Source organism: Rana temporaria, assembly GCF_905171775.1.
Source record: "Rana temporaria chromosome 1 unlocalized genomic scaffold, aRanTem1.1 chr1b, whole genome shotgun sequence".
Taxonomy (NCBI): domain Eukaryota; kingdom Metazoa; phylum Chordata; class Amphibia; order Anura; family Ranidae; genus Rana; species Rana temporaria.
In genome coordinates this window covers 133,644-205,732 of record NW_024404400.1, presented here as the reverse complement: position 1 = coordinate 205,732, position 72,089 = coordinate 133,644, and the positions used below count along the sequence as shown (strand labels likewise).

Below are 72,089 nucleotides of genomic sequence, written 5' to 3'. Positions count from 1 at the left end.
CTCCCAGATTGATGATAGATTGACGATGACCCTCCCAGATTGATGGTAGATTGACAATGACCCTCCCAGATTGATGATAGATTGACGATGACCATCCCAGATTGATGGTAGATTGACAATGACCCTCCCAGATTGATGATAGATTGACGATGACCCTCCCAGATTGATGATAGATTGACGATGACCCTCCCAGATTGATGGTAGATTGACAATGACCCTCCCAGATTGATGATAGATTGACAATGACCCTCCCAGATTGATGATAGATTGACGATGACCCTCCCAGATTGATGATAGATTGACAATGACCCTCCCAGATTAATGATAGATTGACGATGACCCTCCCAGATTGATGATAGATTGACGATGACCCTCCCAGATTGATGATAGATTGACGATGACCCTCCCAGATTGATGATAGATTGACAATGACCCTCCCAGATTAATGATAGATTGACGATGACCCTCCCAGATTGATGATAGATTGACGATGACCCTCCCAGATTGATGATAGATTGATGATGACCTTCCCAGATTGATGATAGATTGACAATGACCCTCCCAGATTAATGATAGATTGACGATGACCCTCCCAGATTGATGATAGATTGACGATGACCCTCCCAGATTGATGATAGATTGATGATGACCTTCCCAGATTGATGATAGATTGACGATGACCCTCCCAGATTGATGATAGATTGACGATGACCCTCCCAGATTGATGATAGATTGACAATGACCCTCCCAGATTAATGATAGATTGACGATGACCCTCCCAGATTGATGATAGATTGACGATGACCCTCCCAGATTGATGATAGATTGATGATGACCTTCCCAGATTGATGATAGATTGACGATGACCCTCCCAGATTGATGGTAGATTGACGATGACCCTCCCAGATTGATGATAGATTGACGATGACCATCCCAGATTGATGATAGATTGACGATGACCATCCCAGATTGATGATAGATTGACGATGACCCTCCCAGATTAATGATAGATTGACGATGACCCTCCCAGATTGATGATAGATTGACGATGACCCTCCCAGATTGATGATAGATTGACGATGACCCTCCCAGATTGATGATAGATTGACAATGACCCTCCCAGATTCATAGATTGACGATGACCCTCCCAGATTAATGATAGATTGACGATGACCCTCCCAGATTGATGATAGATTGACGATGACCCTCCCAGATTGATGGTAGATTGACGATGACCCTCCCAGATTGATGGTAGATTGACGATGACCCTCCCAGATTGATGATAGATTGACGATGACCCTCCCAGATTGATGATAGATTGACGATGACCCTCCCAGATTGATAGATTGACGATGACCCTCCCAGATTGATGATAGATTGACAATGACCCTCCCAGATTAATGATAGATTGACGATGACCCTCCCAGATTGATGATAGATTGACAATGACCCTCCCAGATTGATGATAGATTGACAATGACCCTCCCAGATTAATGATAGATTGACGATGACCCTCCCAGATTGATGATAGATTGACAATGACCCTCCCAGATTAATGATAGATTGACGATGACCCTCCCAGATTAATGATAGATTGACAATGACCCTCCCAGATTGATGATAGATTGACAATGACCCTCCCAGATTGATGATAGATTGACGATTACCCTCCCAGATTGATAGATTGACTATGACCCTCCCAGATTGATGATAGATTGACAATGACCCTCCCAGATTAATGATAGATTGACGATGACCCTCCCAGATTGATGATAGATTGACAATGACCCTCCCAGATTAATGATAGATTGACGATGACCCTCCCAGATTGATGATAGATTGACGATGACCCTCCCAGATTGATGGTAGATTGACGATGACCCTCCCAGATTGATGGTAGATTGACGATGACCCTCCCAGATTGATGATAGATTGACGATGACCATCCCAGATTGATGGTAGATTGACGATGACCCTCCCAGATTAATGATAGATTGACGATGACCATCCCAGATTGATGGTAGATTGACGATGACCCTCCCAGATTAATGATAGATTGACAATGACCCTCCCAGATTGATGGTAGATTGACGATGACCCTCCCAGATTAATGATAGATTGACGATGACCATCCCAGATTGATGATTGACGATGACCATCCCAGATTGATGATTGACGATGACCCTCCCAGATTGATGATAGATTGACGATGACCCTCCCAGATTGATGGTAGATTGACGATGACCCTCCCAGATTGATGGTAGATTGACGATGACCCTCCCAGATTGATGATAGATTGACGATGACCCTCCCAGATTGATGGTAGATTGACGATGACCCTCCCAGATTGATGATAGATTGACGATGACCATCCCAGATTAATGATAGATTGACAATGACCCTCCCAGATTGATGGTAGATTGATGATGACCCTCCCAGATTGATGATAGATGCCAAATTGATGAGACATCCCAGGCAATCTAAAATTATTGATGACCATCCCAGATTATTGAGAGATTCCGTAGGACCATCCCAGATTAATGAGAGATTCCGTAGGACCATCCCAGATTAATGAGAGATCCCAGATGACCATCCCAGATTAATGAGAGATTCCGTAGGACCATCCCAGATTAATGAGAGATTCCGTAGGACCATCCCAGATTAATGAGAGATTCCGTAGGACCATCCCAGATTAATGAGAGATTCCGTAGGACCATCCCAGATTAATGAGAGATTCCGTAGGACCATCCCAGATTAATGAGAGATTCCGTAGGACCATCCCAGATTAATGAGAGATTCCGTAGGACCATCCCAGATTAATGAGAGATTCCGTAGGACCATCCCAGATTAATGAGAGATTCCGTAGGACCATCCCAGATTAATGAGAGATTCCGTAGGACCATCCCAGATTAATGAGAGATTCCGTAGGACCATCCCAGATTAATGAGAGATTCCGTAGGACCATCCCAGATTAATGAGAGATTCCGTAGGACCATCCCAGATTAATGAGAGATTCCGTAGGACCATCCCAGATTAATGAGAGATTCCGTAGGACCATGCCAGATTAATGAGAGATTCCGTAGGACCATCCCAGATTATTGAGAGATTCTGTAGGACCATCCCAGATTATTGAGAGATTCCGTAGGACCATGCCAGATTAATGAGAGATTCCGTAGGACCATCCCAGATTATTGAGAGATTCCGTAGGACCATCCCAGATTAATGAGAGATTCCGTAGGACCATCCCAGGACTATGAAAGATGCAAATCCTTTGGAAAAGGGAAGTCACTCTCCTAGTCGTAGTTATACCCTTGGTAAAGCTATGACTAAGCACTGTTGAGAGTTTGAAACGCGTCAGCTTTTCTATCCTGTACCCTGCTGTGGCTTGTACCTTGTACCTGTCATGGATATGCAGTAATGTTTGTCTGTCAGCTTACCTCTCCTCCATGTGTTATAGAGGCTCCTTACGTAATCTCTCCTCTAGCATGGCTCCACCCCAGGCCCTATCAGGGAACTCGATATTAACCTGTGCACTGCAAGCCAGCCCTGCTGATCAACATTGTGTGCTTAGCTTTCATGTGCGACTTGCTGTGTCTTCTACGTCTGATTCCAGTTACCGATCTTGGCTTGTTCTTGACTATTCCTGCCTGCTTGTGACCCTGACCTTTGGCATGTTCTATGTTTATCCTTGTCTGCTAGTCGCCCCAAACCTCTGGCTTATCTCCTGACTATCCCATGTTGTCCTGAGCTGCTGCTTCCTCTCTATCCTCCTGTAGCCTACCGTGAGTGTGAGCTGGGAGACTCTGGGAGACTCTGGGGGCCGCGATCTGGAGCCAAATGCAGCACAGTCCATCCTCACCATTAGAGGCTCTGGTGAACACCTGCTGGCTCTTAGACTCTGCGCCCTGGGGAATCTTGTGCTCTAGCTCCCTGTGGGATCCGTGTTGGTGTTCCAGTGGACCCACCTTCCTTAACCACCCAGAGTTCAATCTGCAGCAGTCAGCTGTAGGGTCCACTACCTTAGCGGCGCACTCCTGACCCCAACGGTGTGCATCTGTCACCTGGACTCAGGTGACCTGACAGTAGCCTTGGAAAGGTTTGACTAAGCACCATTGAGAGTGTGAAACGCGTCAGATTTTTCCTGTACCCTGCTGTGGCTTGTACTTTTGAACAAAAAATCTCCTGCGCTCTGGTGTTTTGATAGACACGGTTGGTGTAATCCACTCTTCGGATTAAGGCAAAGTCTAGAGTCTTGCAGCCCTCATCAGAGCAATGGGTGTTCATATAGCTAGAAAGAAAAAGAAAAGGAGCGCGCTGACTCGTTTCTGGGGCGCACCCCTTTCCTCAGAGCCTAAGCGGTCAGTGGTTCCTCTCTCCTGTGTGTCCCCATATATAAGTGAGTGAGTGAAAAACTTGTATAGTGTAACACATGCGAAGCGAATCGCCTCGGGGCGCTTGGTATCCATTCCCTACTGTATTTAGCCTTCAGAATAGATGTGTTTTGAGTTTTCCTCTGAAGGCCTGGTGATTCTCCTCCAATCGGATGCTGGTTGGGAGAGCGTTCCATAGTCTAGGTCCTTGGACTGCAAATCTTCGTTCTCCTTTGGAATTGGTTCTGGCTTCGGGTATCTGGAGTAGTTTTTGGTTGGTGGAGCGGAGAATGTGATCGGGGTAAGTATCCATAAGTCTACACCCAGGAGACCATGAATTAGATAAGCCCTCAACATGATCTTGTTCCGCCCAAAGGGACGGAACTCCCACATTCTCATCCCAATGGAGGGTAGCCAACAAGCCATCAGTTATGATCAGTAGGAACATTAGTGGCCCAATACAGATTGCATTAGAATCAATGGGCACCGAAAGGGACAGAGGCCAATTCAAGTCAAATGGAGGGCCAAAAGTCCTTACCCTTGTGCCCCTCCCCCCTCGGGGCGCTGCGTGTGACTTTTTATTGGAGTGCGGCTCTCCAGAACTTCCCTTTTCTAAATCGCTACCTGCTTAGCCTGCTGCTTACACCCTGAGGAGCGTTCTACTTCCGTACACCCACCTGGAGCGGTGATCCCTTCCTCTTCTGTTCCTGGATATCGCGAATCCTTTGCTAGGATGTGTGCCCTCCTCCCCCTCCTCATGGATTCTCCGCTAGGACTGGCACTCCCCAACAGCTCTTCTGATAAGAATTGTCACCCCATATACTGTATATCCTTAGAAGCTCAGCTCCTCTACTAGGATAGACTGCCCCCCATGAATCTCATTTTAGGATCTGGGGCCACCACAGGTCCCGGTGTTCTGTTAGGACTGGTGACTCTGTTATAGAAATCAGGCTGTATGCAGAGCACAGATATTGTGTCTCTAATAGTAACACACTTCGTCTTAGTGAAATAATCCATCTTTAGGGTAAAAGTTTCCCTCACCATTCAACTCCTTCCATTCCTACAATAAGACACCATCACCCATCAGCTTGTTTTCATCCCGACATCCTCACCAGACTGCCGCCGACGCCCATCCAGCGTCCTTTTATTACCACAAAAGCCTTCACAGACCACAGCTGATTGGAGGAGATCACAGCATGCAGGGATGGACTGGCCATTGGGACCACAGGGAGTTTCCCGGTGGGCCGATGGATCAGTGGGCCGGCTTCAGTGACAGCAGATTGCTGCCACCCTCCACTCCTCTGTCTCTCCCTTCCCGCAGCACTCACCTGGGGGGAACAAAGAAGCAGGGGGGATGACAGAGGAGCATGGGGGGAGGGGACAGACAGCTGACTCAACAGCTATGGCCTGGGAGTTTCTCACTTCTGCCTAATCTTGTCCCATAAGGGGGGGGCACCAAACTGATTCTTTGCCCCGGGTGAAATAATGTCTAGCTTTCCCACTGTTACTGCCTATAAGAGTACCAGTACCAGCCGTTCTACTCTAATAAAGTAGAACGGCTAGTGGCTAGTGAAGGGGGAGAGGGGGTGCGGGTGGCCGGGGGGGGGGGGGGGGGGGGAGTTGTCCGGCCACCATGGGAGAGACCTGTCAAAGTGGGCCAGTCTGGATGAAGTCCAGGGCCAAATTTCTGTCCCAGTCCATCCCTGACAGCATGTAACCATAGGAAGTGATGTCACAGCATGTGACCATAGGAAGTGATGTCACAGCATGTGACCTCCTCCATGGGAAGTCAGAACACAGCATGGGGGCTCCACACAGCAAATGCCCATAAATGGATTTGGCAGCACATGATAAACCCTTCCGACAGGGATACATACAATAACCAATGGACACAGTTCCTGATGGGAGGAGCTTATCTGCAGGTGTAAGCTCACATCCCAAAACAGTGTTGATCAGGTACTGAGAGATGACAGGAGCGCACACCAGCCAAACCGACAATGCGTTTGCAGAGCGGACACACCCGGAAGGCGAATATCTGTGCATCACACAGGGGCCCTTTCGCCGGCCGACACCCCCCTCCACAAACACCCTTCTCCAAATCAGGAAGTGTATCTCAACCAGTCTCAGTCCGCCCCAGTCAGCTTTCTAGAGTGGGGTGCGGGAGAACCAATGACAATACATATTAAATACATCTTCATTAAATTTCCACAACAACTCCCATGGGTCCTCTGTGTAGTCCTAGAAATACAAAATAAACATTTCATAGTACATAGTCATATACAATTCCATTTATTTATCATTCCATTTATTTATGGAAATAACTGTTGTGGAAGATTTATGAAGATGTATGTAATATGTATTGTCATAGTGTCACCCAGGGTTAGTTCTCCCACACCCCGCTCTAAAGAGCTGACTGGGGCGGACTGACGCTGGGTGCGCCCCGTCTGGTAGTGGGAAACTTCCTGAAGTTGGAGAGGAGTTTGCAGAGTGGGGATATGTCCGCTGGCGAAGGGCCCCTGTGTGACACACAGAACGTTTGTCGGGGGGGGGGGGGGGGTTTGTCCGCTCTGCAAACACATTATCGTTTAGTGGCTGTGCGCTCGCGTCACCTCCGTATGCCTCATCAACATATTTGTGGTGCCATGGGGTGTACACCTGCAGGAACTCATTGTTCATTGGTTGTTGTATTATTCATGTTGTTTGTATTGTCTAATCCTGTTGGAAGGATTTCCTGTGTTGTCACATCCTTATTTGGTCATTTCCTGTGTGGAGGTCACATCCTGTGATGTCACTTCCCATGGAGGAGGCGATTGGCTGCTGGAGTCATCACTTCCTGTTTGTCGAGCTTTTTTCATTTTCTGAATAAGGGCTCTTTCACACGGAGCAGATCCGTATTGATCCGCTCCGCTAGCCCGTTTGGCTCAGCGGGGATTCCTCCGTTAATCCCCGCTGAGCTGTCGGCGGACTTTGCGGACGCGGATCGTTACGGACGTTAGCGGATGCATCATCCGCTAACGTCTGCAAACCCCATAGGGATGCATTACAAGTCCGTAAACGGACTTGTAATAAACGGTCCGTTCGTCCGCACGTGTGAAAGGGCCCTAAAAGATCCAGGCAGACTGGTCTCTGGCAGTGATGCTGACGGAGCCGAGAACGTAGCTGTGCTGGTGTCTGTTTACTCGGGGTACATACAGGAAATAGAATGATGGGTAAGATGCATTATATCATACGGAATGTGTGCTTATTATTAGAGACAGGAGATTGGAGATATGGCTGTATGCGGAGCGCACAGCCTTATCTCCACCACATAAGTCCAAGATTCACATGGACTTTAGTATAACATTTTGTATTGTTTTATACTGTGCACTTCCTGACACTCAGTGTCTATGGGCGCTAGATCCATACATGGGCGAACAGAAAGAAATCACCATTTCCGGACAGATTCAAAAAGAGGCTTGGTTCACCTTACATGGTCAAGCATTGTATACCAAAGTGAGGCTTGGAATGCAAACCAAGGCGCCATCTTTGGGAACAGGAAGTAAACTGATTGTAATTTCGGAGACCGTGGAGCTGGCTCTCATTAGGGGTGATAAATACGCAGTGGACCAGCGCCCCAGATGATGCCTTATTTGGATGAAACGCGTCAGAACTGAAGCCACTGCGATTATTTGATTCTATCCACATGCTTTTAACACCTTCTCAGATGTGAGTGTCCATTTCTACTTATACAATAAATGTGTTTTTTGTCTAAATGGTATCACACTATGTGGCCTCTTCTCTCTCCTTTTATGTACTATTTGGATGAATTGCCTTTGAGTTTTGGTCACCACATCCCTGCTTGTGACCTATTGGCGACAATAGTGTGACGGACCTCTGCCTTCTATGTCCGTATTGGAAGATGTGTGTGCCGACATACTCCTCTCCCCTGGGTGTGCCGACATACTCCTCTCCCCTGGGTGTGCCGACTTACTCCTCTCCCCTGGGTGTGCCGACATACTCCTCTCCCCTGGGTGTGCCGACATACTCCTCTCCCCTGGGTGTGCCGACATACTCCTCTCCCCTGGGTGTGCCGACATACTCCTCTCCCCTGGGTGTGCCGACATACTCCTCTCCCCTGGGTGTGCAGACATACTCCTCTCCCCTGGGTGTGCAGACATACTCCTCTCCCCTGGGTGTGCAGACATACTCCTCTCCCCTGGGTGTGCCGACATACTCCTCTCCCCTGGGTGTGCAGACATACTCCTCTCCCCTGGGTGTGCCGACATACTCCTCTCCCCTGGGTGTGCCGACATACTCCTCTCCCCTGGGTGTGCCGACATACTCCTCTCCCCTGTGTGTGCCGACATACTCCTCTCCCCTGGGTGTGCCGATATACTCCTCTCCCCTGGGTGTGCTGACATACTCCTCTCCCCTGGGTGTGCTGACATACTCCTCTCCCCTGGGTGTGCCGACATACTCCTCTCCCCTGTGTGTGCCGACATACTCCTCTCCCCTGGGTGTGCCGACATACTCCTCTCCCCTGGGTGTGCCGACATACTCCTCTCCCCTGTGTGTGCCGACATACTCCTCTCCCCTGGGTGTGCCGACATACTCCTCTCCCCTGGGTGTGCCGACATACTCCTCTCCCCTGGGTGTGCCGACATACTCCTCTCCCCTGGGTGTGCCGACATACTCCTCTCCCCTGGGTGTGCCGACATACTCCTCTCCCCTGGGTGTGCCGACATTCTCCTCTCCCCTGGGTGTGCCGACATTCTCCTCTCCCCTGGGTGTGCTCATTGGGCGTATGCCTGGTTGGGTTCTGGTAAGCCTCTTTTTCTATTGGTGGTGGAATATCTACAGACAAGATCTACAATACTCACCTTGGAAAATCACTTTATCCACTGGAATCACTTTATGGACTATAGACATGGGCACTGCCGAAAAATTCGTTCATTTTTGTTTTGTTCGTTTTTTATCTTTATTTGGAAATTTGAAAATGTTAAAATTTATAAAATGTGGACATTCCGAAGTTTGGAAATTTGAAAATTCAGACATTTCGTAATTAATGAAATTTGTCCAAATTCGGTAAAGGAATTGCGCATGTGTAATGGACGATATTAATATGCACCTTTGTTTCATGTAAATGTGTTATTGTTCATCACGTACCCATCCACACTGGGATAACGCCATAGCTGTTTTCCAGACCCTCCTGTATGTTTCAGGTGGACTGAGACCATTGAGGGGATTTGCTTGAGGATAAGTTCTGGGAACTTGGGCAGGACATTACTCGCCTGGATGATCACCAGCAGGTCCTGGGCCCTTTGAATTCCCGCTCCCCGGGCAGTGAGGGCTGTTTTGGATGCTATGTTTTCCCCCCTTACACATCTGTTGGACTGAGCCTGAACGACTCTAGGGGGATCCACACCCAGTCCACAAGTGAATTGAAACTTGCACTAATCTGCTCCTGTGGCCCCTGATGAGGGTTTGTTAAACCAGAAACGCGTCGGACAATTCCACATCGTCCACTTGGAGAGTGCTTTCGTATTTTGTTTTATGTTTTGTTCTTTGTCTGCCATTTCTGGCACACACATTGTTTTTGGTGGTTTTCTATTGTAATTTGCACTCTTGCTGCTTTTATGCACCTGGGTGCACATTGTGCGTTTTGTATTAAGTGCTAACATGGTCACCTTGTCCCAATAAAGATCCTTTTATACTCTTACTGTGTTTGGTTTGTCCCATCCAGGGGGGATATTCTTTTTTGTTACATGTTACCCAGGGATGTGGCCGATATCACAGTTATTGGATTGATGAGCACCTCTCTCTATACCGAGTCCCGTCTGGTAGTGGAAAACGTCCTGAAATTAGAGGGAGGAGTTTGCAGAGTGGGGATATGTCCGCAGCGAAAGAGCCCCTGTGTGATGCACAGAACGATCGTCTGGGGGGGATGTGCAAACACTATCGGTTTAGCGGCTGTGCGCTCGCGTCACCTCCGTATGCCTCATCAACATATTTGTGGTGCCATGGGCGTACACCTGCAGGAACTCATTGTTCATTGGTTGTTGCATTATTCATGTTGTTGTTTGTATTAAATAATCCTGTTGGAAGGATTTCCTGTGTTGTCACATCCTTAATTGGTCATTTCCTGTGTGGAGGTCACATCCTGTGATGTCACTTCCCATGGAGGAAGCGATTGGCTGCTGTAGTCATCACTTCCTGTTTGTGAAAGCTTTTGTTATTTACGAATAAAAGGCGGAGCTCACTAGTCGCTGGGCTGAGAACGTAGCTGTGGTGATGTCTGCTCACTCGGGACATACAGGAAATAGAATGATGGGTAAGATGCATTATATCATTAGATGTCTGCTTATTAGAGACAGGATATTTGGCCTTATCTCCACGACATGGCTCCCATAGATCCTCTGCTGGACATGGGCCTCTACAGATCTTCAGATAGAAGGGGTGGCATCTACAGACCCTCTGCTAAGATTCTTTGCACCCTAATGTTACTCTGCTGGAATTGGTGCCCCCCCCACAGATCTTCTGCAAATATTGATGGCTCCAGTGGATCCTCTGCTAGGACTGGTGATGCTGAGGGATATTCTACTAGGATTGTGACCCCTCCATGGATCCTTTACTAAGATTGTTTGGATCCCAAGGCCCCAGTCCTAGATTTGGTGCCTCCCATGGATTCTCTACTAGAAAGGGGGCCCCCCACAAATCTGATAGAATTGATGGTCTCATGGAGCCTCTGCTAGGATTGGTGCCTCCCCATTATCATCTTATCACAATTGTCAACCCTTATACAGAGGAACCTCGGATTACGAGTATAATCCGTTCCAGGAGAAGCTCGTAATCCAAAGCACTCGCCTATCAAAGTGAGTTTCCCCATTAAAGTCAATGGAAACTAAAATAATTTGTTCCGCATTGACTTCAATGGCATTCAATACCGCATGTGGTCAGAAATGGCTGAAAAGGCCCGAGGACACCTCGGCAAACCTCAAAGTCTTTCTACCCAAGATTTGCCAAGGTCAGCCGTGCTGTCCTCAGGCCTTTCCGTGCATTTTCGAGCGGCACAGATCGGCAATGTTCGGCAAACGCGGTACTGCATCCCAGAGGGCACACCCACCTGTTGATTCACCTGCTTCGGGCTGACCAGATTCACCTACTCAAATCAACTCCAACTTCTACTACATATGGACTCAGTGAGATTTTTGTGGATACCTACTCACATCCGCACCATGCCTGTCCTCTGTTTTGCCCCACCGGGGTCCTGTTTGTCTCCGACTCCTCAGCTCCCAGGTGAGACATCTACTGCGGCCTCTGGGAACCAGATACTTGCTGTTTTTGCCTCATTCAATGGTACATCTATATACTCACTGACCTCTGAAGAGCGAGCTGGGCCTCACGAAACGTGTCGGGTACACTAGATGTTAGACAGAGGAAGGATTGGGATATAAAAGAAGAACAGAAGATGAATTGGGATATAAGAGAGGGACATAGGGAGGATTGGGGAGCAATAGTGGGAGAGTGGATGGATTGTCCTCTCTTCTCTGGCCAGAAAGATGGAGATAGTGATGATGGTGGGGGTAGAGATGGAGATAGAGATGATGGTGGGGGTAGAGATGGAGATAGTGATGATGGTGGGGGTAGAGATGGAGATAGTGATGATGGTGGGGGTAGAGATGGAGATAGTGATGATGGTGGGGGTAGAGATGGAGATAGTGATGAGTAGACTTTGCTGCATTTTAAGAATTTGTGGAATGTGCGGTACCTCAGTGGCAGGTTCCCAAATGCCACTTTTTCTCACGGAAGGCGATTCCGGCTCTCTACGGGCATGTGGAAGGCAATGTCCATACCTCGCTGGACAGGGCGGTCAGTGGTAAGGTGCATCTTACTGCTGACTCATGGTCCAGCAGGCATGGACAGGGACGTTACCTCTCTTTCACGGCCCATTGGGTGACTCTGCTGGCAGCTGGGCAGCTGGGCAAGGTACAGTAGTTTTGGAGGTTGTTCCGCTACCACGCCTCCAAAACACTACTTCTGGTTGTGACACACCTCTCTCCTCCACCCCCTCCTCTTCTTCTTCCTCTGTGGCCTCTTCCTGTGGTGATGTTGGCTCAGAACCAGCCGTGCTCCGTAGGAGTACGAGGGGCTATGCAGGAATGCAGCCCAAGAGATGCCATGCGGTGCTAGAGCTGGTGTGCTTGGGAGACAGGAGCCACACTGGGGAAGAGGTTCTTTCAGCTCTGATGGGGCAGGCTCAGAGGTGGTTGACGCCACGCCAGCTGAAGCCTGGAATGGTGGTCAGCGATAATGGCACCAACCTCCTCTCTGCCCTGCGACAGGGAAAACTCACCCATGTGCCCTGTTTTGCGCATGTCCTGAATTTGGTGGTGCAGCTGTTCTTGGGCAGGTACCCGGGCTTACAGGATGTCCTGAAGCAGGCCAGGAAAGTCTGTGTGCATTTCCGAAGGTCATATAATGCCACTGCTCGGCTGACAGACCTCCAGAGGGAATACAACCTGCCCAAGAACCGCCTAATCTGTGACATGCCCACCAGATGGAACTCTACGTTGGCCATGCTGCAGCGGCTGCACACGCAGCAGAGGGCCATCAATGAGTACCTGTGCCAATATGGCAGCAGAACTGTCTCAGGGGAGCTTGGTTTTTTTTTTCACCACGCCAGTGGGCCTTGATCAGGGATGCTTGCACTGTCCTGTCACCATTTGAGGAGGACACGAGGATGGTGAGCAGTGACAGTGCATGCATCAGTGAGACTGTCCCTCTTATTCACATGTTGGAGCACATGCTGCGTGGAATAATGGACAGGGCCCTTGAGGCAGAACAGAGGGAGGAAGAGGAGGACTTCCTTACCTCTCAAGGCCCCCTTTATCCAGACAGTGGTCATGCTTGCCCACCTAGCACACAGGAAGAGGAGGAGGAGGGTGAGGAGGAGGAGGAGGATGATTGTATCAGCAGCATGGAGGTGGAGCCTAGCACTCAGCATCAGCAGTCTTCATGGGATCATTTACAGTCCCAAGGAACACGTGGACTTTTACGTGGCTGGGATGAGGTGGCTGCCGATCCTGTCGTCCTCAGTGACCCAGAGGACTGTGCCCCGAATGCCTCTGCAAACCTACGCTGCATGGCCTCCCTGATCCTGCAAAGCCTGCGTAAGGATCCTCGTGTACGTGGAGAGGGATCATTACTGGTTGGCAACTCTCCTTGATCCACGTTACAAGAGTAAGGTAACGGATCTTATGTTGCCATCGCAGAGGGAGCAGAAGATGAAACTTCTGCGGGAGGCCTTGCAGAAGGGTCTGCGCAATGCGTTCCCAGAACCGGGGGGATTACCAAAACCTGGCCCTGGACAACGTCTTGCTGAGGCTTCGGTGAGTCAGAGAAGGAGCGGTGGAGAAGGTGGCCGTCTGACCGATGCGTTCAGACAATTTTTTAGTCCGCAGCCCCAAGGTCTGACCGGTTCCAGCAACCATCGCCAGCGTCTGGTTTACATGGTCCGGGAATACCTAGCGGCAAGATCCGACTTGGACACCTTCCCCACGGAAAATCCTCTGGCTTACTGGGTCTTGAGGATGGATCACTGGCCAGAGCTTGCACAGTACGCAATTGAGCTACTGGCTTGTCCTGCATCCAGTGTTCTTTCAGAACGCACATTCAGTGCTGCTGGAGGCTTTGTGACCGATCACAGGGTGCGCCTCTCCACCGACTCTGTTGATCGACTGACCTTCATAAAAATGAATCAGGCTTGGATCAGCACCGGCTACCAAGCACCTGATGCTGATGTTACTGAATAACTTTTGGGAAATGACAGATCCCTTGGAGACTGCCTATGCTGATGCTGAGTGACTGTCCTGTTATGCTGAGTGAATATTCTTCTCCTCCTCACTTTTCTTGCTGATGGCTTGTAAGAACATTGTTGGTTCTGGGCACCGCCACCAGTGCCTAAGGCCCAATTTTTCTGATCCTGTTGAACAATGGCATGTAATTACAATTATTGATCTAATATTTCACAGCAGGGCGTTCCAGCGCCCACCAAGACTGACTGTGAGGACTTACAGTGTTGTGGCAACACCAACACCTAGGGCCCAAATTTCTGCAGAGTATATACGGCAGGCCCCTACTTTCATACATCCAACTTACAAACGACTCCTACCTGCCAACGGAAGGAGACAACAGGAAGTGAGAGGAAATCTCCCCCTAGGAAGGGAAATTCTCTTCTGTAAGAGGCGTCTCCTGTCCACTGATGCTTTATCACCAATCCTTGTCATTGGGACAGAAAGTGAGGTGTAATCTTCTGAACACACAGACAGCAGAACAAATGTTACAGGGGTGCTAACCCTTCTCTATGTTTTCAGAAAAGCTTAAAAATAGATTTTATGGCTGAAGCTACACTTTAAAGAAGTACCAGTTCCAATCTACAAACAGATTCTACTTACCAACAAACCTACAGTCCCTGTCTTGTTTGCACCGCCTGTATACTGCTGTTCAAAGTATATAGGGCCTGGGGGCCCCACGCCTTTCCTTTTTTTATTTGGGTGCGGGGTTCCCCTTAATATCCATACAAGACCCAAAGGGGCTGGTAATGGGCTGGGGGGAGGGGGTCCCCTGCCATTTTTCTCAATTATATTCATCCATATTGCTGGGACATTACATTATAGCTGCGAGTGATTTTAAATGACTTTTTTCCCTTTAGAAATTACATTTTGTGCAGGGACAGTTCTAATCATGGGAAACATGCGCTACTTCACATGCATACTATAGACACCCCCCCAGGTATGAAATTTACAGGAATATTTCACTTTTATTGTTTTACTTTAATCATTAATAAAATCACTGCTCCCGAAAAAACTGCAGTTTCTTAAAACTAAAAGTTTCTAAAAAGCAGGACCCGGGTCCCCAAACACTCCCCTGGGGCAGGACCCGGGTCCCCAAACACTCCCCTGGGGCAGGACCCGGGTCCCCAAACACTCCCCTGGGGCAGGACCCGGGTCCCCAAACACTCCCCTGGGGCAGGACCCGGGTCCCCAAACACTCCCCTGGGGCAGGACCCGGGTCCCCAAACATTTCCCTGGGGCAGGACCCGGGTCCCCAAACATTTCCCTGGGGCAGGACCCGAGTCCCCAAACACTCCCCTGGGGCAGGACCCGGGTCCCCAAACACTCCCCCTGGGGCAGGACCCGGGTCCCCAAACACTCCCCTGGGGCAGGACCCGGGTCCCCAAACACTCCCCTGAGACAGGACCCGGGTCCCCAAACACTCCCCTGGGGCAGGACCCGGGTCCCCAAACACTCCCCCTGGGACAGGACCCGGGTCCCCAAACACTCCCCTGGGACAGGACCCAGGTCCCCAAACACTCCCCTGGGACAGGACCCGGGTCCCCAAACACTCCTCCTGGGGCAGGAGCCGGGTCCCCAAACACTCCCCCTGGGGCAGGACCCAGGTCCCCAAACACTCCCCTGGGGTAGGACCCGGGTCCCCAAACACTCCCCTGGGGCAGGACCCGGGTCCCCAAACACTCCCCCTGGGGCAGGACCCGGGTCCCCAAACACTCCCCTGGGACAGGACCCGGGTCCCCAAACACTCCCCTGGGACAGGACCCGGGTCCCCAAACACTCCCCTGGGGCAGGACCCGGGTCCCCAAACACTCCCCTGGGGCAGGACCCGGGTCCCCAAACACTCCCCTGGGGCAGGACCCGGGTCCCCAAACACTCCCCCTGGGACAGGACCCGGGTCCCCAAACACTCCCCTGGGACAGGACCCGGGTCCCCAAACACTCCCCTGGGACAGGACCCGGGTCCCCAAACACTCCCCCTGGGGCAGGACCCGGGTCCCCAAACACTCCCCCTGGGGCAGGACCCAGGTCCCCAAACACTCCCCTGGGGTAGGACCCGGGTCCCCAAACACTCCCCTGGGGCAGGACCCGGGTCCCCAAACACTCCCCCTGGGGCAGGACCCGGGTCCCCAAACACTCCCCTGGGACAGGACCCGGGTCCCCAAACACTCCCCTGGGACAGGACCCGGGTCCCCAAACACTTCCCTGGGGCAGGACCCGGGTCCCCAAACACTCCCCTGGGGCAGGACCCGGGTCCCCAAACACTCCCCTGGGGCAGGACCCGGGTCCCCAAACACTCCCCTGGGGCAGGACCCGGGTCCCCAAACACTCCCCTGGGGCAGGACCCGGGTCCCCAAACACTCCCCTGGGACAGGACCCGGGTCCCCAAACATTTCCCTGGGGCAGGACCCGGGTCCTCAAACACTACCCTGGGGCAGGACCCAGGTCCCCAAACACTCCCCTGGGACAGGACCCGGGTCCCCAAACACTCCCCTGGGGCAGGACCCGGGTCCCCAAACATTTCCCTGGGGCAGGACCCGGGTCCCCAAACATTTCCCTGGGGCAGGACCCGGGTCCCCAAACATTTCCCTGGGGCAGGACCCGGGTCCCCAAACACTCCCCTGGCACAGGACCCAGGTCCCCAAACATTTCCCTGGGGCAGGACCCGGGTCCCCAAACACTCCCCTGGGGCAGGACCCGGGTCCCCAAACACTCCCCTGGGGCAGGACCCGGGTCCCCAAACACTCCCCTGGGACAGGACCCGGGTCCCCAAACACTCCCCTGGGACAGGACCCGGGTCCCCAAACATTTCCCTGGGGCAGGACCCGGGTCCCCAAACACTCCCCTGGCACAGGACCCAGGTCCCCAAACATTTCCCTGGGGCAGGACCCGGGTCCCCAAACACTCCCCTGGGGCAGGACCCGGGTCCCCAAACACTCCCCTGGGACAGGACCCGGGTCCCCAAACACTTTTTATGACAATAAATTGCATATTAGCCTTTAAAATTCGCACTTTTGATTCCTCACATTCGGGTCCCATGGGACTTGGGACTTGGTGTTCGAATGTTCTGCTGTGAACCGGGAGGGGGGGGGGGGGGGGGGTTCGGCTCATCCCTAGTGAGGAGTATAGTGAGGATGATGGGGATGAGGACAGAGGAAGAGGATGGTGAGGAGTATAGTTAGGGGGAGGAGGAGGAAGATGGGGATGAGGATGGAGGATCGTGATTAGTGTAGTAGAGGAGGAGGATAGGTATAGTAATGAGGAGGATGGGGATGGGGATGGTAATGAGGAGGATGGTGATGATGATGAGGGGTGTAGTGGAGGAGGAGGATAGGGATGGTAATGAGGAGGATGGTGATGATGAGGGGTGTAGTGGAGGAGGAGGATGATGATGAGGAGTGTAGTGAGGAGGATAGGTATAGTAATGAGGAGGAGGATAGGGATGTAATGAGGAGGAGGATGGGGATGATGATGAGGGGTGTAGTGGAGAAGGAGGATGGGGATGGTAATGAGGAGGATGGTGATGATGAGGGGTGTAGTGGAGGAGGAGGATGATGATGAGGAGTGTAGTGAGGAGGATAGGTATAGTAATGAGGAGGAGGATAGGGATGTAATGAGGAGGAGGATGGGGATGATGATGAGGGGTGTAGTGGAGAAGGAGGATGGGGATGGTAATGAGGAGGATGGAGGAGGAGGATAGTGGAGGAGAAGGATGGGGGTGATGATGAGGAGTGTAGTGGAGGAGGAGGATGGGAATGGTAATGAGGAGGATGGGGATAGGGATGGTAATGAGGAGGATGGAGGAGGAGGATAGTGGAGGAGGAGGATGGGGGTGATGATGAGGAGTGTAGTGGAGGAGGAGGATGGGAATGGTAATGAGGAGGATGGAGGAGGAGGATGGTGATGATGATGAGGGCTGTAGTGGAGGAGGAGGATGGGAATGGTAATGAGGAGGAGGAGGATGGTGATGATGAGGGGTGTAGTGGAGGATAGGTATAGTAATGAGGAGGATGGAGGATGGGGATGGTAATGAGGAGGAGGATGGGGATGGGGATGAGGAGGATAGGGATGGTAATGAGGAGGATGGAGGAGGAGGATAGTGGAGGAGGAGGATGGGGGTGATGATGAGGAGTGTAGTGGAGGAGGAGGAGGATGGGGATGGGGATGATGATGAGGAGGATGGGAATGGTAATGAGGAGGAGGATGGGGATGAGGAGTGTAGTGAGGAGGAGGATGGGGATGGTAATGAGGAGGATGGGGAAGATGAGGGGTGTAGTGGAGGAGGATAGGTATAGTAATGAGAAGGAGGAGGAGGAGGATAGGGATGGTAATGAGGATGATGATGAGGAGTGTAGTGGAGGAGGAGGATGGGGATGGTAATGAGGAGGATGGGGAAGATGAGGGGTGTAGTGGAGGAGGATAGGTATAGTAATGAGGAGGATGGGGATGATGATGATGAGGAGGATGGGGAAGATGAGGGGTGTAGTGAAGGAGGATAGGTATAGTAATGAGAAGGAGGAGGAGGAGGATAGGGATGGTAATGAGGAGGATAGGGATGGTAATGAGGATGATGATGAGGAGTGTAATGAGGAGGATAGGGATGATGATGAGTGTAGTGGAGGAGGAGGAAGATAGGGATGATGAGGAGGAGTGTAGTGAGGAGTAGAGTCGGCGGTGTCCGATGTGAGGCTCCCCTCCCCCCTCCTCCATACATGGAGTGCGATGTGATCGGGGCGGGTCCGGTTCCCGGGATATAAATCGGGGGGTCGGTGCGGCTCCTCCACCCGCCGCACTTCTCTCCGGTCTTCTCTCCGTCCGCCTGACTACCGATCTCCTCCGACCTCCTCCGGTCTCCTCCGACCTCCGCCATGGACGCCATAAAGAAGAAGATGCAAATGTTGAAGTTGGACAAAGAAAATGCGATCGACCGCGCGGAGCAAGCCGAGACCGAGAAGAAGCTGGCGGAGGATCGCTGCAAGCAGGTACTACTACTCCCATCATACGCCCAACCCATAACTACTATTCCCAACATACTACTACTACTACCCCCAACTTATCATTCTACTACCCCCAACATAGTACTATTCCCAACCCATAACTACTACCCCCAACTTACTACTACCCCCAACATACTACTACTTCCCCCAACATACTACTACCCCCATCCCATAACTACTACTACCCCAACCTATCATTCTACTACTACCCCCAACATACTACTATCCCCAACATAGTACTACCCCCCAACATACTACTACTACCCCCAACTTACTACTACTACTACCCCCATCCCATAACTACTACTACCCCAACATACTACTACTACTACCCCCAACTTACTACTACCCCCAACATACTACTACCCCCCAACATACTACTACTACCCCCAACTTACTACTACTACCCCCAACTTACTACTACTACCCCCAACTTACTACTACCCCCAACTTACTACTACCCCCAACTTACTACTACCCCCAACTTACTACTACTACCCCCAACTTACTACTACTACCCCCAACTTACTACTACTACCCCCAACATACTACTACCCCCGACATAGTACTACTACCCCCAACTTACTACTACTACTACCCCATCCCATAACTACTACTACTACTCCCAACATACTACTACCCCCAACTTATCATTCTACTACTACCCCCAACATACTACTACTACCCCCATCCCATAACTACTACTACCACCTCCAACATACTACTACCCCCAACTTATCATTCTACTACTACCTCTAACATACTACTACTACCCCATCTCATAGTTTAACTTTCCTAATGCTACAATCATTATGATAGCACTACTACCCCATCATCCTACCACATCCTATATAATACATTACCCCTGTTGTCCTACTGATACCCTCATCATCTCATTGTACTACTCCCCCCACCCGGCTCCTGGAAACTGATACTGTACAAAGGCCCCGGGATACAATGGACCACTCAGGGGCCCCGCTGTGGATGTAGCTGGGGGGTCCCAAGGCACAGAGCCAACAAGGAGGATCTTCTCGTCTGGTGACCGATCGGAGCCATCGATCGATTCTAATGGAGGGATTGTTGGGTTTCCAGTCTAGTGAGATCATCGCTAATCTCTATCTGAGCGATCGGAGGAGCTTACAATCTACTGATCTGAGTGATCGGAGGAGCTTACAATCTACTGATCTGAGTGATCGGAGGAGCTTACAATCTGCTGATCTGAGTGATCGGAGGAGCTTACAATCTACTGATCTGAGTGATCGGAGGAGCTTACAATCTACTGATCTGAGTGATCGGAGGAGCTTACAATCTACTGATCTGAGTGATCGGAGGAGCTTACAATCTACTGATCTGAGTGATCGGAGGAGCTTACAATCTACTGATCCGAGTGATCGGAGGAGCTTACAATCTACTGATCCGAGTGATCGGAGGAGCTTACAATCTACTGATCTGAGTGATCGGAGGAGCTTACAATCTACTGATCCGAGTGATCGGAGGAGCTTACAATCTACTGATCCGAGTGATCGGAGGAGCTTACAATCTGCTGATCTGAGTGATCGGAGGAGCTTACAATCTACTGATCCGAGTGATCGGAGGAGCTTACAATCTGCTGATCTGAGTGATCGGAGGAGCTTACAATCTACTGATCCGAGTGATCGGAGGAGCTTACAATCTACTGATCCGAGTGATCGGAGGAGCTTACAATCTACTGATCCGAGTGATCGGAGGAGCTTACAATCTACTGATCCGAGTGATCGGAGGAGCTTACAATCTACTGATCCGAGTGATCGGAGGAGCTTACAATCTGCTGATCTGAGTGATCGGAGGAGCTTACAATCTACTGATCTGAGTGATCGGAGGAGCTTACAATCTACTGATCTGAGTGATCGGAGGAGCTTACAATCTACTGATCCGAGTGATCGGAGGAGCTTACACAATCTACTGATCTGAGTGATCGGAGGAGCTTACAATCTACTGATCTGAGCGATCGGAGGAGCTTACAATCTACTGATCTGAGTGATCGGAGGAGCTTACAATCTACTGATCTGAGTGATCGGAGGAGCTTACAATCTACTGATCTGAGTGATCGGAGGAGCTTACAATCTACTGATCTGAGTGATCGGAGGAGCTTACAATCTGCTGATCTGAGTGATCGGAGGAGCTTACAATCTGCTGATCTGAGTGATCGGAGGAGCTTACAATCTGCTGATCTGTGGCTGAGAGATTGGGGTCCACGCATTGGACTGGCCAGCAGATAGGTTGGCAGATTGGGGTTTCTGTTGAGGATTGGGAGGATTGGTCTGCAGAATAAGGTCAGAAGATTGGGGTCTCCCCAGAGGATTGTCTTCACAGAAGATTGGCACAGGATTGGTTAGCACATTGGGGTACACACCAAGGATTGGTCAGTAGATTAGGGATCCCACAAAAGATGAGGAGCACATTGGGGGTTTAAAGATCGGGGTCCACACAGAGGATTGGTCAGGAGATTAGGGATCCCACAAAAGATGAGGAGCACATTGGGGGTCCACACAGAGGTCAGGAGATCGGGGTCCACACAGAAGGTTGGTCAGGAGATCAGGGTCCACAGAATTGATTGGTCAAGAGATGGGGGTCCACACAGGGAGTTGATCAGGAGATTGGGGTCCATGAGGGTTGGTCAGAAGATCAGGGTGCACTGAAATGGTTGGTCAGGAGATCGGGGTTCACACAGAGGGTTGGTCAGGAGATTGGGGTCCACACAGAGGGTTGGTCACGAGTTTGGGGTCCACACAGAGGTCAGGCGATCGGGGTCCACACAGAGGTCAGGAGATCGGGGTCCACACAGAGGTCAGGAGATCGGGGTCCACACAGAGGTCAGGAGATCGGGGTCCACACAGAGGTCAGGAGATCGGGGTCCACACAGAGGTCAGGAGATCGGGGTCCACACAGAGGTCAGGAGATCGGGGTCCACACAGAGGGTTGGTCAGGAGATCGGGGTCCACGCAGAGGGTTGGTCAGGAGATCGGGGTCCACACAGAGGGTTGGTCAGGAGATCGGGGTCCACACAGAGGTTAGGCGATCGGGGTCCACACAGAGGGTTGGTCAGGAGATCGGGGTCCACGCAGAGGTCAGGCGATCGGGGTCCACACAGAGGGTTGGTCTGGAAATCGGGGTCCACACAGGGGGTTGGTCAGGAGATCGGGGTCCACACAGAGGTCAGATGATCGGGGTCTTCATATAGAAGGTATGTTCTGGATGAAAGGTCAGCCGACCAATGGTGGGGAACATGGGGACGTGAATAGTTCAGGGGGAAGGAGAAGAAGGGGTTAATGTCAGACACAACAATGGATACAAAGTAACGTTCCAATGAGAATCTCGGCTCCTGAGTCTCTAGTTAACCCCTAACAAGCTGGAAACCCCTCACAATCATCTCCTATTGGCTCCTCTGCGGTCGATTAAATTTCCCATTGGAAGAGTTTTGTTTTTTCTGTTCAACAAATACAAAGAATTCCCTGTTGATCCCGCCAGGAATGGCGAGCTTTCGTGCGCACACTTCCGGGGTTCCCACTTAGTCCCCCCAGTTCTCCTCTAATGCAGCGTTCACACGAGCCGAATCTCCCACCAAATGCTCACATTGGAATTTCCGATCGCGTGTACGCGGCATTAGGGATTACAAATCTATTAGTGCCTCTGCTATGGAAATGAAGATGGGGGGTCGACTGAGTGGTTTAGAAAAAGAAATCGGGTAGGGATGACACCACCCCAAAATCAACAGGGTGAGTCTTAGGGGAAAGTTGGGTGAGTCTCGAGGGAAAGTCGGGTGAGTCTCGGGGAAAAGTTGGGTGAGTCTGGAGGGAAAGTTGGGTGAGTCTTGAGGGAAAGTTGGGTGAGCCTCGAGGGAAAGTCGGGTGAGTCTCGGGGGAAAGTTGGGTGAGTCTGGAGGGAAAGTTGGGTAAGTCTTGAGGGAAAGTTGGGTGAGTCTCGGGGGAAAGTTGGGTGAGTCTGGAGGGAAAGTTGGGTGAGTCTGGAGGGAAAGTTGGGTGAGTCTGGAGGGAAAGTTGGGTGAGTCTGGAGGGAAAGTTGGGTGAGTCTGGAGGGAAAGTTGGGTGAGTCTGGAGGGAAAGTTGGGTGAGTCTGGAGGGAAAGTTGGGTGAGTCTGGAGGGAAAGTTGGGTGAGTCTCGGGGGAACGTAGGGTGAGTCTCGGGGGAACGTAGGGTGGATCTCGGGGGAACGTAGGGTGGGTCTCGGGGGAACGTAGGGTGGATCTCGGGGGAACGTAGGGTGAGTCTCGGGGGAACGTAGGGTGGGTCTCGGGGGAACGTAGGGTGGATCTCGGGGGAACGTAGGGTGGGTCTCTGGTGAACGTAGGGTGGGTCTCTGGTGAACGTAGGGTGAGTCTCGGGGGAACGTAGGGTGGGTCTCGGGGGAACGTAGGGTGGGTCTCGGGGGAACGTAGGGTGGGTCTCGGGGGAACGTAGGGTGGGTCTCGGGGGAACTTAGGGTGAGTCTCGGGGGAACTTAGGGTGAGTCTCGGGGGAACGTAGGGTGGGTCTCGGGGGAACGTAGGGTGGGTCTCTGGGGAACGTAGGGTGGGTCTCGGGGGAACTTAGGGTGAGTCTCGGGTGAACGTAGGGTGGGTCTCTGGGGAACGTAGGGTGAGTCTCGGGGGAACGTAGGGTGAGTCTCGGGGGAACGTAGGGTGAGTCTCGGGGGAAATTAGGGTGGGTCTCGGGGGAACGTAGGGTGAGTCTAGGGGGAACGTAGGGTGGGTCTCGGGGGAACGTAGGGTGGGTCTCGGGGGAACGTAGGGTGGGTCTCGGGGGAACGTAGGGTGAGTCTCGGGGGAACTTAGGGTGGGTCTCGGGGGAACGTAGGGTGGGTCTCGGGGTAACGTAGGGTGGGTCTCGGGGGAACGTAGGGTGGGTCTCGGGGGAACGTAGGGTGGGTCTCGGGGGAACGTAGGGTGGGTCTTCGGGGGAACGTAGGGTGAGTCTCGGGGGAACGTAGGGTGAGTCTCGGGGGAACGTAGGGTGGGTCTCGGGTGAACGTAGGGTGGGTCTCGGGTGAACGTAGGGTGGGTCTCGGGTGAACGTAGGGTGAGTCTCGGGGGAACGTAGGGTGAGTCTCGGGGGAACGTAGGGTGAGTCTCGGGGGAACGTAGGGTGGGTCTCGGGTGAACGTAGGGTGGGTCTCGGGTGAACGTAGGGTGAGTCTCGGGGGAACGTAGGGTGAGTCTCGGGGGAACGTAGGGTGAGTCTCGGGGGAACGTAGGGTGGGTCTCGGGGGAACGTAGGGTGGGTCTCGGGGGAACGTAGGGTGGGTCTCGGGGGAACGTAGGGTGAGTCTCCGGGGAAAGTAGGGTGAGTCTTGGGTGAACGTAGGGTGAGTCTTGGGTGAACGTTGGGTGAAAATGTTACTAAATATTTCCCTGAAGTGAACGAGGATCTTCACTTATAAATGAGCATTCTGAGCGGAGTGAAAAGCACGGATTGGGAGTTCTTTGGCCCTCGGGATGGGAGATCACAATCTGGTCACAATGTGCAGTGTGGCGCCCCCTGCTGTCATCTGTCGGGATGGGAGATCAGAATCTGGTCACAATGTGTAGTGTGGCGCCCCCTGCTGTCATCTGTAGGGATGGGAGATCACAATCTGGTCACAATGTGTAGTGTGGCGCCCCCTGCTGTCATCTGTCGGGATGGGAGATCAGAATCTGGTCACAATGTGTAGTGTGGCGCCCCCTGCTGTCATCTGTAGGGATGGGAGATCACAATCTGGTCACAATGTGTAGTGTGGCGCCCCCTGCTGTCATCTGTAGGGATGGCGCAATGGCAGAGAAGACATTTCGGTAGTATAATTAATATTCTACATTACAAGATCATTGTGAATAATAAATGGTCACTGCGGCAATATAATAGACAATCGGCCAATCACTGAGATCCACCACATCAATATATGACAGCGACCAATCACTCAGCCCGGCCATATCAATGTATGAGACCACCGGCCAATCACTCTGCTCCATCACATCAATGTATGGGGGTCTCCTCTCCTATAATACAATGTATGGGGGTCTCCTCTCCTCTCCTATAATACAATGTATGGGGGTCTCCTCTCCTATAATACAATGTATGGGGGTCTCCTCTCCTATAATGTATGGTTCTGTCTCCCCAGCTGGAGGAGGAGGTGATGGAGATGCAGAAGAAGCTGAAGGGCACGGAGGACGAGGTGGAGAAATATTCCGAGTCTGTGAAGGACGCTCAGGAGAGGTTGGAACTTGCCGAGAAGAAAGCCGGAGATGTAAGTAGAATCTCATTTCCATCATCGTCCGATTCTTCCTTCCGATCGGAAAATCTTCCCGAGACTTCCCGATAATTCCACCAGTCCAACCGATCCTCATCACCCTCCACCTTCCTCCTTCCCAAACATTCCCTTCTTCATCCTCCTTCCCAAACATTTCCTTCTTCATCCTTTCCTTCACCCTCCTTCCCAAACATTCCCTTCTTCATCCTCCTTCCCAAACATTCCCTTCTTCATCCTCCTTCCCAAACATTCCCTTCTTCTCCCTCCTTCCCAAACATTCCCTTCTTCATCCTCCTTCCCAAACATTCCCTTCTTCATCCTTTCCTTCACCCTCCTTCCCAAACATTCCCTTCTTCATCCTCCTTCCCAAACATTCCTTTCTTCATCCTTTCCTTCTCCCTCCTTCCCAAACATTCCCTTCTTCATCCTTTCCTTCATCCTCCTTCCCAAACATTCCCTTCTTCATCCTTTCCTTCTCCCTCCTTCCCAAACATTCCCTCCACCTCCCTCCTTCCCAAACATTCCCTTCTTCACCCTCCTTCCCAAACATTCCCTCCACCTCCCTCCTTCCCAAACATTCCCTTCTTCACCCTCCTTCCCAAACATTCCCTTCTTCACCCTCCTTCCCAAACATTCCCTTCTTCATCCTCCTTCCCAAACATTCCCTTCTTCACCCTCCTTCCCAAACATTCCCTCCACCTCCCTCCTTCCCAAACATTCCCTTCTTCACCCTCCTTCCCAAACATTCCCTCCACCTCCCTCCTTCCCAAACATTCCCTTCTTCACCCTCCTTCCCAAACATTCCCTTCTTCACCCTCCTTCCCAAACATTCCCTTCTTCATCCTCCTTCCCAAACATTCCCTTCTTCATCCTCCTTCCCAAACATTCCTTTCTTCATCCTTTCCTTCTCCCTCCTTCCCAAACATTCCCTCCACCTCCCTCCTTCCCAAACATTCCCTTCTTCACCCTCCTTCCCAAACATTCCCTTCTTCATCCTCCTTCCCAAACATTCCCTTCTTCATCCTCCTTCCCAAACATTCCCTTCTTCATCCTTTCCTTCATCCTCCTTCCCAAACATTCCCTTCTTCATCCTCCTTCCCAAACATTCCCTTCTTCATCCTTTCCTTCATCCTCCTTCCCAAACATTCCCTTCTTCATCCTTTCCTTCATCATCCTTCCCAAACATTCCCTTCTTCATCCTTTCCTTCATCCTCCTTCCCAAACATTCCCTTCTTCATCCTTTCCTTCATCCTCCTTCCCAAACATTCCCTTCTTCATCCTTTCCTTCTCCCTCCTTCCCAAACATTCCCTTCTTCATCCTTTCCTTCATCGTCCTTCCCAAACATTCCCTTCTTCATCCTTTCCTTCTCCCTCCTTCCCAAACATTCCCTTCTTCATCCTTTCCTTCATCCTCCTTCCCAAACATTCCCTTCTTCATCCTTTCCTTCACCCTCCTTCCCAAACATTCCCTTCTTCATCCTTTCCTTCTCCCTCCTTCCCAAACATTCCCTTCTTCATCCTTTCCTTATCCCTCCTTCCCAAACATTCCCTTCTTCATCCTTTCCTTTTCCCTCCTTCCCAAACATTCCCTTCTTCATCCTTTCCTTCTCCCTCCTTCCCAAACATTCCCTTCTTCATCCTTTCCTTCATCATCCTTCCCAAACATTCCCTTCTTCATCCTTTCCTTATCCCTCCTTCCCAAACATTCCCTTCTTCATCCTTTCCTTTTCCCTCCTTCCCAAACATTCCCTTCTTCATCCTTTCCTTCTCCCTCCTTCCCAAACATTCCCTTCTTCATCCTTTCCTTCATCCTCCTTCCCAAACATTCCCTTCTTCATCCTTTCCTTCACCCTCCTTCCCAAACATTCCCTTCTTCATCCTTTCCTTCACCCTCCTTCCCAAACATTCCCTTCATCCTTTCCTTCATCCTCCTTCCCAAACATTCCCTTCTTCATCCTTTCCTTCATCCTCCTTCCCAAACATTCCCTTCTTCATCCTTTCCTTCATCCTCCTTCCCAAACATTCCCTTCTTCATCCTTTCCTTCTCCCTCCTTCCCAAACATTCCCTTCTTCATCCTTTCCTTCATCCTCCTTCCCAAACATTCCCTTCTTCATCCTTTCCTTCATCCTCCTTCCCAAACATTCCCTTCTTCATCCTTTCCTTCATCCTCCTTCCCAAACATTCCCTTCTTCATCCTTTCCTTCATCCTCCTTCCCAAACATTCCCTTCTTCATCCTTTCCTTCTCCCTCCTTCCCAAACATTCCCTTCTTCATCCTTTCCTTCTCCCTCCTTCCCAAACATTCCATTCTTCATCCTTTCCTTCTCCCTCCTTCCCAAACATTCCCTTCTTCATCCTTTCCTTCATCGTCCTCCATAACATTCCCTTCTTCATCCTTTCCTTCATCCTCCTTCCCAAACATTCCCTTCTTCATCCTTTCCTTCATCCTCCTTCCCAAACATTCCCTTCTTCATCCTTTCCTTCATCCTCCTTCCCAAACATTCCCTTCTTCATCCTTTCCTTCATCCTCCTTCCCAAACATTCCCTTCTTCATCCTTTCCTTCTCCCTCCTTCCCAAACATTCCCTTCTTCATCCTTTCCTTCATCCTCCTTCCCAAACATTCCCTTCTTCATCCTTTCCTTCATCCTCCTTCCCAAACATTCCCTTCTTCATCCTTTCCTTCTCCCTCCTTCCCAAACATTCCCTTCTCCTTCTTTTCCTTCTCCCTCCTTCCCAAACATTCCCTTCTTCATCCTTTCCTTCATCCTCCTTCCCAAACATTCCCTTCTTCTCCCTCCTTCCCAAACATTCCCTTCTTCATCCTTTCCTTCTCCCTCCTTCCCAAACATTCCCTTCTTCATCCTTTCCTTCATCCTCCTTCCCAAACATTCCCTTCTTCATCCTTTCCTTCTCCCTCCTTCCCAAACATTCCCTTCTTCATCCTTTCCTTCACCCTCCTTCCCAAACATTCCCTTCTTCATCCTTTCCTTCATCCTCCTTCCCAAACATTCCCTTCTTCATCCTTTCATTCATCCTCCTTCCCAAACATTCCCTTCTTCATCCTTTCCTTCTCCCTCCTTCCCAAACATTCCCTTCTTCATCCTTTCCTTCTCCCTCCTTCCCAAACATTCCCTTCTTCATCCTTTCCTTCTCCCTCCTTCCCAAACATTCCCTTCTTCATCCTTTCCTTCTCCCTCCTTCCCAAACATTCCCTTCTTCATCCTTTCCTTCATCCTCCTTCCCAAACATTCCCTTCTTCATCCTTTCCTTCATCCTCCTTCCCAAACATTCCCTTCTTCATCCTCCTTCCCAAACATTCCCTTCTTCATCCTTTCCTTCATCCTCCTTCCCAAACATTCCCTTCTTCATCCTTTCCTTCATCATCCTTCCCAAACATTCCCTTCTTCATCCTTTCCTTCATCCTCCTTCCCAAACATTCCCTTCTTCATCCTTTCCTTCATCCTCCTTCCCAAACATTCCCTTCTTCATCCTTTCCTTCTCCCTCCTTCCCAAACATTCCCTTCTTCATCCTTTCCTTCATCGTCCTTCCCAAACATTCCCTTCTTCATCCTTTCCTTCACCCTCCTTCCCAAACATTCCCTTCTTCATCCTTTCCTTCTCCCTCCTTCCCAAACATTCCCTTCTTCATCCTTTCCTTCTCCCTCCTTCCCAAACATTCCCTTCTTCATCCTTTCCTTCATCCTCCTTCCCAAACATTCCCTTCTTCATCCTTTCCTTCTCCCTCCTTCCCAAACATTCCCTTCTTCATCCTTTCCTTCACCCTCCTTCCCAAACATTCCCTTCTTCATCCTTTCCTTCTCCCTCCTTCCCAAACATTCCCTTCTTCATCCTTTCCTTCTCCCTCCTTCCCAAACATTCCCTTCTTCATCCTTTCCTTCATCCTCCTTCCCAAACATTCCCTTCTTCATCCTTTCCTTCTCCCTCCTTCCCAAACATTCCCTTCTTCATCCTCCTTCCCAAACATTCCCTTCTTCATCCTTTCCTTCTCCCTCCTTCCCAAACATTCCCTTCTTCATCCTCCTTCCCAAACATTCCCTTCTTCATCCTTTCCTTCATCGTCCTTCCCAAACATTCCCTTCTTCATCCTTTCCTTCATCCTCCTTCCCAAACATTCCCTTCTTCATCCTTTCCTTCATCGTCCTTCCCAAACATTCCCTTCTTCATCCTTTCCTTCTCCCTCCTTCCCAAACATTCCCTTCTTCATCCTTTCCTTCATCCTCCTTCCCAAACATTCCCTTCTTCATCCTTTCCTTCATCCTCCTTCCCAAACATTCCCTTCTTCATCCTTTCCTTCTCCCTCCTTCCCAAACATTCCCTTCTTCATCCTTTCCTTCTCCCTCCTTCCCAAACATTCCCTTCTTCATCCTTTCCTTCTCCCTCCTTCCCAAACATTCCCTTCTTCATCCTTTCCTTTTCCCTCCTTCCCAAACATTCCCTTCTTCATCCTTTCCTTCATCCTCCTTCCCAAACATTCCCTTCTTCATCCTTTCCTTCTCCCTCCTTCCCAAACATTCCCTTCTCCTTCTTTTCCTTCTCCCTCCTTCCCAAACATTCCCTTCTTCATCCTTTCCTTCATCCTCCTTCCCAAACATTCCCTTCTTCATCCTTTCCTTCTCCCTCCTTCCCAAACATTCCCTTCTTCATCCTCCTTCCCAAACATTCCCTTCTTCATCCTTTCCTTCATCGTCCTTCCCAAACATTCCCTTCTTCATCCTTTCCTTCATCCTCCTTCCCAAACATTCCCTTCTTCATCCTTTCCTTCATCGTCCTTCCCAAACATTCCCTTCTTCATCCTTTCCTTCATCGTCCTCCATAACATTCCATTGTCAAACTTTCCTCTCCATGTATTTTCCCCACCAACAGTACTCCTTAATCCTCTCCATCCCCCTTCCCCCGGTCCTTCAATATCCCTTCCCCCTCCCTCCCCCGCTGTGTCCCTTTGGTGAGGTCGGAGTTCAGAGGTCCTCCGGGATACTTGGACGGAATGAGATGTTATTTATAAGGTGTGAGGAAGTCGATCTTCTCGTCGCATCAAATTAGAAATCAGCAGAAGCCGCATCTGACTGGTCATTAAACACCTTATATATCGAGTTCCCCTCCGGTATAAATATCCCGCCAGATGGGCGGAAAATGACCATCATCGAGCAATTACTCAAACCCCGCCCCTTTCCCAACATTTCTGTGACCGATCCCTCCCACTACAAACCCCGCCCCTTCCCCAACATTTCTGTGACCGATCCCTCCCACTACAAACCCCGCCCCTTTCCCAACATTTCTGTGACCGATCCCTCCCACTACAAACCCAACCCCCTTCCCAAGTATTACTGTGACGATCCCTCCCACTACAAACCCCGCCCCTTTCCCAACATTTCTGGTTGTGTCTGTGATTGGGGTGTCTGTGACGGGGTGCCTGTGATTGGGGTGTCTGTGACGGGGGTGTCTGTGAGGGGTGTGTCTGTGACGGGGGTGCCTGTGATGGGGGTGCCTGTGATGGGGGTGCCTGTGACGGGGGTGCCTGTGACGGGGGTGTCTGTGACGGGGGTGTCTGTGACGGGGGTGTCTGTGACGGGGGTGTCTGTGACGGGGGTGTCTGTGACGGGGGTGCCTGTGAGGGGTGTGCCTGTGACGGGGGTGCCTGTGACACATCATGTTCTATGTTCAGGATCATGTATTTCCTCCATCTTGGATGCAGCCAATAAACAATACGATGAATGAATCGCAAAGAGCGTTTGTTTCTACGGCTGGAAACTATTCAAAATATTTTCTATAACAACACCAGCAACCGTGGAGCAGAGAAGATGGGGTGTTGGGGATGAGTGGTTGGGAAGAGTTAATTGGTGGGAGAAGGACATTTCATTAGGACAGGGTGTTGGGGGATGAGTGGTTGGGAAGAGTTAATAGGTGGGAGGAGGACATTACATGGAGAGGATGGTGTGTTGGGGGGATGAGTGGTTGGGAAGGGTCAATAGATAGAAGGGGGACGTTACACGGAGAGGGCGGGGTGTTGGGGGGATGAGTGGTTGGAAGGGTTAATTGATAGGAGAAGGACATTTCATTAGGACAGGGTGTTGGGTGTGGGGGATGAGTGGTTGGGAAGGGTCAATAGATGGGAGAAGGGCATTTCATTCAGAGGATGGATGTTGGGGTGGTTAATAGATAGAAGGGGGACGTTACACGGAGAGCGCGTGGTGTTGGGGGATGAGTGGTTGGGAAGGGTCAATAGATAGAAGGGGGACGTTACACGGAGAGGGCGGGGTGTTGGGGGGATGAGTGGTTGGAAGGGTTAATAGATAGAAGGGGGACGTTACACAGAGAGGGCGAGGTGTTGGGTGATGGGTTAATAGATGGGAAAAGGACAGGAAACGAGAGGACCATATGTTAGAGGGATGAATGGACAGTGTGTCAGGGGTATGGATTGTTGGGAAGGGTCAAGGAATGGGTGGAGGACATTACATGGAGTGGACGGGGTGTTGGGGGGATTGATGGTTGATAAGGGTTAATAGATAAAAAGAGGACATCACATGGAGAGGATTATTTGTTGGGGGGATGTAAGCTTGAGGAAGGTTAATGGATGGGAGGAGGACATCACATGGAGAGGACAGTGTGTTGGAGGGATGGATTGTTGGGAAGGCTCAGGGGATGGGAAGAGGACATTGGGGTGTTGGGTTGGGTAGGGGACATTACATAGAGAGGACAGTGTGTCAGGGGTATGAATGGTTAGGAAAGGTTGATAGATGGGAGGAGGACATTGAAAGGAGAGGATGGGGGGTTTGGAGTTAGATGGTTGGGAAGGGGACATTACATGGAGAGGACAGTGTGTTGGAGGGATGGATTGTTGGGAAGGGCCAAGGAATGGGTGGAGGACATCACATGGAGAGGACAGGGTGTTGGGGGTATAGATGGTTGGGAAAGGTCAATGGATGCGCAGTGGACATTTCATGGAGAGGAAGGGGTGTTAAGGGCTGGGGGGGGTGAGTGATTAGGAAGGGTTGATGGATAGGAAGAGGACATTTCATGAAGAAGATTGGGTGTTGGGAGTTAGATGGTTGGGAAGGGGACATTACATAGAGAGGACAGTGTGTTGGAGGGATGGATTGTTGGGAAGGGCCAAGGAATGGGTGGAGGACATCACATGGAGGGGACAGGGTGTTGGGGGTATAGATGGTTGGGAAGGGTCAATGGATGCGCAGTGGACATTTCATGGAGAGGAAGGGGTGTTGAGGGCTGGGGGGGGGGGTGAGTGATTGGGAAGGGTTGATGGATAGGAAGAGGACATTTCATGAAGAAGATTGGGTGTTGGGAGTTAGATGGTTGGGAAGGGGACATTAAATAGAGAGGACAGTGTGTTGGAGGGACGGATTGTTGGGAAGGGTCAAGGAATGGGTGGAGGGGGTATAGATGGTTGGGAAGGGTCAATGGATGCGCAGTGGACATTTCATGGAGAGGAAGGGGTGTTGAGGGTTGGGGGGGGGGGGGAGGGATTGGGAAGGGTTGATGGATAGGAAGAGGACATTTCATGAAGAAGATTGGGTGTTGGGGGGATGTAAGCTTGAGGAAGGTTAATGGATGGGAGGAGGACATCACATGAAGAGGACAGGGTGTTGGAGGGATGGATTGTTGGGAAGGCTCAAGGGATGGGAAGAGGACATTACATGGAGAGGGTGGGGTGTTGGGGGGATGAGTGGTTGAGAAGGGTTAATGGATGGGAAGAGGACAATACAATGAGAGGGCAGGGTGTTGAGGGCCGGGGGATGAGTGGTTGGGAGGGGTTGATAGATAGGAGGAGGACATTACATGGAGAGAATTGGGTGTTGGGGTAGTTAATGGATGGGAGGAGGACATCACATGGAGAGGACAGGGTGTTGGGGGTATAGTTGGTTGGGAAGGGTCAATGGATGGGAAGCGGACATTTCATGGAGAGGAAGGGGTGTTATTGGGGATGGGTGGTTGATAAGGGTTAATCAATAAAAAGAGGACAATACATGGAGAGGACGGAGTGTTAGGGGCCGGGGGATGAGTGGTTGGGAAGGGTTGATAGATAGGAAGAGGACATTAAATGGAGAGAATTGGGTATTGGGGGGGATGTATGGTTGAGAAAGGTTAATGGATGGGAGGAGGACAGGGTGTTGGGGGGATGGGTGGTGGAGAAGTGTTTATTGACAGAGTGTTTTTGGAAATATTGGTTGGGAAGGGTTAATAGAGGAGAGGGGGACAATACACGGAGAGGACAGGTTTTGGGGGGGTGGGTGGTTGGGAAGGGTTAATTGATGGGAGGAGTACATCACATAGAGAGTACAGGGTATTGGGGGGATGGGTGGTGGAGAAGGGTTATTGGAAGGGAGGAGGACATTACATGAAGGGGACGGGTGTTGGGGGGGGGGAATGAGTGGTTGGGAAAGGTAATGGATGGGGAGACATTACATGGAGAGGACAGGTTTTGGGGGGGATAGGAGCTTGGCAAGGGTTAATGGAAGGGAGGAGGACAATACACAGGGATTACAGGTTTTGAGGGGCATGGGTGGTTGGGAAGGGTTAATGGAAGGGAGGAGGACAATACACGGATAGGACAGGTTTTGGGGGGGATGGGAGGTTGGGAAAGATAATGGATTGGGGGAAATTACATGGAGAGGACAGGTTTTGGGGGGATGGGTGGTTGGGAAAGGTAATGGAAGGGAGGAGGACAATACACGGAGAGGACAGGTTTGGGGGGGGGGGGTGGTTGGGAAAGGTAATGGAAGGGAGGAGGACAATACACGGAGAGGACAGGTTTGGGGGGGTGGGAGGTTGGGAAGGGTTAATGGAAGGGAGGAGGACAGTACACAGAGAGGACAGGTTTTGGGGGGGGTGGGAGGTTGGGAAAGATAATGGATTGGGGGACATTACATGGAGAGGACAGGTTTTGGGGGGGATGGGTGGTTGGGAAAGGTAATGGAAGGGAGGAGGACAATACATGGAGAGGACAGGTTTGGGGGGGGGGGGGGGGGGGGTTGGGAAGGGTTAATGGAAGGGAGGAGGACAGTACACGGAGGTAATGGATTGGGGGACATTACATAGAGAGGGCAGGATGGTTGGGAAGGGTTAATACATAGGCGGGCAGTGGGTGGAGGGAGTGGAGTGGGCAGGGTTAGGTCTCTCTGGGGTGGGTGTAGCGATGTTGGTGGGTCAGTCTCTCAGGAGGACAGGCAGGGAGAAGGGAGTGCTGGTCCAAGATGAGGTATGACAGTGCTGGTCCAGGATGAGGGATGACAGTGCTGGTCCAGGATGAGGGATGACAGTGCTGGTCCAGGATGAGGGATGTCGGGTACAGGAGGGATCACGTCCTCTCTCATTTCTTCTCACGCTCGGTGCTGGCTCTCTCCGGTCTTAACTCTCCGTCTCTGCTGTCTCCCTTCTTATGCTGAACCCATAGGATAGGCTACCTGTCCTCTTCCTATTAGTTGGGTTTAGATGCAGATAGAGCAATGCCGTGTTCCTGGATTTCGGAACATGTGGGGTGTGATGTCAGAAGAGCTGACAATCTATCGATAAGATGTGATTTAGAGGAGACTTGTCTGTAGGTCGGCTCTGCCTGGTGCCCAGTCCATACAGGCGATCAGGAAGAAGATCCAAAACCTACAGAAGTTGGTGGACGATGCCGAGGATCGAGCTGATGCGAAGCAGAGGGAGCTGGCTATAGAGAGAGAAAAACGGGAGAGGGTAAGATCGGGACCAATCAATCTCTGTCCCTGGGATGGACTGTGCCGCTGTGCTGAATGTGGGATGGACTGTGCCGCTGTGCTGAATGTGGGATGGACTGTGCCGATGTGCTGAATGTGGGATGGACTGTGCCGCTGTGCTGAATGTGGGATGGACTGTGCCGCTGTGCTGAATGTGGGATGGACTGTGCCGCTGTGCTAAATGTGGGATGGACTGTGCCGCTGTGCTGAATGTGGGATGGACTGTGCCGAATGTGGGATGGACTGTGCCGCTGTGCTGAATGTGGGATGGACTGTGCCGCTGTGCTGAATGTGGGATGGACTGTGCCGCTGTGCTGAATGTGGGATGGACTGTGCCGCTGTGCTGAATGTGGGATGGACTGTGCCGCTGTGCTAAATGTGGGATGGACTGTGCCGCTGTGCTGAATGTGGGATGGACTGTGCCGAATGTGGGATGGACTGTGCCGATGTGCTGAATGTGGGATGGACTGTGCCGATGTGCTGAATGTGGGATGGACTGTGCCGATGTGCTGAATGTGGGATGGACTGTGCCGGTGTGCTGAATGTGGGATGGACTGTGCCGAATGTGGGATGGACTGTGCCGATGTGCTGAATGTGGGATGGACTGTGCCGATGTGCTGAATGTGGGATGGACTGTGCCGATGTGCTGAATGTGGGATGGACTGTGCTGAATGTGGGATGGACTGTGCTGGGGTGTTTCGCCTCTGTCCCTGAGATCCGTGATCGGTTCCTCAACCACATTTCTTGGGGTGGATTGCACTGGGGGCCTCAACCTCTGTCTCTGGGATAGACTGTGTTCGATCCGTATATAAGATGTGTGTGTATATAAGATGTGTGTATATAAGATGTGTGTGTATATAAGATGTGTGTATATAGGATGTGTGTATATAGGATGTGTGTATAAGATGTGTGTGTATATAGGATGTGTGTATATAAGATGTGTGTATATAAGATGTGTGTATATAAGATGTGTGTATATAAGATGTGTGTGTATATAAGATGTGTGTATATAAGATGTGTGTGTATATAAGATGTGTGTATATATAAGATGTGTGTATATAAGATGTGTGTGTATATAAGATGTGTGTGTATATAAGATGTGTGTATATAGGATGTGTGTATATAGGATGTGTGTGTATATAAGATGTGTGTATATAGGATGTGTGTATATAGGATGTGTGTATATAGGATGTGTGTATAAGATGTGTGTGTATATAGGATGTGTGTATATAAGATGTGTGTATATAAGATGTGTGTATATAGGATGTGTGTATATAAGATGTGTGTGTATATAAGATGTGTGTGTATATAGGATGTGTGTATATAGGATGTGTGTATATAGGATGTGTGTATATAAGATGTGTGTGTATATAAGATGTGTGTGTATATAAGATGTGTGTATATAAGATGTGTGTATATAAGATGTGTGTATATAAGATGTGTGTATATAAGATGTGTGTGTATATAAGATGTGTGTGTATATAGGATGTGTGTATATAGGATGTGTGTGTATATAGGATGTGTGTATATAAGATGTGTGTGTATATAAGATGTGTGTATATAAGATGTGTGTATATAAGATGTGTGTATATAAGATGTGTGTGTATAAGATGTGTGTGTATAAGATGTGTGTATAAGATGTGTGTATAAGATGTGTGTATATAAGATGTGTGTATATAAGATGTGTGTATATAGGATGTGTGTATATAAGATGTGTGTGTATATAAGATGTGTGTGTATATAGGATGTGTGTATATAGGATGTGTGTATATAAGATGTGTGTATATAAGATGTGTGTATATAACATGTGTGTGTATATAAGATGTGTGTGTATATAAGATGTGTGTGTATATAAGATGTGTGTGTATATAAGATGTGTGTGTATATAAGATGTGTGTGTATATAAGATGTGTGTGTATATAAGATGTGTGTGTATATAAGATGTGTGTGTATATAAGATGTGTGTATATAAGATGTGTGTATATAAGATGTGTGTGTATAAGATGTGTGTGTATAAGATGTGTGTATAAGATGTGTGTATAAGATGTGTGTATATAAGATGTGTGTATATAAGATGTGTGTGTATATAAGATGTGTGTGTATATAAGATGTGTGTGTATATAAGATGTGTGTGTATATAGGATGTGTGTGTATATAGGATGTGTGTGTATAAGATGTGTGTATATAGGATGTGTGTGTATAAGATGTGTGTGTATATAAGATGTGTGTATATAAGATGTGTGTGTATATAAGATGTGTGTGTATATAAGATGTGTGTGTATATAAGATGTGTGTGTATATAAGATGTGTGTATATAAGATGTGTGTATATAAGATGTGTGTATATAAGATGTGTGTATATAACGTGTGTGTATATAGGATGTGTGTGTGTAGGATTTATATGGGATGAGCAACTAACACTTACAAGTGAGAAGTGAACAGTAGCAGCCTCCATATTGCCTCAGTAAGGGTTTCCTCCAATGAGCCGTCCCGTCATATTCATGTCATAGGAAGAGGGTCATGTGACCCGTCATATTCATGTCATAGGAAGAGGGTCATGTGACCCGTCATATTCATGTCATAGGAAGAGGGTCATGTGACCCGTCATATTCATGTCATAGGAAGAGGGTCATGTGACCCGTCCCGTCATATTCATGTCATGGGAAGACGGTCATGTGACCCGTCCCGTCATATTCATGTCATGGGAAGAGGGTCATGTGACCCGTCATATTCATGTCATAGGAAGAGGGTCATGTGACCCGTCCCGTCATATTCATGTCATAGGAAGAGGGTCATGTGACCCGTCCCGTCATATTCATGTCATAGGAAGAGGGTCATGTGACCCGTCATATTCATGTCATAGGAAGAGGGTCATGTGACCCGTCATATTCATGTCATAGGAAGAGGGTCATGTGACCCGTCCCGTCATATTCATGTCATAGGAAGAGGGTCATGTGACCCGTCCCGTCATATTCATGTCATAGGAAGAGGGTCATGTGACCCGTCATATTCATGTCATAGGAAGAGGGTCATGTGACCCGTCATATTCATGTCATAGGAAGAGGGTCATGTGACCCGTCATATTCATGTCATAGGAAGAGGGTCATGTGACCCGTCCCGTCATATTCATGTCATAGGAAGAGGGTCATGTGACCCGTCCCGTCATATTCATGTCATAGGAAGAGGGTCACGTGACCCGTCCCGTCATGTTCATGTCATAGGAAGAGGGTCACGTGACCCGTCCCGTCATGTTCATGTCATAGGAAGAGGGTCACGTGACCCGTCCCGTCATATTCATGTCATAGGAAGAGGGTCATGTGACCCGTCATATTCATGTCATAGGAAGAGGGTCATGTGACCCGTCATATTCATGTCATAGGAAGAGGGTCATGTGACCCGTCATATTCATGTCATAGGAAGAGGGTCATGTGACCCGTCCCGTCATATTCATGTCATAGGAAGAGGGTCATGTGACCCGTCCCGTCATATTCATGTCATAGGAAGAGGGTCACGTGACCCGTCCCGTCATGTTCATGTCATAGGAAGAGGGTCACGTGACCCGTCCCGTCATGTTCATGTCATAGGAAGAGGGTCACGTGACCCGTCCCGTCATATTCATGTCATAGGAAGAGGGTCATGTGACCCGTCATATTCATGTCATAGGAAGAGGGTCATGTGACCCGTCATATTCATGTCATAGGAAGAGGGTCATGTGACCCGTCATATTCATGTCATAGGAAGAGGGTCATGTGACCCGTCATATTCATGTCATAGGAAGAGGGTCATGTGACCCGTCCCGTCATATTCATGTCATAGGAAGAGGGTCATGTGACCCGTCCCGTCATATTCATGTCATGGGAAGACGGTCATGTGACCCGTCCCGTCATATTCATGTCATAGGAAGAGGGTCATGTGACCCATCCCGTCATATTCATGTCATAGGAAGAGGGTCATGTGACCCGTCATATTCATGTCATAGGAAGAGGGTCACGTGACCCGTCCCGTCATATTCATGTCATAGGAGGAGGGTCATGTGACCCGTCATATTCATGTCATGGGAAGACGGTCACGTGACCCGTCCCGTCATGTTCATGTCATAGGAAGAGGGTCATGTGACCCGTCCCGTCATATTCATGTCATAGGAAGAGGGTCATGTGACCCGTCCCGTCATATTCATGTCATAGGAAGAGGGTCATGTGACCCGTCATATTCATGTCATAGGAAGAGGGTCACGTGACCCGTCCCGTCATGTTCATGTCATAGGAAGAGGGTCATGTGACCCGTCATATTCATGTCATAGGAAGAGGGTCATGTGACCCGTCATATTCATGTCATAGGAAGAGGGTCACGTGACCCGTCCCGTCATATTCATGTCATAGGAGGAGGGTCATGTGACCCGTCATATTCATGTCATAGGAAGAGGGTCATGTGACCCGTCCCGTCATATTCATGTCATAGGAAGAGGGTCATGTGACCCGTCCCGTCATATTCATGTCATAGGAAGAGGGTCATGTGACCCGTCATATTCATGTCATAGGAAGAGGGTCACGTGACCCGTCCCGTCATATTCATGTCATAGGAAGAGGGTCACGTGACCCGTCCCGTCATATTCATGTCATAGGAGGAGGGTCATGTGACCCGTCCCGTCATATTCATGTCATGGGAAGAGGGTCATGTGACCCGTCCCGTCATATCCATGTCATAGGAAGAGGGTCATGTGACCCGTCCCGTCATATTCATGTCATAGGAAGAGGGTCATGTGACCCGTCCCGTCATATTCATGTTATAGGAAGAGGGTCATGTGACCCGTCCCGTCATATTCATGTCATGGGAAGAGGGTCATGTGACCCGTCATATTCATGTCATAGGAAGAGGGTCATGTGACCCGTCCCGTCATATTCATGTCATAGGAAGAGGGTCATGTGACCCGTCCCGTCATATTCATGTCATAGGAAGAGGGTCATGTGACCCGTCATATTCATGTCATAGGAGGAGGGTCATGTGACCCGTCATATTCATGTCATAGGAAGACGGTCATGTGACCCGTCCCGTCATATTCATGTCATAGGAAGAGGGTCACGTGACCCGTCCCGTCATATTCATGTCATAGGAAGAGGGTCACGTGACCCGTCCCGTCATATTCATGTCATAGGAAGAGGGTCATGTGACCCGTCCCGTCATATTCATGTCATAGGAAGAGGGTCATGTGACCCGTCCCGTCATATTCATGTCATAGGAAGAGGGTCATGTGACCCGTCATATTCATGTCATAGGAGGAGGGTCATGTGACCCGTCCCGTCATATTCATGTCATAGGAAGAGGGTCATGTGACCCGTCATATTCATGTCATAGGAGGAGGGTCATGTGACCCGTCATATTCATGTCATAGGAGGAGGGTCATGTGACCCGTCATATTCATGTCATAGGAAGAGGGTCATGTGACCCGTCATATTCATGTCATAGGAGGAGGGTCATGTGACCCGTCATATTCATGTCATAGGAGGAGGGTCATGTGACCCGTCCCGTCATATTCATGTCATAGGAGGAGGGTCATGTGACCCGTCATATTCATGTCATAGGAAGAGGGTCATGTGACCCGTCCTGTCATATTCATGTCATAGGAAGAGGGTCATGTGACCCGTCATATTCATGTCATAGGAAGAGGGTCACGTGACCCGTCCCGTCATATTCATGTCATAGGAGGAGGGTCATGTGACCCGTCATATTCATGTCATAGGAGGAGGGTCATGTGACCCGTCATATTCATGTCATAGGAAGAGGGTCACGTGACCCGTCATATTCATGTCATAGGAAGAGGGTCATGTGACCCGTCATATTCATGTCATAGGAAGAGGGTCATGTGACCCGTCCCGTCATATTCATGTCATAGGAAGAGGGTCATGTGACCCGTCATATTCATGTCATAGGAAGAGGGTCACGTGACCCGTCCCGTCATGTTCATGTCATAGGAAGAGGGTCATGTGACCCGTCCCGTCATATTCATGTCATAGGAAGAGGGTCATGTGACCCGTCATATTCATGTCATAGGAAGAGGGTCACGTGACCCGTCCCGTCATATTCATGTCATAGGAAGAGGGTCACGTGACCCGTCCCGTCATATTCATGTCATAGGAAGAGGGTCATGTGACCCGTCCCGTCATATTCATGTCATAGGAAGAGGGTCATGTGACCCGTCCCGTCATATTCATGTCATAGGAAGAGGGTCATGTGACCCGTCATATTCATGTCATAGGAGGAGGGTCATGTGACCCGTCCCGTCATATTCATGTCATAGGAAGAGGGTCATGTGACCCGTCATATTCATGTCATAGGAGGAGGGTCATGTGACCCGTCATATTCATGTCATAGGAGGAGGGTCATGTGACCCGTCATATTCATGTCATAGGAAGAGGGTCATGTGACCCGTCATATTCATGTCATAGGAGGAGGGTCATGTGACCCGTCATATTCATGTCATAGGAGGAGGGTCATGTGACCCGTCCCGTCATATTCATGTCATAGGAGGAGGGTCATGTGACCCGTCATATTCATGTCATAGGAAGAGGGTCATGTGACCCGTCCTGTCATATTCATGTCATAGGAAGAGGGTCATGTGACCCGTCATATTCATGTCATAGGAAGAGGGTCACGTGACCCGTCCCGTCATATTCATGTCATAGGAGGAGGGTCATGTGACCCGTCATATTCATGTCATAGGAGGAGGGTCATGTGACCCGTCATATTCATGTCATAGGAAGAGGGTCACGTGACCCGTCATATTCATGTCATAGGAAGAGGGTCATGTGACCCGTCATATTCATGTCATAGGAAGAGGGTCATGTGACCCGTCCCGTCATATTCATGTCATAGGAAGAGGGTCATGTGACCCGTCATATTCATGTCATAGGAAGAGGGTCACGTGACCCGTCCCGTCATGTTCATGTCATAGGAAGAGGGTCATGTGACCCGTCCCGTCATATTCATGTCATAGGAAGAGGGTCATGTGACCCGTCATATTCATGTCATAGGAAGAGGGTCACGTGACCCGTCCCGTCATATTCATGTCATAGGAGGAGGGTCATGTGACCCGTCATATTCATGTCATAGGAAGAGGGTCATGTGACCCGTCCCGTCATATTCATGTCATGGGAAGACGGTCATGTGACCCGTCCCGTCATATTCATGTCATAGGAAGAGGGTCATGTGACCCGTCCCGTCATATTCATGTCATAGGAAGAGGGTCACGTGACCCGTCCCGTCATATTCATGTCATAGGAAGAGGATCATGTGACCCGTCCCGTCATATTCATGTCATAGGAAGAAGGTCATGTGTCCCGTCCCGTCATATTCATGTCATAGGAAGAGGGTCATGTGACCCGTCCCGTCATATTCATGTCATAGGAAGAGGGTCATGTGACCCGTCATATTCATGTCACAGGAGGAGGGTCACGTGACCCGTCCCGTCATATTCATGTCATAGGAAGAGGGTCACGTGACCCGTCCCGTCATATTCATGTCATAGGAAGAGGGTCATGTGACCCGTCATATTCATGTCATAGGAAGAGGGTCACGTGACCCGTCCCGTCATATTCATGTCATAGGAAGAGGGTCACGTGACCCGTCCCGTCATATTCATGTCATAGGAAGAGGGTCATGTGACCCGTCCCGTCATATTCATGTCATAGGAAGAGGGTCATGTGACCCGTCATATTCATGTCATAGGAAGAGGGTCACGTGACCCGTCCCGTCATATTCATGTCATAGGAGGAGGGTCATGTGACCCGTCCCGTCATATTCATGTCATAGGAGGAGGGTCATGTGACCCGTCATATTCATGTCATAGGAAGAGGGTCATGTGACCCGTCCCGTCATATTCATGTCATAGGAAGAGGGTCATGTGACCCGTCCCGTCATATTCATGTCATAGGAAGAGGGTCATGTGACCCGTCCCGTCATATTCATGTCATAGGAAGAGGGTCATGTGACCCGTCATATTCATGTCATAGGAAGAGGGTCACGTGACCCGTCCCGTCATATTCATGTCATAGGAAGAGGGTCACGTGACCCGTCCCGTCATATTCATGTCATAGGAGGAGGGTCATGTGACCCGTCCCGTCATATTCATGTCATGGGAAGAGGGTCATGTGACCCGTCCCGTCATATCCATGTCATAGGAAGAGGGTCATGTGACCCGTCCCGTCATATTCATGTCATAGGAAGAGGGTCATGTGACCCGTCCCGTCATATTCATGTTATAGGAAGAGGGTCATGTGACCCGTCCCGTCATATTCATGTCATGGGAAGAGGGTCATGTGACCCGTCATATTCATGTCATAGGAAGAGGGTCATGTGACCCGTCCCGTCATATTCATGTCATAGGAAGAGGGTCATGTGACCCGTCCCGTCATATTCATGTCATAGGAAGAGGGTCATGTGACCCGTCATATTCATGTCATAGGAGGAGGGTCATGTGACCCGTCATATTCATGTCATAGGAAGACGGTCATGTGACCCGTCCCGTCATATTCATGTCATAGGAAGAGGGTCACGTGACCCGTCCCGTCATATTCATGTCATAGGAAGAGGGTCACGTGACCCGTCCCGTCATATTCATGTCATAGGAAGAGGGTCATGTGACCCGTCCCGTCATATTCATGTCATAGGAAGAGGGTCATGTGACCCGTCCCGTCATATTCATGTCATAGGAAGAGGGTCATGTGACCCGTCATATTCATGTCATAGGAAGAGGGTCATGTGACCCGTCATATTCATGTCATAGGAGGAGGGTCATGTGACCCGTCATATTCATGTCATGGGAAGACGGTCATGTGACCCGTCCCGTCATATTCATGTCATAGGAAGAGGGTCACGTGACCCGTCCCGTCATATTCATGTCATAGGAAGAGGGTCATGTGACCCGTCATATTCATGTCACAGGAGGAGGGTCACGTGACCCGTCCCGTCATATTCATGTCATAGGAAGAGGGTCATGTGACCCGTCATATTCATGTCATAGGAAGAGGGTCACGTGACCCGTCCCGTCATATTCATGTCATAGGAAGAGGGTCATGTGACCCGTCATATTCATGTCATAGGAGGAGGGTCATGTGACCCGTCATATTCATGTCATAGGAAGAGGGTCATGTGACCCGTCCCGTCATATTCATGTCATAGGAAGAGGGTCATGTGACCCGTCCCGTCATATTCATGTCATAGGAAGAGGGTCATGTGACCCGTCCCGTCATATTCATGTCATAGGAAGAGGGTCATGTGACCCGTCCCGTCATATTCATGTCATGGGAAGAGGGTCATGTGACCCGTCATATTCATGTCATAGGAAGAGGGTCATGTGACCCGTCCCGTCATATTCATGTCATAGGAAGAGGGTCATGTGACCCGTCCCGTCATATTCATGTCATAGGAAGAGGGTCATGTGACCCGTCATATTCATGTCATAGGAAGAGGGTCACGTGACCCGTCCCGTCATATTCATGTCATAGGAAGAGGGTCACGTGACCCGTCCCGTCATATTCATGTCATAGGAGGAGGGTCATGTGACCCGTCCCGTCATATTCATGTCATGGGAAGAGGGTCATGTGACCCGTCCCGTCATATCCATGTCATAGGAAGAGGGTCATGTGACCCGTCCCGTCATATTCATGTCATAGGAAGAGGGTCACGTGACCCGTCCCGTCATATTCATGTCATAGGAAGAGGGTCATGTGACCCGTCATATTCATGTCATAGGAAGAGGGTCACGTGACCCGTCCCGTCATATTCATGTCATAGGAAGAGGGTCACGTGACCCGTCCCGTCATATTCATGTCATAGGAGGAGGGTCATGTGACCCGTCCCGTCATATTCATGTCATGGGAAGAGGGTCATGTGACCCGTCCCGTCATATCCATGTCATAGGAAGAGGGTCATGTGACCCGTCCCGTCATATTCATGTCATAGGAGGAGGGTCATGTGACCCGTCATATTCATGTCATAGGAAGAGGGTCACGTGACCCGTCCCGTCATATTCATGTCATAGGAAGAGGGTCATGTGACCCGTCCCGTCATATTCATGTCATGGGAAGAGGGTCATGTGACCCGTCATATTCATGTCATAGGAAGAGGGTCATGTGACCCGTCCCGTCATATTCATGTCATAGGAAGAGGGTCACGTGACCCGTCCCGTCATATTCATGTCATAGGAAGAGGGTCACGTGACCCGTCCCGTCATATTCATGTCATAGGAAGAGGGTCATGTGACCCGTCCCGTCATATTCATGTCATAGGAAGAGGGTCATGTGACCCGTCCCGTCATATTCATGTCATAGGAAGAGGGTCATGTGACCCGTCATATTCATGTCATAGGAGGAGGGTCATGTGACCCGTCATATTCATGTCATAGGAAGAGGGTCATGTGACCCGTCATATTCATGTCATAGGAGGAGGGTCATGTGACCCGTCATATTCATGTCATAGGAGGAGGGTCATGTGACCCGTCATATTCATGTCATAGGAAGAGGGTCATGTGACCCGTCCTGTCATATTCATGTCATAGGAAGAGGGTCATGTGACCCGTCATATTCATGTCATGGGAAGAGGGTCATGTGACCCGTCATATTCATGTCATAGGAAGAGGGTCATGTGACCCGTCATATTCATGTCATAGGAGGAGGGTCATGTGACCCGTCATATTCATGTCATAGGAGGAGGGTCATGTGACCCGTCATATTCATGTCATAGGAAGAGGGTCATGTGACCCGTCCCGTCATATTCATGTCATAGGAAGAGGGTCATGTGACCCGTCCCGTCATATTCATGTCATAGGAAGAGGGTCACGTGACCCGTCCCGTCATGTTCATGTCATAGGAAGAGGGTCACGTGACCCGTCCCGTCATATTCATGTCATAGGAAGAGGGTCATGTGACCCGTCATATTCATGTCATAGGAAGAGGGTCATGTGACCCGTCATATTCATGTCATAGGAAGAGGGTCATGTGACCCGTCCCGTCATATTCATGTCATAGGAAGAGGGTCATGTGACCCGTCCCGTCATATTCATGTCATAGGAAGAGGGTCATGTGACCCGTCATATTCATGTCATAGGAAGAGGGTCATGTGACCCGTCCCGTCATATTCATGTCATAGGAAGAGGGTCATGTGACCCGTCCCGTCATATTCATGTCATAGGAAGAGGGTCACGTGACCCGTCCCGTCATGTTCATGTCATAGGAAGAGGGTCACGTGACCCGTCCCGTCATATTCATGTCATAGGAAGAGGGTCATGTGACCCGTCATATTCATGTCATAGGAAGAGGGTCATGTGACCCGTCATATTCATGTCATAGGAAGAGGGTCATGTGACCCGTCCCGTCATATTCATGTCATAGGAAGAGGGTCATGTGACCCGTCCCGTCATATTCATGTCATAGGAAGAGGGTCACGTGACCCGTCCCGTCATGTTCATGTCATAGGAAGAGGGTCATGTGACCCGTCCCGTCATATTCATGTCATAGGAAGAGGGTCATGTGACCCGTCATATTCATGTCATAGGAAGAGGGTCATGTGACCCGTCATATTCATGTCATAGGAGGAGGGTCATGTGACCCGTCATATTCATGTCATAGGAAGAGGGTCATGTGACCCGTCATATTCATGTCATAGGAAGAGGGTCATGTGACCCGTCATATTCATGTCATAGGAAGAGGGTCACGTGACCCGTCCCGTCATATTCATGTCATAGGAAGAGGGTCATGTGACCCGTCATATTCATGTCATAGGAAGAGGGTCATGTGACCCGTCCCGTCATATTCATGTCATAGGAAGAGGGTCATGTGACCCGTCATATTCATGTCATAGGAAGAGGGTCATGTGACCCGTCCCGTCATATTCATGTCATAGGAAGAGGGTCACGTGACCCGTCCCGTCATATTCATGTCATAGGAAGAGCGTCATGTGACCCGTCATATTCATGTCATAGGAAGAGGGTCATGTGACCCGTCATATTCATGTCATAGGAAGAGGGTCATGTGACCCGTCATATTCATGTCATAGGAAGAGGGTCATGTGACCCGTCATATTCATGTCATAGGAGGAGGGTCATGTGACCCGTCATATTCATGTCATAGGAGGAGGGTCATGTGACCCGTCCCGTCATATTCATGTCATGTGACCTGTCATATTTATGAACCTTCCTCTTCTCCTTCTCTCAGGCTGAATCGGATGTGGCCTCTCTGAACAGACGCATCCAGCTGGTAGAGGAAGAGTTGGATCGCGCCCAGGAACGATTGGCAACAGGTCTGCAGAAACTGGAGGAAACTGAGAAGGCTGTGGATGAGAGCGAAAGGTATGTCTGGTGCCCAGTCACTAAATACACGCATCCCATTGGTCGACACAGACATGGGATCCACTCAGAACATGATATCTGGTGCCCAGTCAAGACATGGGATCATACTTATCCTCTTCCCTAGGAGATGGGACTTTGTGCTCACCTGGGACAAGGGATCTAGTGACCACCTTTGACATGGGATCTAATGCTCACCTGGGACATGGGATCTAGTGCTCACCTGGGACAAGGGATCTAGTAACCACCTTTGACATGGGATCTAATGCTCACCTGGGACATGGGATCTAGTGCCGTCCTGGGACATGGGATCTAATGCTCACCTGGGACATGGGATCTAATGCTCACCTGGGACATGGGATCTAATGCTCACCTGGGACATGGGATCTAATGCTCACCTGGGACATGGGATCTAGTGCTCATCTGGGACAAGGGATCTAGTGCCGTCCTGGGACATGGGATCTAGTGCTCATCTGGGACAAGGGATAAAGTGACCACCTAGGACAAGACACTTAGTGCTCTCCTGGAACACAGGATCTAGTGCTCCCCTGGGACAAGGGATCTATTGCTCACCTGGGAAAAAGGATATATTACTTACATGGGACAAGGGATCTAGTATCTACCTGGGAAATGGAATCTAATGTTTTTACCTGGGACATGAGATCTAGTGTTCACCTGGGACATGGGATCTAGTGCTTACCTGGGACACAGGAACTAGTGCTCACCTGTGATACGGGATCTAGTGCTCACCTGGGACATGTGATCTAGTGCTCATCTGGGACACGGGATCTAATGCTCACTTGGGACACAGTATCTAGTGCTCACCTGAGAGACAGGATCTAGTGCCCACCAGAGACAAGGGATCTAGTGCACACCTGGGAAAAGGGATATAGTTTCCACCTGGGACATGGGATCTAGTGCCAACCTGGGACATGGGGTCTAGTTCTCACCTGGGACACTGTATCTAGTGCCCACCTGGGACATTGGCTTTAGTACCTACTTGGGACACAGGATCTATTGCCCACCTGGGACATGGGATCTAGTGCTCATCTTGGATAAGGGACCTAGTGCTCACCTGGGACATGGGACCTAGTGCTCACTTAAGACACTGTATCTAGTGCCCACCTGGGACACGGGATTTAGTACCTACTTGGGACACAGGATCTATTGCCCACCTTGGACATGGGATCTAGTGCTCACCTTGGATAAGGGACCTAGTGCTCACTCAGGACACTGTATCTAGTGCCCACCTGGGACATGGGCTTTAGTACCTACTTGGGACACAGGATCTATTGCCCACCTGGGACATGGGATCTAGTGCTCATCTTGGATAAGGGACCTAGTGCTCACCTGGGACATGGGATCTAGTGCTCACCTGGGACATGGGATCTAGTGCTCACTTGGGACAAGGGATCTAGGGCCACCTGGGAACGGGATCCAGTGCTCATCTGGGACAAGGAACCTAGTGTTCATGAAGACACGCCCACCATACAATGTGTGTGGCCAAATTTAGAGCCAATGCTTGTCATGTGATGCAATGGTTGTTTTTCTGTGTTCCAAAACTTTTCTCTGGCTGACCTTCATATTCCCCCGCCCCCAATACCCCGCCCCCGAGGCCCCGCCCCCCCGGGACAAATCCGTCTTCTACATGTGACAGGAATTCCCGGCTTCTTATTGGTGTGGTGGGGCGTGTAAGGTCCAATGATAATGAATGGGCCGTCACTCCTATGAAATGTCTCTCGGCACATGGCAGGCGGGGGTTAAGAATGGTCCCAAATGTTTCTACAATCCGGTCATTTCCAGTTTGGTTCCGTTGGATCTTATATGTGAAAACGTTTCTCTTTCAGAGGAATGAAGGTCATTGAGAACAGAGCCAGCAAAGATGAAGAGAAGATGCATGACCAGGACCTGCAGCTGAAAGAGGCCAAGCATGTGGCTGAGGACTCTGACAGGAAGTATGAAGAGGTAGGTTCTCCATCAATGGAGGTCGCTAGTTCACAACGAGCGCCCTTTATCTTCATCTTAGAGCTCAGCTATGGGTGCCTTGTATCTCCAATCACTGGAGCTCACCCGTCCATCATGGGTGCCTTGTATCTCCAATCATCGGAGCTCACCTGTCCATCATGGGTGCCTTGTATCTCCAATCATCGGAGCTCACCCGTCCATCATGGGTGCCTTGTATCCCCAATCACTGGAGCTCACCCGTCCATCATGGGTGCCTTGTATCTCCAATCATTGGAGCTCACCCGTCCATCATGGGTGCCTTGTATCTCCAATCATCGGAGCTCACCCGTCCATCATGGGTGCCTTGTATCCCCAATCACTGGAGCTCACCCGTCCATCATGGGTGCCTTGTATCTCCAATCATTCGAGCTCCCCCGTCCATCATGGGTGCCTTGTATCTCCAATCATTCGAGCTCACCCGTCCATCATGGGTGCCTTGTATCTCCAATCATTCGAGCTCCCCCGTCCATCATGGGTGCCTTGTATCTCCAATCATTGGAGCTCACCCGTCCATCATGGGTGCCTTGTATCTCCAATCATTGGAGCTCACCCGTCCATCATGGGTGCCTTGTATCTCCAATCATTGGAGCTCACCCGTCCATCATGGGTGCCTTGTATCTCCAATCATTGGAGCTCACCCGTCCATCATGGGTGCCTTGTATCTCCAATCATTGGAGCTCACCCGTCCATCATGGGTGCCTTGTATCTCCAATCATTGGAGCTCACCCGTCCATCATGGGTGCCTTGTATCTCCAATCATCGGAGCTCACCCGTCCATCATGGGTGCCTTGTATCTCAAATCATCGGAGCTCACCCGTCCATCATGGGTGCCTTGTATCTCAAATCATCGGAGCTCACCCGTCCATCATGGGTGCCTTGTATCTCCAATCATCGGAGCTCACCCGTCCATCATGGGTGCCTTGTATCTCCAATCATCGGAGCTCACCCGTCCATCATGGGTGCCTTGTATCTCCAATCATCGGAGCTCACCTGTCCATCATGGGTGCCTTGTATCTCCAATCATCGGAGCTCACCCGTCCATCATGGGTGCCTTGTATCTCCAATCATTGGAGCTCACCCGTCCATCATGGGTGCCTTGTATCTCCAATCATCGGAGCTCACCCGTCCATCATGGGTGCCTTGTATCTCCAATCATTGGAGCTCACCCGTCCATCATGGGTGCCTTGTATCTCCAATCATCAGAGCTCATCCGTCCATCATGGGTGCCTTGTATCTCCAATCATTGGAGCTCACCCGTCCATCATGGGTGCCTTGTATCTCCAATCATTGGAGCTCCCCCGTCCATCATGGGTGCCTTGTATCTCCAATCATCGGAGCTCACCCGTCCATCATGGGTGCCTTGTATCTCCAATCATTGGAGCTCCCCCGTCCATCATGGGTGCCTTGTATCTCCAATCATCGGAGCTCACTTGTCCATCATGGGTGCCTTGTATCTCCAATCACTGGAGCTCACCCGTCCATCATGGGTGCCTTGTATCTCCAATCATTGGAGCTCACCCGTCCATCATGAGTGCCTTGTAAACCCATAATTGGAGCTCACCCGTCCATCATGGGTGCCTTGTATCTCCAATCATTGGAGCTCACCCGTCCATCATGGGTGCCTTGTATCTCCAATCATCGGATCTCACCCGTCCATCATGGGTGCCTTGTATCTCCAATCATCGGAGCTCACCCGTCCATCATGGGTGCCTTGTATCTCCAATCATTGGAGCTCACCCGTCCATCATGGGTGCCTTGTATCTCCAATCATTGGAGCTCACCCGTCCATCATGGGTGCCTTGTATCTCCAATCATTGGAGCTCACCTGTCCATCATGGGTGCCTTGTATCTCCAATCATTGGAGCTCACCTGTCCATCATGGGTGCCTTGTATCTCCAATCATTGGAGCTCACCCGTCCATCATGAGTGCCTTGTATCTCCAATCATTGGAGCTCACCCTGGCCGTCCATCATGAGTGCCTTGTATCTCCAATCATTGGAGCTCACCCGTCCATCATGGGTGCCTTGTATCTCCAATCATTGGAGCTCACCCGTCCATCATGGGTGCCTTGTATCTCCAATCATTGGAGCTCACCCATCCATCATGGGTGCCTTGTATCTCCAATCATTGGAGCTCACCCGTCCATCATGGGTGCCTTGTATCTCCAATCATTGGAGCTCACCCGTCCATCATGAGTGCCTTGTATCTCCAATCATTGGAGCTCACCCGTCCATCATGGGTGCCTTGTATCTCCAATCATCGGAGCTCACCCGTCCATCATGGGTGCCTTGTATCTCCAATCATCGGAGCTCACCCGTCTATCATGGGTGCCTTGTATCTCCAATCATTGGAGCTCACCCGTCCATCATGAGTGCCTTGTATCTCCAATCATTGGAGCTCACCCGTCCATCATGGGTGCCTTGTATCTCCAATCATTGGAGCTCACCCGTCCATCATGGGTGCCTTGTATCTCCAATCATTGGAGCTCACCCGTCCATCATGAGTGCCTTGTATCTCCAATCATCGGAGCTCACCCGTCCATCATGGGTGCCTTGTATCCCCAATCACTGGAGCTCACCCGTCCATCATGGGTGCCTTGTATCTCCAATCATTGGAGCTCACCCGTCCATCATGAGTGCCTTGTAAACCCATAATTGGAGCTCACCTGTCCATCATGGGTGCCTTGTATCTCCAATCATCGGAGCTCACCCGTCCATCATGAGTGCCTTGTAAACCCATAATTGGAGCATTGTTGGGATCCCGCCCCCCATTATCTGGGTTGGTTATTTCCACAATCCCACCCCATCTATGACAAAGAATATAACATGTCTTTACCAACCAATGTTCTGTATAGACAATTCTCACACATTGGATTTGTATGTTCGCAGGTTGCCCGGAAATTGGTGGTAATTGAGACAGAGCTGGAACGATCTGAGGAGAGAGCTGAAGTCGCTGAGAGGTGAGCCACTTTCCATGAAGGGAAGTCATGATGCTGGTAGGAGTGTTAGTATGGCAAAAGGGGTATCATGGGACGAGAAGCCTCAGTACTGAAGTCTTGATGTTTTCGACTCAATGTCTTGAAGGTCAGGAGGTCTCAGTATTGGAGTCTAAAAGTCTCTGACCAGAGTCTTGAGGTCTCAGTACTGGAGTCCTAGAGTCTCTGACCAGAGTCTTGAAGTCTCAGTACTGGAGTCTCTGATCTGGAGTATTGAAATCTCTGACCCAGAGTCTTGAAGTCTCAGTACTGGAGTCCTAGAGTCTCTGATATGGAGTATTAAAGTCCTGAACCCGTAGTACTGACGTTTAGGACCCGGAGTATTGATGTCTCTAATTGTAAGGTCTCTGACCCGGAGGATATAGCTGGTTGGGTCAGTAACAAGTCCATCTGTAAATTTCTCTTTATTGATGATTGTTAGCAGAGACTCTCCCTCCATCCCTCTTCTCATAACGTTCTTCCATTTCTCCTTTCCAAGTCGTTACCGAGAGTTAGAGATAGAACTGCGAACAATGGACCAAGCCTTGAAATCTCTGATAGCGGCAGAGGAAGAGGTACCGGAGAGGAGACTCTTTCTTCTGTCTCTTCCCCTGTCTCTCTATTTATCTATGATATCTCTCCTCTGATCACACTCATTTCCTGCGGCATCCACACAGTGGCGCTATCTCAAGCCTTTCTATAGCACAGAAAGGACAAACCCCCGAGATGGAGGTCCAATCTGAGTGCATGGCAGACACTTGTGTCCTTCATATGATAAATGAATGTTCTCCTCTCTATGCAATGCTCATACCCCCCTGTACCCCCCCCTTCCATACTCTACCACCCACACCCCCTCTACCATACACCCCTCTACCACCCATACACCCCTCTACCACCCACACCCTACCATACACCCCTCTTCCACCCATACCCCCCTACCATACACCCCTCTACCATCCACACCCCCTCTACCATACACCCCTCTACCACCCATACCCCCCTACCATACACCCCTCTACCACCCACACCCCCTCTACCATACCCCCCTCTACCCCCCCTTCCATACACCCCTCTACCACCCACACACCCCTACCATACACCCCTCTACCACCCACACCCCCTTACCATACACCCCTCTACCACCCACACCCCCCTCTACCCCCCCTTCCATACACCCCTCTACCATCCATACCCCCCTTCCATACACCCCTCTACCACCCATACCCCCCTACCATACACCCCTATAACCCCCCTATAACCCCCCCTACCATACACCCCTCTACCACCCATACCCCCCTACCATACACCCCTCTACCACCCACACCCCCCTTCCATACACCCCTCTACCACCCATACCCCCCTACCATACACCCCTCTACCACCCATACCCCCCTACCATACACCCCTCTACCCCCTATAACCCCCCTACCATACACCCCTCTACCCCCTATAACCCCCCTACCATACACCCCTCTACCCCCTATAACCCCCCCTACCATACACCCCTCTATCACCCATACTCTCTACCATACACGCCTCTACCACCCTTACCCCCCTACCATTCACCCCTCTACCCCCTATAACCCCCCCCTACCATACACCCCTCTACCCCCTATAACCTCCCCTACCATACACCCCTCTACCTCCCATACCCCCCTTCCATACACCCCTCTACCATCCATACCCCCTATCATACACCCCTCTACCACCCTTATCCCCCCTATCATACACCCCTCTACCACCCATACCTCCCCCCCCCCATTATACACCCCTCTACCCCCTATAACCTCCCCCTACCATACATCCCTCTACCACCCATCCCCCCTACCTTACCCCCCTCTACCACCTATAACCCCCCTACCATACATCCCTCTACCCCTATGACTCCCCCTACCATACCCCCCTCTACCCCCTATAACCCCCCCCCTCTACCATACACCCCTCTACCACACATACCCCCCTACCAAACATCCCTCTATCACCCATACCCCTCTATCACCCATACCCTCTACCATACACCCCCCCCCTACTATGCACCCCTCTACCACCCATACCCCCTTCTTCCATACACCCCTCTACCATCCATACCCCCTTCTTCCATACACCCCTCTACCACCCATACCCCCCTTCCATACACCCCTCTACCACCCATGACCCCCCTCTCCTCCATACCCTGCTAACCTACAACCCATTACTACTTTCCCACCCTGCACTCATTGCTTTAACCCCCCTTCCATACACCTCTCTACCCCCTATTCACCCCCCCCCCCCACTTCCAGCTACCCCTCTACCACCCATACCCCCCGCCCCCCTACCATACACCCGTCTACCACCCATACCCCCCTACCATACACCCTTCTATCACCCACACCCCCCCCCCACTATACACCCCTCTACCATCCATACCCCCTCCTTCCATACACCCATCTACCACCCATACCCCCGCCCCCCTACCATACACCCCTCTACCACCCATACCCCCCTACCATACACCCTTCTATCACCCCCACCCCCCCCCCCCCCCACCATACACCCCTCTACCACCCATACCCCCTCCTTCCATACACCCCTCTACCACCCATACCCCCCTTCCATACACCTCTCTACCACCCATACCCCCCCTTCCATACACCCCTCTACCACCCATACACCCCATTACCACCCATGACCCCCCTCTCCTCCATACCCTGCTAACCTACAACCCATTACTACTTTCCCACCCTGCACACATTGCTTTACACCCTCTCAAGCCTTTCTATAGCACAGACAGGACAAACCCCCAAGATGAAGGCACAATCTGAGTGCATGGCAGACACTTGTGTCCTTCATATGATAAATGAATGTTCCCCTCTCTATGCAATGCTCATACCCCCCTCTTCCCCCTATAACCCCCCCCCCCCCCCACCATACACCCCTCTACCCCCTATGACCCCCCCTTCCAGACACCCCTCTACCACCCATACCCCCTGCCCCCCTACCATACACCCCTCTACCACCCATACCCCCCTACCATACACCCTTCTATCACCCACCCCTCTACCATCCATATCCCCCCTTCCATACACCCCTCTACCACCCATACCCCCCTTCCATACACCCCTCTACCACCCATACCCCCCTTCCATACACCCCTCTACCACCCATACCCCCCTTCCATACACCCCTCTACCACCCATACTCTCCCTTCCATACACCCCTCTACCATCCATACCCCCCTTCCATACACCCCTCTACCACCCATACACCCCGTTACCATCCATACCCCCTCCTTCCATACACCCCTCTACCACCCATACCCCCCCTTTCATACACCTCTCTACCACCCATACCCCCCCTTCCATACACCACTCTACCACCCATACCCCCTTCCATACACCCCTCTACCACCCATACACCCCGTTACCACCCATGACCCCCCTCTCCTCCATACCCTGCTAAACTGCAACCCATTACTACTTTCCCACCCTGCACACATTGCTTTACACCCTCTCAAGCCTTTCTATAGCACAGACAGGACAAACCCCCAAGATGAAGGCCCAATCTGAGTGCATGGCAGACACTTGTGTCCTTCATATGATAAATGAATGTTCCCCTCTCTATGCAATGCTCATACCCCCCTCTTCCCCCTATAACCCCCCCCCCCCCACCATACACCCCTCTACCCCCTATGACCCCCCCTTCCAGACACCCCTCTACCACCCATACCCCCTGCCCCCCTACCATACACCCCTCTACCACCCATACCCCCCTACCATACACCCTTCTATCACCCACCCCTCTACCATCCATATCCCCCCTTCCATACACCCCTCTACCACCCATACCCCCCTTCCATACACCCCTCTACCACCCATACCCCCCTTCCATACACCCCTCTACCACCCATACTCTCCCTTCCATACACCCCTCTACCATCCATACCCCCCTTCCATACACCCCTCTACCACCCATACACCCCGTTACCATCCATACCCCCTCCTTCCATACACCCCTCTACCACCCATACCCCTCTACCACCCATACCCCCCTTTCATACACCCCTCTACCACCCATACCCCCTTCCATACACCCCGTTACCACCCATGACCCCCCTCTCCTCCATACCCTGCTAAAATGCAGCCCATTACTACTTTCCCACCCTGCACACATTGCTTTACACCCTGAAATACAATGTCCACAACGCTAATCTCTTTTTCTTTTTTGCTCCACTTTGTCCTCTCCTGTATTTGTCAATCTCCTGTTTCTGTCTCTGAACTCCTCCCCCTCCCCCTCCCCCATCCTTGTCTCATTACCTGGGAACAGTAAATGTGCCGACCTGGAGGAGGAGCTGAAGAATGTCACCAATACTAAAAAGTCCCTGGAGGCACAAGCGGATAAGGTATTGGGTGTTCCCCTACTAGGCCTAGTCATGTCTAACATGGGAGGAACCCCCAAAATTCTCTTCTAATGTGTGGAGACCCCCAGTATGTGGAACCCTTGACCTATACATATATAATAGCATGGTGGTCCTCAGTATTCCTGGAGCTCATGTCTGATGTAACATTGGATTGCCCCAACTAATGAACCTCCACAAGTCCTCCTCACACCATCCCAGCATCCCTTGTGGGACATTTCCCCATATCTGTCCTCTTCCTGGTGTCTCCCCCTATAATTCCTGACACCTATGATCTTCTATTGTAGTATTCATCCAAGGAAGACCATTATGAAGACGAGATCAGACACCTGAGTGAGCGGCTAAAGGAGGTGAGTGTTGGGTACCAGGAGGACGTAGACGGGGGTCCGTCATGGTTGGCAGCTCATCACCTGATTGTCTTTTCTCCTGTTGTAGACCGACTCTCGAGTTGAGTTTGCAGAAAAGTCCGTAGCCAAGCTGGAGAAGACCATTGATGACCTTGAAGGTAAAATACAAATGTTACTAAGGAAGCTTTTCATTGGCTTCCCCCAGATCTTCCCACCCATAGTCCTATCTGATAAGATTTTCATTGGCTTCCCCCAGACCTTCCCACCCATAGTCCTCTATGATAAGATTTTCATTGGCTTCCCCCAGATCTTCCCACCCATAGTCCTCTCTGATGAGATTTTCATTGGCTTCCCCCAGATCTTCCCACCCATAGTCCTCTCTGATAAGATTTTCATTGGCTCCCCCCAGATCTTCCCACCCATAGTCCTCTCTGATGAGATTTCCATTGGTTTCCCTCAGATCTTCCCACCCATAGTCCTCTCTGATGAGATTTTCATTGGCTTCCCTCAGATCTTCCCACCCATAGTCCTCTCTGATAAGATTTTCATTGGCTTCCCCCAGATCTTCCCACCCATAGTCCTCTCTGATAAGATTTTCATTGGCTTCCTCCAGATCTTCCCACCCATAGTCCTCTCTGATAAGATTTTCATTGGCTTCCCTCAGATCTTCCCACCCATAGTCCTCTCTGATAAGATTTTCATTGGCTTCCTCCAGATCTTCCCACCCATAGTCCTCTCTGATGAGATTTTCATTGGCTTCCCCCAGACCTTCCCACCCATAGTCCTATCTGATGAGATTTTCATTGGCTTCCCCCAGATCTTCCCACCCATAGTCCTCTCTGATAAGATTTTCATTGGCTTCCCCCAGATCTTCCCACCCATAGTCCTCTCTGATAAGATTTTCATTGGCTTCCCCCAGACCTTCCCACCCATAGTCCTCTCTGATAAGATTTTCATTGGCTTCCCCCAGACCTTCCCACCCATAGTCCTCTCTGATAAGATTTTCATTGGCTTCCCCCAGATCTTCCCACCCATAGTCCTATCTGATGAGATTTTCATTGGCTTCCCCCAGATCTTCCCACCCATAGTCCTCTCTGATAAGCTTTTCATTGGCTCCCCCCAGATCTTCCCACCCATAGTCCTCTCTGATGAGATTTTCATTGGCTCCCCCCAGATCTTCCCACCCATAGTCCTCTCTGATGAGATTTTCATTGGCTTCCCCCAGATCTTCCCACCCATAGTCCTCTCTGATGAGATTTTCATTGACTTCCCCCAGATCTTCCCACCCATAGTCCTCTCTGATGAGATTTTCATTGGCTTCCCCCAGACCTTCCCACCCATAGTCCTATCTGATGAGATTTTCATTGGCTTCCCCCAGATCTTCCCACCCATAGTCCTCTCTGATGAGATTTTCATTGGCTTCCCCCAGATCTTCCCACCCATAGTCCTCTCTGATGAGATTTTCATTGGCTTCCCCCAGATCTTCCCACCCATAGTCCTCTCTGATGAGATTTTCATTGACTTCCCCCAGATCTTCCCACCCATAGTCCTCTCTGATGAGATTTTCATTGGCTTCCCCCAGATCTTCCCACCCATAGTCCTCTCTGATGATATTTTTATTGGCTTCCCCCAGATCTTCCCACCCATAGTCCTCTCTGATGAGATTTTCATTGGCTTCCCCCAGATCTTCCCACCCATAGTCCTCTCTGATGAGATTTTCATTGGCTTCCCCCAGATCTTCCCACCCATAGTCCTCTCTGATGAGATTTTCATTGGCTTCCCCCAGATCTTCCCACCCATAGTCCTCTCTGATGATATTTTTATTGGCTTCCCCCAGATCTTCCCACCCATAGTCCTCTCTGATGAGATTTTCATTGGCTTCCCCCAGATCTTCCCACCCATAGTCCTCTCTGATGGGATTTTTATTGACTTCCCCCAGATCTTCCCACCCATAGTCCTCTCTGATGAGATTTTCATTGGCTTCCCCCAGATCTTCCCACCCATAGTCCTATCTGATGAGATTTTCATTTACAAGGGAAATCTCCCCATTGTGGGAGGGGCAGAGTGTGTCTCTGCCCCTCCCACAATGGGAAGATTTCCCGCATTGGCTTTCCCCAGATCTACTGCAGGAAATCTCCCCATTGTGAAAGGGGCAGAGACACAAACTACAGCAGGAAATATCCCAATTGTGGGAGGGGCAGAGACACAAACTTCTGGGGGGAAATGGAATCACTGTGGTCTCGAAGAGATATAAGTTACTTCTATTTGACGACTCACTGGTGCTCCCCTTACTGAACCTTTGGTAAACGTTGCCCCCTTCCTAGTGGTTTCGGTCAGTTGATTCATCCTTTATTTTATGACCTGTTTGACTTTTGCTTTTTTTTTCAGTTGTTCTTTTCATCCTCACTTATCTGCATGCCTCTTTTTTCTGTCCTTGTCCCCTCATTGTCATGGCTGGTTCCCTCTGTGTCCTCCCTTGTACCATATAACACACATGTTCCCCCTCCCCTTCCCCATGTGGTTTGTCCCGTGGCGGTGTGCCCCACAGATGAGGTCTATGCCCAGAAGATGAAGTACAAGGCCATCAGTGAGGAGTTGGACAATGCCCTTAATGACATCACCTCCCTCTAAGCCCTGATTTCTTCCGTCACCCTCCTGCCATCACATCCTCGTACCAAGCCATTGCACCACCGTCCTCTCCTGAGGCCTCCTCTGCTGTCCACCATGGCACCTCTGTCCTCCTCACGCATCTCTCTTGAGGCCTCCTCTGCTGTCCACCATGGCACCTCTGTCCTCCTCACGCATCTCTCCTGAGGCCTCCTCTGCTGTCCACCATGGCACCTCTGTCCTCTTCATGCATCTCTCCTGAGGCCTCCTCTGCTGTCCACCATGGCACCTCTGTCCTCTTCATGCATCTCTCCTGAGGCCTCCTCTGCTGTCCACCATGGCACCTCTGTCCTCCTCACGCATCTCTCCTGAGGCCTCCTCTGCTGTCCACCATGGCACCTCTATCCTCTTCATGCATCTCTCCTGAGGCCTCCTCTGCTGTCCACCATGGCACCTCTGTCCTCTTCATGCATCTCTCCTGAGGCCTCCTCTGCTGTCCACCATGGCACCTCTGTCCTCCTCACGCATCTCTCCTGAGGCCTCCACCTTTACAGAACGTCTCTCCTGCCTCCTCCTCGCTCAGTGACTTCACCCTCTTTATTTCTCTTCATCTTTTATTTCTTGCTTGTCTGGGTCTCTTCCCTGCCATGGAACGTTTGGTCCTCCAGACAGAAGTCTGTATGATGTGTATAGACCCGGTCTGATGCCCCTTCTCAGCGGTTCTTCATGTGTTGTACATAGCCCTGGGCCCGTCTCATTGTCTGTGGTGTATAGTATGAACTATCTTCTGATATGTGATGTGCATGGGGTATGCTGGATCTACATGGAGTATGGTGGCCCAACCCCCAACCACTCTACTCCCAACCCACATACATCTTTGCTGATCAATAAACCATTTCTTTGCTCTTCTTCTGCTTCCTGTTTTCTTTCTCCGTTTCTCTGTCTTCTTCTGTCCTGATGACAATATGAAGGGGTTCATCGTACTGGGAAATTTTGATGGGGGGAGGGGATATTGTTCTACAAAGGACTCTATTATGGAATCATTTCATTAATCACATGTTCTGATCATAAAGTCGTGCCGAGCGTACACAGGAGATGTTGGACAGGCTGTAGCGGGACATAGGGGGTGCTTTTTTTGGGAGGGGGTCATGCTCTTTAGGCAGAACTTATACACCCTCATGCTGTAGCACCAGAGTAACAAGGATCCTGAGCCCCTCTAAGTCTGAGTTAGAGCTACTGTAAGGAAACGTCCCACACTCCGCTTGACTGCTTTCGTCATCTTCCGCTTCCTCCAGTCTGAATATAGATATCAGATATTCCAACCGCTGACAACAACAAACAAGACGATACTCGTTTGATTGCTGAACATGGACTGTTTATTAGAAGCAGAATACAAGTCTTATATACAGTAGAAGAGGAGGTTCCCCCCTCCTGCTCATATTACTCTAACAATACACCTGTGACCAGAAACATAAATTAACATGAGCTAATTAACTAATCCCTTAAAGCAGCCGATGTGACTCGGTGCCCTCCTGGGCATTGTTATGATAAATCAGGATGTCACTAAAGGTCAGACTTGTTGTCACCGAGCGTCACACAGTAGATGATACATTATCATAAGTATAAACACAGGACACCTTCTCACAATAGCAGGAGCTCCAGCAGGAGTCGGCCCGTCTCCTACATTGTACAGAGGCCAATGTGATCGGCTCTCTCACCTAACATGTGGAGTTCAGAATCAAACAAACCAAGAATAGTCTTTACACCTATCCTGGGAGATATTGTGGAGAAATATTACTGTCCCATTCTAAGGAATCCAAGACGTATTTTCTCAGTCACCCTGTGCCAGGATGGACATGAGAGGTGCATGGGGAGCTGAACCAAGGGTTTCCCAACCCTTCCAAGGGATTCTGGGTTCCACGCCCCCCCCCCCCCCCCCCCGTCACAGAACCCCAAAGGTAATGTGTAAGGAAGAGAATCCATAGGGAAAACCACAGTGAGAGAACCCCATAGCAGAAATCTCCAGGAGGAATCCCTATAGATGAAATCACAATGGAGGAACCCCTATGGGGGAAAGCACAGTGAGAGAACCCCATAGCAGAAATCTCCAGGAGGAATCCCTATAGATGAGATCACAATGGAGGAACCCCTATGGGGGAAAGCACAGTGAGAGAACCCCATAGTAGAAATCTCTGGTAGAAAACCCTATAGATGAAACCACAATGGAGGAACCCCTGGTACATTGTACCCCTACAATTTCACGAAGGAAGTGAAAAAGTCCTTTATTAATAAAAAAAAAATCCAGCGGTGGTAATCCACTCGATCCCGGCTCCCTGCTCCAACGTTGTCTGTATCCAGCGACGGGTGATCTCCTCTCCTGTCCAGCGATGAGAAGATCCATCCAGGTAAGGGATCTTCAAAGCACAGCATCGCCGGCCTCCTCTCTCCACCGGACACAGCCCGGCGAATGACGCGGCTGAAGCTGTGACATTTCTTTTATTCGTGAGGCGGGGCCACCCGTCACGTGACCCCGCCCCCTCTGACGCAAGGGGGAAGCCAGGCTTCCCCAGTAACGTAGAAGAGGGTGCATCAGAGGGGGCGGGGTCAGGTGACGGGTGGCCCCGCCTCACCAATAAAAGAAATGTCACAGCTTCAGCCGCGTCATTCGCCAGGCTGTCTCCGGTGGAGGGAGGCGACCGGCGATGCTGTGTGATCCCGGATGATCTTCTCATCGCTGGATTTTTTTTTTATTAATAAAGGACTTTTACCACTATTTACACTTCCTTCGTGAAATGGTAGGGGTACAATGTACCCCATTTCCAATTCACACGGGGGGCCAGGATCTGGGGGTCCCCTTTGTTAAAGGGGTCTTCCAGATTTCTATAAGGCCCCCGCCCGCAGACCCCCACAACCACCGGGCAAGGGTTGTGGGGATGAGGCCCTTGTCCCCATCAACATGGGGACATCCTCCCCCATGTTGAGGGCATTTGGCCTGGTACGGTTACGGAGAGGGGGGCCGCACTTTGTCCCCCCCCTCTTTTCTGCGGCCGGCCAGGTTGCGTGCTCGGATAAGGGGTCTGGTGTGGATTTCATGGGGAACTCCACGCCATTTAAAAAAAAATTGGGGTGGAGTTCCCCTTAAAATCCACACCAGACCTGAAGGGCCTGGTAATTGAATTTGGGGGGACCCCCACGCTTTTTTTTTTTTTTTTTATGAATGAATCATCTCTAAAATGCCAGAGCCGACAATTCATTATAGCCGCAAGTCCGGTTTAAATTACCTTTTTCTTTCAGAAATTACACTTTGTGCAGGGACAGTTCTATGTACGGGAAACATGCGCTTTTTCACAGACATACTATAGACACCCCCCCCTAGGTACGGGGGAAAGCACAGTGAGAGAACCCCATAGTAGAAATCTCTGGTAGAAAACCCTATAGATGAAATCACAATGGAGGAACCCCTATTGGGGAAACCACAGTGAGAGAACCCCATGAAAGACTGTGCAGAGAGGGATCCCGTAGGGGAAACCGCAGAGAGGAAACCCCATAGAGGGTAATTATAGCAAGGAAACCCCATGGAGGGAACCACATTGGGGAAACTGCAGAGACAGAAACCTATTGGGGAAGTGATTAAAGAGGAGGGCTTATAAGGCAAACACAGTGAGGGGACCCCATAGAGGAAACCACAGAGAAGAAAGACCCTCCGAAAGCAATCACAGATAGGGAACCCAAGAGTAGAAACCACAGAGAGGGAACCCCATAGGAAAAATCAAAGCAAGGGAGCCCATTGAAGGATACTGCAGTGAGAGGTCTCCATAGGGGGAACCATAGTGGGGAACCCCAGCGGGGAAATCACAATAAGAAAAACCCCATGGAGAAAATCACAGAGAAGAAACACTTGGGAGAAAATGCCAAGCGAGAACCCAATAAGGGAACTCATAAGGAATATTACAGAGAGGGAACCACATAGGTGAAATCGCAGAGAGTCACAGAGAAGGAACCTCACAGGAGAAAAGGCGGTGGGGGAACCCCATGGGGAAAATCACAGATAAGGAACCCTGCAGGAGAAAGGCAGATTAGGAACCTCCTGGAAGAAACCAAAGTCAGAGAAGGAACCCCATGAGAGAAAGGCAGCAAGGGAACCACATGAGGAAAATCATTAAGAAGGAAACCTGCAGGAGAAAAACATAGAGGGAACCCCATTGGGAAAATCACATGGAGGGAACCCCACAGGAGAGAGGCAGAGAGGGAACCCTGTGGGCAAAATCACAGTGAAGGAACCCTACAGGAGAAAGGCAGAGAGTCCTATAGGGGATATCACAGAGAGTCACAGAGAAGGAACCCCACAGGAGAAAGGCAGAGGGAGAACGCTATAGAGTAAAATCACATAGAAATAACCCCACAGGAGAAAGGCAGAGAGGGAACCCCATAGGAGAAATCCCAGAGAAGGAACCCCACAGCAGAAAGGCAAAGAGGGAACCCCATAGAAGATTTTTCAGAGAAGGAACCCCACAGAAGAAAGGCAGAGAGAGAACCCCATAGGAGAAATCCCATAGAAGGAACCCCACAGAAGAAAGGCAGAGAGGAAACCCCATAGGAGAAATCCCATAGAAGGAACCCCACAGAAGAAAGGCAGAGAGGAAACCCCATAGGAGAAATCCCAGAGAAGGAACCCCACAGCAGAAAGGCAGGGCGGGAACCCCATAGGTGATATACCAGAGAAGGAACCCCACAGGAGAAAGGCAGAGAGGGAACCCCACAGAAGAAAGGCAGAGAGGAAACCCCATAGGAGAAATCCCATAGAAGGAACCCCACAGAAGAAAGGCAGAGAGGGAACCCCATAGGAGAAATCCCAGAGAAGGAACCCCACAGAAGAAAGGCAGAGAGGAAACCCCATAGGAGAAATCCCATAGAAGGAACCCCACAGAAGAAAGGCAGAGAGGAAACCCCATAGGAGAAATCCCAGAGAAGGAACCCCACAGCAGAAAGGCAGGGCGGGAACCCCATAGGTGATATACCAGAGAGGGAACCCCACAGAAGAAAGGCAGAAAGGGAACCCCATAGGAGAAATCCCAGAAAAGGAACCCCACAGAAGAAAGGCAGAGAGGGAACCCCATAGGAGATATCCCAGAGAAGGAACCCCACAGGAGAAAGGCAGAGAGGGAACCCCATAGGAGATATCCCAGAGAAGGAACCCCACAGCAGAAAGGCAGAGAGGGAACCCCATAGGAGAAATCCCAGAGAAGGAACCCCACAGAAGAAAGGCAGAGAGGGAACCCCACAGGAGAAAGGCAAAGAGGGAACCCCATAGGAGAAATCCCAGAGAAGGAACCCCACAGAAGGAAGGCAGAGGGGGAACCCCATAGGAGAAATCCCAGAGAAGGAACCCTACAGCAGAAAGGCAGAGAGGGAACCCCATAGGAGAAATCCCAGAGAAGGCACCCCACAGAAGAAAGGCAGAGGGGAAACCCTATAGGAGAAATCCCAGAGAAGGAACCCCACAGCAGAAAGGGAATCCCATTGGGAAAATCACAGCGTGGGAACCACATAGCTGAGTCACAGAAAAAGAATCTCATGGGAGAAAGGCTGGAGAGGGAACCCTATAGGGGAATTTACAGAGAGTCACAGAGAAGCAACACCACAAGGGAAAGGTAGAAGGGGAACCCCATAGAGGAGAAATCCCCGAGAAGGAACCCTACAGGAGAAAGGCAGAGAGGGAACAATATGGGGATCACTGAATGGAAACCTCTTAAAGAACCCCCAAAAGGAAAGAGCCCCATAATAGAAATTGCAGAGAGGGAACCTCATAGGTGAAATGATAGAGAGGGCCCATGAATTTAACTGCATAGTGAGAAAATCTCAGATAGGAAAATCATATGGAGCCCAATGAGGGACATTGCAGAAATGTGAACCCCACAAGGAATTCCCAATGAGGGAAGATATTAGGACACCTGATTACCTGATAACATGGCACTGAGGTTGATGAAGGTTTTTCTATGTGGTAATGTGTAGACGTAAGTGGAGTCCTGACCCTGACCCTTTTTGTCTGCAGAGACCCTCGCAGTGGCTAAAGAGGAGCAGATCACTATTCAGCAGACACTGGACCAGACCTTGGTGGAGTTGAACAACATGTAATGGTGAAGCCTCGGCACAGATCCTTCGTGTTTTGAAGGTCACTTAGTATCCACTGCTCTGCTTTGCCCATCTCGACTCACGCCATCACCCCGCCCCGCTTCATGTACCCCAAGAATGAACTGAGAGACCAGAAAAAGATCCAATGACTCTCCACCTTGGCGTCTTCTTCAGTCTGTACACTTCTGGATCTTCACAATCACTTTCCATTGCCTTTCATTCCTCCCGCTGCCCTAAAGGTGCGGAACGTACTGGTGAAGAGATCCAATGTTTCGGGGGAGTTGGATTGGGGAAGAAGATAAGTCATTGTAGGTCTAATCTTAGTAAATGACGTCCTCCGTGTGGATAGAGTTGTTTTCATGAGAACGGAGCAATCACTCGAGGTTCCATTCACACCGGCCCATTTTAGGTGGAAACAAATCTGAGGAGCTTTCATCAGGATCCAGGTCACACAAAGTTCCATGGGAATGCGTACAAAATCCCACCCAAAATGTGTGACCCGGCCCAATCTTATCTGGATAAAACCTCTCCAATCTGCGCCCAATCACGTGACCAGATATTTGAGAAATATTCTCTTTCCTCCTATCCAGAACATTCCACCCCAATCTTTCCTTTGTTTTCATGATGTCGAGGTTCTTCTATATCACATTGACATTCCCAGCATTCAATAATGTGCCAGCTACTTCCCAGGGGGGGGGGGGGGGGCATCAGGTGTAGGCCTCGCTGCCAATGCCCCAGGACCTCCAGGCCTCTCCATTCAGCCTCCTGCCATTGCAGCAAAGGTGGCTCAACACTGATATGGCCAAAGCACTGACCCGGGACCCAAGAACTGATATCTACTGTGTGCTGAATGTACGTTCCATAGAGTCTCACCATTCCACTTCTACATTCAAAACCATCCTGCGGTGTCAGTGAATGGAACTAGTTATCTACCCCATCGGTTGATGGAACTAGTTATCTACCCCATTGGTTGATGGAACTAGTTATCTACCCCATTGGTTGATGGAACTAGTTATCTACCCCATTGGTTGATGGAACTAGTTATCTACCCCATTGGTTGATGGAACTAGTTATCTACCCCATTGGTTGATGGAACTAGTCATCTACCCCATTGGTTGATGATGCTGGTTATCTACCCCATGGTTAGTGTCTCACCAAGAAACGTATTGTAATATGGGTGATGTGCAATAAAAATCCAAATCTGACTCTGACTCCATTGGTTATTTACAAGGGGTCACCTCTAGGGACAAGTATGGCAGCCAAGGGGGTCACCTCTAGGGACAAGTATGACAGCCAAGGGGTCACCTCTAGGGACAAGTATGACAGCCAAGGGGTCACCTCTAGGGACAAGTATGACAGCCAAGGGGTCACCTCTAGGGACAAGTATGACAGCCAAGGGGTCACCTCTAGGGACAAGAATGGTCATTATTTAGCACATTCCCAATGAAAATCTTCAGAGAGTCTTTGTTCTCTCCAATCCACCATCATGACATCTTAGTACATGGTGAGATGGTTTTGTCAGCATGTGGTGACCATACAGAGAGAATGGTGGAGATCTCCGGATCACACGGGAAGGTGGGAGAGGGACTTGGAGTTCGGATTTTCGAGGTCTCAGAAGTATAAATTGTAGAAGATGCAGAGAAGTTATCAGTGGAGGAGGGTCCGGGACACAATGAGAGCGGCGTAGATAAGGAGGAGGGTCCGGGACACAATGAGAGCGGCGTAGATAAGGAGGAGGGTCCGGGACACAATGAGAGGGGGCATAGATAAGGGGGAGGGTCCGGGACACAATGAGAGGGGGCGTAGATAAGGAGGAGGGTCCGGGACACAATGAGAGGGGGCATAGATAAGGGGGAGGGTCCGGGACACAATGAGAGGGGGCGTAGATAAGGGGGCGGGTTCGGGACACAATGAGAGGGGGCGTAGATAAGGGGGAGGGTCCGGGACACAATGAGAGCGGCGTAGATAAGGAGGAGGGTCCGGGACACAATGAGAGGGGGTGTAGATAAGGAGGAGGGTCTGGGACACAATGAGAGGGGCGTAGATAAGGGGGAGGGTCCGGGACACAATGACAGGGGTGTAGACAAGGGGGAGCGTCTGGGACACAATGAGAGCGGCGTAGATAAGGAGGAGGGTCCGGGACACAATGAGAGGGGGCGTAGATAAGGGGGAGGGTCCGGGACACAATGAGAGCGGCGTAGATAAGGGGGAGGGTCCGGGACACAATGATAGGGGTGTAGATAAGGAGGAGGGTCCCGGACACAATGAGAGGGGGCGTAGATAAGGGGGAGGGTCCGGGACACAATGAGAGCGGCGTAGATAAGGAGGAGGGTCCGGGACACAATGAGAGGGGTGTAGATAAGGGGGAGGGTCTGGGACACAATGAGAGGGGGTGTAGATAAGGGGGAGGGTCTGGGACACAATGAGAGGGGCGTAGATAAGGGGGAGGGTCCGGGACACAATGACAGGGGTGTAGACAAGGGGGAGCGTCTGGGACACAATGAGAGGGGGCGTAGATAAGGAGGAGGGTCCGGACACAATGAGAGGGGGCGTAGATAAGGGGGAGGGTCCGGGACACAATGAGAGGGGGCGTAGATAAGGGGGAGGGTCCGGGACACAATGAGAGGGGGGTTCAGGGGTGTTCGATAAAAATCCAAATCTGACTCCTCCATTGGTCATTTACTTATTATATTTTATTGGGATTTTATGTGAGAGATCAACACAAAGGGCTAGATTCAGAGACCGTTACGCCGTCATAACTCTGAATCTACGGCGTCCTAAATTTAAGCTTATTCTTTAAACCAGAAACCAGAATTTTAAAGGAATATTTCACTTTTATTGTTTCACTTTTAGCATTATTAAATTCACTGAAAAAACGTCCGGCTTTGCGGCTCTAATGAATTGTCGGCTCTGGCAATTCAGAGAGAATTCATTCATAAAAAAAAAAAAAAAAGCGTGGGGGTCCCCCCAAATTCAATTACCAGGCCCTTCAGGTCTGGTGCGGATTTTAAGGGGAAACCCGCCGTCAAATAAAATAAAGAATCAGAATCTGGAAGACCCCTTTAACAAAGGGGATCCCCAGATCCTGCCCCCCCCCATGTGAATTGGTAATGGGGTACAATGTACCCCATTACCCCTACAATTTCACGAAGGAAGTGTAAATAGTTGTAAAAAACACAGACACCGTGGAAAAAAGTCCTTTATTAATAAAAACAAATCCAGCGGTGGTAATCCACTTGATCCCGGCTCCCCGCTCCAACGTTGTCTGTATCCAGCGACGGGTGATCTCCTCTTCTGTCCAGCGATTAGAAGATCCATCCAGGTAAGGGATCTTCAAAGCGCAGCATTGCCGGCTGTCTCCCTCCACCGGACACAGCCCGGCGAATGACGCGGCTGAAGCTGTGACATTTCTTTTATTGGTGAGGCGGGGCCACCCATCACGTGACCCCGCCCCCTCTGACGCAAGGGGGAAGCCAGGCTTCCCCAGTAACGTAGAAGAGGGTGCATCAGAGGGGGCGGGGTCAGGTGACGGGTGGCCCCGCCTCACCAATAAAAGAAATGTCACAGCTTCAGCCGCGTCATTCGCCAGGCTGTCTCCGGTGGAGGGAGGCGACCGGCGATGCTGTGTGATCCCGGATGATCTTCTCATCGCTGGATTTTTTTTTTATTAATAAAGGACTTTTACCACTATTTACACTTCCTTCGTGAAATGGTAGGGGTACAATGTACCCCATTTCCAATTCACACAGGGGGGGCCAGGATCTGGGGGTCCCCTTTGTTAAAGGGGTCTTCCAGATTTCGATAAGGCCCCCGCCCGCAGACCCCCACAACCACCGGGCAAGGGTTGTGGGGATGAGGCCCTTGTCCCCATCAACATGGGGACATCCTCCCCATGTTGAGGGCATTTGGCCTGGTACGGTTCAGGAGAGGGGGGCCGCACTCTGTCCCCCCTTCTTTTCTGCGGCCGGCCAGGTTGCGTGCTCGGATAAGGGGTCTGGTGTGGATTTTATGGGGAACTCCAAGCCATTTAAAAAAAAATTGTGGTGGAGTTCCCCTTAAAATCCACACCAGACCTCAAGGGCCTGGTAATGGAATTTGGGGGGAACCCCACGTCTATTTTTTTTTTTTGTATGAATGAATCATCTCTGAATTGCCAGAGCCGACAATTCATTAGAGCCGCAAGTCCGGTTTAAATTACTTTTTTTCTTTCAGAAATTACACTTTGTGCAGGGACAGTTCTATGTACGGGAAACATGCGCTTTTTCACAGACATACTATAGACACCCCCCCCCCTAGGTACGAAATTTAAAGGAATATTTCACTTTTAGCATTATTAATATCACTGCTCCCGAAAAAATGTTAGTTTTTAAAACTTTTTTTGCATTGATACATGTTCCCTGGGGCAGGACCCGGGTCCCCAAACACTCCCCTGGGGCAGGAGCCGGGTCCCCAAACACTCCCCTGGGGCAGGACCCGGGTCCCCAAACACTCCCCTGGGACAGGACCGGGTCCCCAAACACACCCCTGGGCAGGACCCGGGTCCCCAAACACTCCCCTGGGGCAGGACACGGGTCCCCAAACACTCCCCTGGGACAGGACCCGGGTCCCCAAACACTCCCCTGGGGCAGGACCCGGGTCCCCAAACACTCCCCTGGGGCAGGACACGGGTCCCCAAACACTCCCCTGGGACAGGACCCGGGTCCCCAAACACTCCCCTGGGGCAGGACCCGGGTCCCCAAACACTCCCCTGGGACAGGACCGGGTCCCCAAACACTCCCCTGGGACAGGACCCGGGTCCCCAAACACTCCCCTGGGACAGGACCCGGGTCCCCAAACACCCCCCTGGGGCAGGACCCGGGTCCCCAAACACTTTTTAGGACAATAACTTGCATATTAGCCTTTAAAATTAACACTTTAGATTTCTCCCATAGACTTTAACAGGGTGTTCCGCAGCTTTTTGAATTTGCCGCGAACACCCCAAATTGTTCGTTGTTCACTGAAGAGGAGAACAGGCAATGTTAGAGCCGAACTCGAAGCTCGTCTCTATACTCCATTATGAATAGTAGTTTTACCAGAACGAGCGCTCCCGTCTCATAACTTGCTTCTGAGCATGCGCGGGTATTTTACGTTGTGTTAGCCCACACACCATCATTTTTTACAACCCGGAAGACGACATTAAAAAATGCAGCATGATCGAAAAATGACGTGCAGCCCACACACCATCGTTTTATATGACGTTTTTTTCATGCCGAAAAATGATGGTGTGTACGCGGCATTACCACTGGGCGGGGAGCGGAGGAAGATCACTCCGCCAGGGAAGGCAAGGAGATAAGCAGGCAGGCGGCCGAGACGTGAGCCAAGACAGAAGAACATGGGGGCGGAGCTGAAGAAATATTCCCTCCCCCCTCCGACCCGCACATGATCATCAGAAGGGGGCACAGATAATGGGAACATACCCCCCCCTATGGTAGTAGGAGCGGGGGGGTCATTGTTTTTAATTCTGCACTGACTGGGCCGGATTCAGATACGTTACGCCGCCGTAACTTAGGGCACAAGTTCCGTATTCATAAAGAACTTGCACACTAAGTTACGGCGGCGCAGCGTAGGTGGTCCGGCGTAAGCCCGCCTTTTTAAAATGTGGATGATGTGGGCGTGTTTTACTTAAATAACTTATGACCCCACGCATGCGCCGTCCGTGAAAGAATCCCAGTGCGCATGCTCGAAATTATGCCGCAAATCGTCAATGCTTTAGACGTGAATGTAACTTACGTACAGCCCTATTCGCGAACAATTTATGCAAACGACGTAATCGACGAAAAATTCGACGCAGGCCCAACGGCCATACTTAACATAGGATACGCCTCATATAGCAGGGGTAACTTTACACCGGAAAAAGCCGAACGCAAACGACGTAAAAAATGCGCCGGGTGGACGTACGTTTCTGAATCGGCGTAAATACCTAATTAGCATATTCTATGCGTCAATCGAAGGAAGCGCCACCTAGCGGCCAGCGTAAATATGCAACTAAGATACGACGGTGTAAATTCTTTCTGAATCTACCCCAAGTCTTTGAAATTGCCCC

The 72,089-nt window shown here is 50.5% G+C and overlaps 1 protein-coding gene across 6 annotated transcripts; it reads left to right on the top strand.

Annotated features, from left to right (window-relative positions):
• The first annotated feature begins 18,965 nt into the window (after window positions 1-18,965).
• Window positions 18,966-67,106, top strand: LOC120921516 (tropomyosin beta chain-like). Of its 6 annotated transcripts, none has more exons than XM_040333997.1 (9): window positions 18,966-19,181; window positions 25,348-25,473; window positions 47,420-47,553; window positions 49,398-49,515; window positions 52,443-52,513; window positions 56,831-56,906; window positions 57,209-57,271; window positions 57,357-57,473; window positions 57,576-59,537. In XM_040333997.1, exons 1-9 carry the CDS (start codon window positions 19,068-19,070, stop codon window positions 59,520-59,522), a joined length of 2,766 nt encoding a protein of 921 aa, XP_040189931.1. In that variant the 5' UTR covers window positions 18,966-19,067; the 3' UTR covers window positions 59,523-59,537. The 6 variants fall into 6 exon arrangements, with proteins under 6 accessions (XP_040189931.1, XP_040189932.1, XP_040189935.1 ...); XM_040333998.1 differs by lacking the exon at window positions 56,831-56,906 and adding an exon at window positions 53,028-53,103; XM_040334001.1 differs by lacking the exon at window positions 57,576-59,537 and adding an exon at window positions 65,928-67,106 and having other exon boundaries at window positions 18,967-19,181; window positions 57,357-57,426.
• Window positions 67,107-72,089: the final 4,983 nt, after the last annotated feature.

What these genes read in the sequence shown, in the direction of transcription:
- LOC120921516 (XM_040333997.1), top strand. Translation starts at nt 19,068, where the DNA reads ATGGACGCCATAAAGAAGAAGATGCAAATGTTGAAGTTGGACAAAGAA. An exon ending in CCGAGAAGAAAGCCGGAGAT is followed by an intron (nt 25,474 to 47,419) that starts GTAAGTAGAATC and finishes TCCTTCTCTCAG; the next exon opens with GCTGAATCGGATGTGGCCTC. An exon ending in TTTTCATTGGCTTCCCCCAG is followed by an intron (nt 57,474 to 57,575) that starts ATCTTCCCACCC and finishes GGCTTCCCCCAG; the next exon opens with ATCTTCCCACCCATAGTCCT.